At 50.7% G+C, this 71,551-nt stretch overlaps 2 protein-coding genes across 4 annotated transcripts in view; one reads left to right on the top strand and one right to left on the bottom strand.

The window, feature by feature from the left end:
* The window catches only part of ufsp1 (UFM1-specific peptidase 1), a 14,571-nt gene extending 7,994 nt beyond the window's left edge, over window positions 1–6,577 (top strand). For both annotated transcript variants that reach the window (XM_070863241.1, XM_070863240.1), the window contains 2 exons: window positions 876–963; window positions 5,758–6,577. In XM_070863241.1, the coding sequence (XP_070719342.1) occupies window positions 5,787–6,437 (651 nt within the window). In that variant the 5' untranslated portion in view covers window positions 876–963; window positions 5,758–5,786 and the 3' untranslated portion in view covers window positions 6,438–6,577. The remainder of the gene's footprint in view (window positions 1–875; window positions 964–5,757) is intronic.
* Window positions 6,578–11,778: 5,201 nt separating this feature from the next.
* Window positions 11,779–41,459, bottom strand: LOC139233045 (uncharacterized). Of its 2 annotated transcripts, none has more exons than XM_070863565.1 (8): window positions 41,340–41,459; window positions 37,642–37,852; window positions 36,118–36,310; window positions 30,156–30,268; window positions 27,862–28,013; window positions 25,075–25,294; window positions 20,492–20,586; window positions 11,779–13,906 (listed from the first exon to the last, which is right to left on the bottom strand). In XM_070863565.1, the coding sequence occupies exons 2-8, from the start codon at window positions 37,784–37,786 to the stop codon at window positions 13,280–13,282; spliced, it is 1,545 nt and encodes a 514-aa protein (XP_070719666.1). In that variant the 5' UTR covers window positions 37,787–37,852; window positions 41,340–41,459; the 3' UTR covers window positions 11,779–13,279. The 2 variants fall into 2 exon arrangements, with proteins under 2 accessions (XP_070719666.1, XP_070719667.1); XM_070863566.1 differs by lacking the exon at window positions 41,340–41,459 and adding an exon at window positions 38,737–38,801.
* Window positions 41,460–71,551: the final 30,092 nt, after the last annotated feature.

Consider the following 71,551-nt stretch of genomic DNA (forward strand, 5'->3'; position numbering starts at 1 on the left):
AGACAGCGTTGCCCAGTAGCAATCGCTGACGTGGCTATGGTGACATCATTTCAGCCGCATGCACTAATTTTAGTAGAAGGCGCCTTATACACGCTCGTACAATCCAAGTAAACATCCACCACGCAGTAACCAAGGAAGTCCTCAACGATCAAAAAACATCCACTCTGCCTTTCACTCTCCATTTTACCAAGGTTAAAGTTCAGGATTGAGATTACATGACCAACAATGGTGTCCGTTACTCATTGTTTATTGGCTAATTAGAAATGCAATTAGCCACATCGTAATTACCAACACGTGGCTAATTGCATTTTTGTAAATTTATTTGTTCCCGGGATGTGAGCGTTGCTGGCAAGGCCGGCATTTATTGGCCATCCCTAATTGCCCCTTGAGAAGGTGGTGGTGAGCCGCTGCCTTGAACCGCTGCAGTCCGTGTTTAGCGGTTTGGGACAACCGAGTGTCTTGCCGGGCCATACCAGAGGGTCAGTTAATGGTCAACCACATTGCTGTGGGTCTGGAATCACATACAGGCCAGACCGGGTAAGGACGGCAGATTTCCTTCCCTAAAGGGGCATTAGTGACCCAGAGGGGTTTTTACGGCAATACTGTAGTTTCATGTTCACCATCACTGATACTCGCTACTTACTGCCAGATTTTATTTCATTGTCTGAATTTAAACTCCCCAGCTGCCGTGGACTTCTGGTCCCATAACATAACCACTCTGCTCCCATTCCCTTCCTACAGGGTATTGGTTATCGGTAAGCTAGTTATTGACTGCATTGATTATCCTATTCTCAATCGCTGAAGTGTGTTTAAACGTTCATCATTTTCAGTATGCACTTTTTTCCTTTTTAAATGTTCCTCCTGTCCTGGTGCAGATCAGAGGGAACGAGGACCGATGGCTCCCAGCGCAGTAATCCGGAACACATGCTGCCAACCCCAGCATCCAACTTACAACAAGTAAACGTAAGTCAATATACTGTACTGACTGTTGCTGGGGGGTTGTGGGGAGAGGTGGAATAGGGTCTCCAGTCACTGCATCCCTTACAGGTGTCCCTGTGACATGCGAGCATTCTCGGCAGTGTTGCAAATTCTAAAAGCTCCCCACTGCACCTTCGGGTGCTGATGTAAACCTTTTGTACATTCCTGTCTGGCGTAAAAATAAAAAAGGGAAGGTGGCTCAACCGTGGCTATCTAGGGAAATCAGGGATAGTATTAAAGCCAAGGAAGTGGCATACAAATTGGCCAGAAATAGCAGCAAACCTGGGGACTGGGAGAAATGTAGAACTCAGCAGAGGAGGACAAAGGGTTTGATTAGGGCAGGGAAAATGGAGTATGAGAAGAAGTTTGCAGGGAACATTAAGGCGGATTGCAAAAGTTTCTATAGGTATGTAAAGAGAAAAAGGTTAGTAAAGACAAACGTAGGTCCCCTGCAGTCAGAATCAGGGGAAGTCATAACGGGGAACAAAGAAATGGCAGACCAATTGAACAAGTACTTTGGTTCAGTATTCACTAAGGAGGACACCAACAACCTTCCGGATATGAAAGGGGTCAGAGGGTCTAGTAAGGAGGAGGAACTGAGGGAAATCTTTATTAGTCGGGAAATTGTGTTGGGGAAATTGATGGGATTGAAGGCCGATAAATCCCCAGGGCCTGATGGACTGCATCCCAGAGTACTTAAGGAGGTGGCCTTGGAAATAGCGGATGCATTGACAGTCATTTTCCAACATTCCATTGACTCTGGATCAGTTCCTATCGAGTGGAGGGTAGCCAATGTAACCCCACTTTTTAAAAAAGGAGGGAGAGAGAAAACAGGGAATTATAGACCGGTCAGCCTGACCTCAGTAGTGGGTAAAATGATGGAATCAATTATTAAGGATGTCAGCAGCACATTTGGAAAATGGTGACATGATAGGTCCAAGTCAGCATGGATTTGTGAAAGGGAAATCATGGTTGACAAATCTTCTGGAATTTTTTGAGGATGTTTCCAGTAAAGTGGACAAAGGAGAACCAGTTGATGTGGTATATTTGGACTTTCAGAAGGCTTTCGACAAGGTCCCACACAAGAGATTAATGTGCAAAAGTTAAAGCACATGGGATTGGGGGTAGTGTGCTGACGTGGATTGAGAACTGGTTGTCAGACAGGAAGCAAAGAGTAGGAGTAAATGGCTACTTTTCAGAATGGCAGGCAGTGACTAGTGGGGTACCGCAAGGTTCTGTGACTCTGGGGCCCCAGCTGTTTACATTGTACATTAATGATTTAGACGAGGGGATTAAATGTAGTATCTTCAAATTTGCGATGACACTAAGTTGGGTGGCAGTGTGAGCTGCGAGGAGGATGCTATGAGGCTGCAGAGTGACTTGGATAGGTTAGGTGAGTGGGCAAATGCATGGCAGATGAAGTATAATGTGGATAAATGTGAGGTTATCCACTTTGGTGGTAAAAACAGAGAGACAGACTATTATCTGAATGGTGACAGATTAGGAAAAGAGAAGGTGCAACGAGACCTGGGTGTCATGGTACATCAGTCATTGAAGGTTGGCATGCAGGTACAGCAGGCGGTTAAGAAAGCAAATGGCATGTTGGCCTTCATAGCGAGGGAATTTGGGAGTACAGGGGCAGGGAGGTGTTGCTACAGTTGTACAGGGCCTTGGTGAGGCCACACCTGGAGTATTGTGTACAGTTTTGGTCTCCTAACTTGAGGAAGGACATTCTTGCTATTGCGGGAGTGCAGCGAAGATTCACCAGACTGATTCCCGGGATGGTGGGACTGACCTATCAAGAAAGACTGGATCAACTGGGCTTGTATTCACTGGAGTTCAGAAGAATGAGAGGGGACCTCATAGAAACGTTTAAAATTCTGACGGGTTTAGACAGGTTAGATGCAGGAAGAATGTTCCCAATGTTGGGCAAGTCCAGAACCAGGGGTCACAGTCTAAGGATAAGGGGTAAGCCATTTAGGACTGAGATGAGAAACTTCTTCACCCAGAGAGTGGTGAACCTGTGGAATTCTCTACCACAGAAAGTAGTTGAGGCCAATTCACTAAATATATTCAAAAGGGAGTTAGATGAAGTCCTTACTACTAGGGGGATCAAGGGGTATGGTGAGAAAGCAGGAAGGGGGTACTGAAGTTTCATGTTCAGCCATGAACTCATTAAATGGCGGTGCAGGCTAGAGGGGCTGAATGGCCTGCTCCTGCACCTATTTTCTATGTTTCTATAGAGAACGCTTTTGATAAAGAGTAAACTGTTTCCAGTGGCAGAAGGGTTGGCAGCCAGGGTACACTCCCCAATCTAGTTCACAAACATTCAAATAATTATCATTCATTCAGTGATTGGTAAAAGCATCGCATTGACATGACGGGAAAACATTTCACAGCATTCCATCGGATATACAGCCCAGAAACAGGCCGTTCCGCCCAACCAGGCCGTGCCGGTGATTATGACCCACTCGAGCCTCCTCCCGTCTTTCCTCATCTAACTCTATCAGCTTAACCCTCTATTCCCTTCTCCCCCATTGGCTTGTCCAGCCTCCCCTTAAATGCATCGATACTATTCGCCTCAACCCCTCCCTGTGGCAGCGAGTTCCACATTCTCACCCCTCTCTCAGTAAAGATTCAATAGTAACTTTCAAAAGGGAATTTGATAAATACTTGAAAAGAAAAAAATTGCCGGGCAGTGGGGAAAGAGCGGGGGGAGTAGGACTGATTGGGTGGTTGTGTCAGGGAGCCAGCACAGGCTCAATGGGTTGACTGGTCTCCTGTGCTATATCGTTCTCTGATCACAGCCCTCACTCCCCTACTAATAGTAAGTCCAGGTCTGGGGATCACTAACTTCAGGAACATGTAATCTTCCCTCTGGATTGGATTCACCTCAAGAGTTCATGGGTTTATGTTCCTCGGTGTTCAGTCCTTTCTGTGTGAGGACTGCTTATAAATACTGATCCTTGCCCCTTGCCGATGTTCACACATCCATTCAGGGATCTCTTGCAAATATTGAGGCCCCCCCCCGCGGTGAGCGAGAGGTCAGGGGGCTGAGCTCTGGTGGGGGGGTGGGGGCTGAGCTCTGGGGTGGGGGGGAGGAGCTCTCGGGTGTTGGGGGGGGTTGAGCTCTCGGGTGTTGGGGGGGGAGGAGCTCTGGGGTGGGGGGGCGGGGAGGAGCTCTTTTGGATACGGAAATAAATGTTTTCGAATACGTCAACAAATGTGCACCTGATTTGAAAAGCTGCGAGCTGCACCCCTTGAAATCTTTCCCCCTCCAGTACGCCCTCCACCACGGAGGCCCTTCTCCCAGTGCAGACAGCGATTGTCCCTGTGGCGTCTCCACGTTGCTCCGGTGCCGATTGCGAGCTGTTTAATTTGGATTTTCTTTCGCGGCACCCTCTCCCGTGTGCGCAGTGTAGTATGGTGACCAGAATTGTCCGGGTGGGGCTGAACCAATACCTTTTACACAATCGTCACTTCGTACAAGAGAGGGGGTAGAAAGGGAGAGACTATCTCTCCTGGCTCGGGAGCCCCGGATTAGGGGCATAGTCTAAAGATTAGAGCCTGACCTTTCAGGAGTGACATTAGGAAACGCAAATGGCAGTTGATGCTAGATCAATTAATTTTAAATGGGAGGTTGATCGATTTTGGTTAACTAAAGGTATTAAGGGATACGGGGCAAAGGCATATGGAGTTAGGTCGCAGATCGTGATCTCACTGAATGCAGAACAGGCTCGAGGGGCTGAATGGCCTCCTCCTGTTCCTCGAGCTTGTACTCTGCCTGACCATACAGTTCCCATTTGCTCTCTTTACTGCTGCCATACACGGCTGATCTTGAGTTGCCCCAGATCCATCTCCTGTGACAAGCCAAGCACCCCCCCCCGTCCCCGTTCCCCAACCACCATTTGCCCACCTGTGACAAAGACTGTAGGTCCCACATTGGACTCATCTTAGTGTGGAACAAGTCATCCTTGCCTCCGAGGGACTGTCTAAGAACATAAGAAATAGGAGCAGGCCATACGACCCCTCGAGCCTGCTCCGCCATTTAATACGATCATGGCTGATCCGATCATGGACTCAGCTCCACTTCCCCACCCGCTCCCCATAACCCCTTATCCCCTTATCGATTAAGAAACTGTCTATCTCTGTCTTAAATGTATTCAATGTCCCGGCTTCCACAGCTCTCTGAGGCAGCGAATTCCACAGATTTACAACCCTCCGAGAGAAGAAATTCCTCCTCATCTCAGTTTTAAATGGGCGGCCCCTTATTCTAAGACCATGCCCTCTAGTTCTAGTCTCCCCCATCAGTGGAAACATCCTCTCTGCATCCACCTTGTCAAACCCCCTCATTATCTTATACGTTTCGATAAGATTCACCTTCTGAATTCCAATGAGTAGAGGCCCAACCTCCTCAACCTTTCCTCATAAGTCAACCCCCTCATCTCCGGAATCAACCGAGTGAACCTTCTCTGAACTGCCTCCAAAGCAAGTATATCCTTTCGTAAATATAAAGAAGAATGATTCCTCTGTGCAAAGTCCTGAAGACTAACACAGTTCACTTTATTCCCAATTCTTATTCCTTTCCCCTAAACTATGTACTGAGTTAGCTTGAGGGCTTCTTAAGCATCGGAAGCCTTTGCAACTGTATACTGTATGTGGAATTCCCGTGTAACTACAGTGGGTTATAAAAAGGCTTTTGTAGTTCACAACCACCCCCCTTGATTTGTATTGTTGATGATCGATAATAAATACTGGATTTTTTGTTTGCTCCTTAAGTCCAGCTGTGTGAGGGCCAAGCAGCAGGCATGGAGTTGGTGAAGAACATTCATTCTGGCCTCCCTCTCCCTGAGCCAGAGTCTGAGATCCAGCGCCTGTCCCTGATCCGGGGCGATTACCTCTACTACCATTACAGCTGCGATGGCACGGATGACTGCGGCTGGGGCTGTGGCTACCGCACGATGCAGACCCTCGCCTCTTGGATTATCTTGCAGCAGACCAATATCAAGACCCACCGGGTGCCCGCGCTGAGAGAGGTGCAGGAGGCGCTGGTCGCGATGGAAGACAAGCCCCCGAATTTCGTTGACTCCAAGACCTGGATCGGTTCCTTTGAGATCGCCCTGTGCGTCGACAAGTTCTACGACGTCCCGTGCAAACTTCTCCATGTGCGCCGTGGGGGAGAGCTCCAGCAAAAGGCCCAGGAGCTTTACCTACACTTTGACACGTTGGGCTCCCCAGTCATGATGGGCGGCGACAACGACGGCGCCTCCAAGGGGATTTTGGGAATGTGCACGGGATCGGAGAACCACTACCTGCTCGTTCTGGACCCCCATTATTCCGGCGAGACCCTGGACAAAGAATATGCTCAAAGGAAAGGCTGGGTGGCCTGGAAGAGACTGGATTTGTTTGACCAGAATTCATTCTATAACTTCTGCCTCCCTCAGTGCAAAGGTGTGTAACTGTTGGACGTCACTGGAGCGTGAGTTAACCGTCGAGCTAAGTGTCGCTCGCGGCTATCGGCTTCTGTGCCGTGATGTATGTACAGAGTAATTTATGAAAAGTGGATGGTATGAAGCTTCTATTAAACTAATGAGTCAAACGAGTATGGTTATTGTACAGTGGTTCCTCCATCCCTTGTGTTGAGGGGGATGGAGGAGTCCTTTACACTCGTGGCTGTCAGTAAAAAATGAATGCGGAGAAGGCTCCAAGGAATGTTCCGTCGAACCCTAGCGCGGTCTTATTGCAGATACACTCGGGGCTGCTGGCACTATCAATACACTTTATATTCGTAGGGCGCCAATAATGTAGTAAAACGTCAACATTCAGAGATTCACAAATGAAAGGGCAATGAGCACCGAACAGAAGTTGGAGTAAGAGTTAGAGAAGTGCATTTATATAGTGCCTTTCACAGCCATCGACCCCCTCAGCGCTTTACAGCCAGTGAAGTACTTTTGGAGTGTAGTCACTGTTGTAATGTGGGAAACGCGGCAGCCACTTGCGCACAGCAAGCTCCCACACACAGCAATGTGATAATGACCAGATAATCTGTTTTTGTTGTGTTGATTGAGGGATAAATATTGGCCCCAGGACACCCAAAGCGCTCCAAGGTCAATGCGTTGCTGCTGACATATAGGCGGCATTGTGTAGGCACACACAGCAACGAGGACCCATAGACAGTTGGGATAAGTGACTATTTAATCCGTTTCAGTAGTGCTGGTTGAGTGATAAATCGCAAGGACACCGGGAGAACTGTATGTTCTTCAAGTAACGCCATAGAATCTTTTATATGCACCTTTGGAACACGTCTGGTCCGAAAACCAGCCCCCCCCCCCCCCCCCCGAAATGCAGCACTGCTGTGAAGTCCCAGCCTAGATTACGTGGAACTCCTGACTCCATTGAGAGCGCGGACGACTCGGGAGGACGTGTTCCAGTGCAGACCGTGGTGGCTGAAGGCTGTGCCAGTACCACTGCCTTAATAACATGTATTTACATAGCGCCTTTAACATAGTGAGATATCCCAAGGCACGTCACAGGAGTGTTATGCATTAACAATTTGACACGTGGAAATTAGGGCAGGTGACCAAAAGCCTGGTCAAAGAGGTCGGTTTTAAGGAGCATCTTGAAGGAGGAAAGAGAGGTGGAGAGGTTTAGGGAGGGAGTTACAAGGCTTGGGGCCCAGGCAACAGAAGGCACGGCCACCGATGGTGGAGCGATTATAATCAGGGATGGTCAGAATTAAAGGAGCGCAGAGATCTCTGGGGCTGGAGGAGTTGATAGAGATAGGGAGGGGGAGGGGGAGGGGCAAGGGCCATGGATTTGTAAACAAGGATGAGAATTTTGAAATCGAGGCGTAGTTTAACCAGGAGCCAATGTAGGTCAGCGAGCACAGGGGGGTGATGGGTGAGTGGGACTCGGTGCGAGTTAGGACACGGGGCAGCGAGCACGTGGTGATGGGTGAGTGGGACTCAGTGCGAGTTCGGACACGGGGCAGCGAGCACAGGGGGTGATGGGTGAGCGGGACTCGGTGCGAGTTAGGACACGGAGCAGCGAGCACAGGGGGTGATGGGTGAGCGGGACTCGGTGCGAGTTCGGACACGGGGCAGCGAGCACAGGGGGTGATGGGTGAGTGGGACTCGGTGCGAGTTCGGACACGGGGCAGTGAGCACAGGGGGTGATGGGCGAGTGGGACTGGGTGCGAGTTAGGACACGGGGCAGCCGAGTTTTGGATCACCTCTAGTTTACGACGGGTCGAATGTGGGAGGCCAGCCAAGAGAGCGTTGGAATAGTCAAGTCTGGAGGTAACAAAGGAATGGAATGGTTTCAGCAATAGATGAGCTGAGGCAGGGGCGGAGACGGGTGATGTTACGGAGATGGAAATAGGCGGTTTTAGTTATGCTGCGGATATGTGGTTGAAAGCTCATTTCAGGGTCAAGTATGACACCAAAGTTGCAAACAGTCTGATTCAGCCTCAGACAGGAGTTGGGAAGAGGGATGGAGTCAGTGGCTAGGGAACGGAGTTTGTGGCGGGGACCAAAAACAATGGCTTCGGTCTTCCCAATATTCAACTGGAGAAAATGTCTGTTGATCCAGAATGTTCATGGCTTCTGACTTTGGGATAGTTGCTTGCTGCTCATGTCATTTTAAAATGTAGAAAAGTCCACGCAGACATGCTCGCCACTGGCCCGGCACTCGAGTCTCGATTCCATACTTCAGTCATTACCGGCAATTAAGGGTGGGTTTCGCCTGGTGAGGGAGCCTCAATTTAAATAGTAAGCTCACTAAGTCCATCGAAGTGGCAGACTGAAGCCAGGAAGACCCATGCTGCTTTAGAACTGGCCAGTAGAATGTCCGCAAATGGGTGAGGTTCTGCAGCAAACTTACATCAGGACATTGTTGTTCACGTTCTTGGGCTGTGGGTGTTGCTGGCGAGACCCTCCCTAGTTAAAGAAAAAAAGACTTGCATTTATATAGTGCCTTTCATGACCACCGGACATCTCAAAGCGCTTTACAGCCAATGAAGTACTTTTTGGAGTGTAGTCATTATTGTAATGTGGGAACACAGCAGCCAATTTGCGCACTGCAAGCTCCCACACACAGCAATGTGATAATGACCAGATAATCTGGGTTTTTTTGTTGTGTTGATTGAGGGATAAATATTGGCCCCAGGACACCGGGGCGAACTCATATGAACATTGCATAAGAAATAGGAGTAGGCCATTCGGCCCCTCGAGCCTGCTCCGCCATTTAATACGATCATGGCTGATCCGATCATGGACTCAGCTCCACTTCCCCGCCCGCTCCCCATAATCCCTTATCGGTTAAGAAACTGCCTATCTCTCTCTATCTTAAATTTATTCAATGTCCCAGCTTCCACAGCTCTCTGAGGCAGCGAATTCCACAGATTTACAACCCTTAGCGAGAAGAAATCCCTCCTCATCTCAGTTTTAAATGGGCGGCCCCTTATTCTAAGATTATTTCCCCTTGTTCTAGTCTCCCCCATCAGTGGAAACATCCTCTCTGCATCCACCTTGTCAAGCCCCCTCATAATCTTATACGTTTCTATAAGATCACCTCTCATTCTTCTGAATTCCAATGAGTAGAGGCCCAACCTTTCCTCATAAGTCAACCCCCTTATCTCTGGCATCAACCTGGTTCTGATCTTTGAAATAGTGCCTGTGGGACCTTTTACGTTCATTTGAGAGAGCCGACGGGGCCTCTGTTTAACGTCTCTTCCGAAGGAGGGCACCTCCCACAGTGCAGCTCCCTCAGTACTGCCCCTCCGACAGTGCGGCTCCCTCAGTACTCCCCCTCCGACAGTGCGGCTCCCTCAGTACTGCCCCTCCGACAGTGCGGCTCCCTCAGTACTGCCCCTCCGACAGTGCGGCGCTCCCTCAGTACTGCACTGGGAGTGTCAGCCCAGATATTTGTGCTCAAGTCTCTGGAGTGGGATAACCTTCTGACTCGAGGCGAGGGTGCTGCCCACTGAGCCACGGCTGACAATTTAATTTTAATTTTGAGGAGGATTAGCCAGGGTGGGTGATGTACCGAAAGGCATTCACGGAAACTCAACTGACTGGCTTGTCTGTTTAACCATTTCCTGAAAGCTGCCTTTACTGGAACTGACTCCAATAACTGTCTGTTGTGCTTGCTGTTGTAAGTGACTTTATCTGTGAATAAATCCATCTGGCACCTTAGTGTCAGGCGTGTGCCTCGGATTTCTCCTCCGCCTGTGTTGTGAATGTGCAGCGGCAATCCTCTGTCATTAATGGTATGCTTTCCCAGATAACTTGGTGCATAACGTGACAGCACTATTCCAGCCAGCATTGGCTCCTTGTTCTCCCCATCAATCCTGCTTGGAGACCGCAGTGCTGTGACTGGTATTGATTTTATCCACACAATCTGTGTAACTATCCTGCACTCACTGCATTCTGCAAATACACAAAATGTTACCGTACAGGCAAGCTGAATAATTTTCTTGTGTGGAAAAGATAAGTTTTTATTGTGTTACAGGGGTGCAGAATTGGGTTGGGAGCTAGTTCTATCAGGCAATGCCCATAGATGCTTATCTATGTGAGGAGAGTAAATTTGGAAAATTATCCTGACCACCCATTTGGAACTGTGAAAAGCCCAGCTTTACAATGGTAGATCTTTACGAAGAGCAGGGGAGTTCCCCCCCCCCGAGTCCTGGGACCAATATTTATCCCTCAATCAACATAACAAAAAAACAAATTATCGGACAATTATCACATTGCTGTGTGTGGGAGCTTGCTATGCTATTGTTTTCGGTCCCCGCCACAAACTCCGCTCCCTAGCCATTTCCATCTCGCTCCCCAACTCCTGAGGCCCAACCACACTCTTGCACAACCTTGGTGTCATATTTGACCCTGAAATGAGCTTTTAACCACATAGCCGCAGCATAACTAAAACCACCTATTTCTACCTGCCCGTCTCCACCCCTGCCTCAGCTCATCCGCTGCTGAAGCCCTCATCCCGTGCCTTTATTACCTCTAGACTTGACTATTCCAACACACTCCTGGCTGGCCTCCCACATTCTACCCTACGTAAACTGGAGGTGATCCAAAACTCGGCTGCCCATGTCCTAACTCGCACCGAGTCCCACTCACCCATCACCCCCTGTGCTCGCTGCCCCATGTCCTAACTCGTACCGAGTCCCGCTCACCCATCACCCCCCTGTGCTCGCTGCCCTGTGTCCTAACTCGTACCAAGTCCCGTTCACCCATCACTCCCTGTGCTCGCTGACCTACATTGGCCTCCGGTTAAGCAACGCCAAAATTCTCAGTCTTATTTTCAAATCCCTCCATGGCCTCGTCCCTCCCTATCTCTGTAATCTCCTCCAGCTCCCCCCCCCCCCCCCCCTCCCCAAAAATGTCTGCACTCCTCTAATTCTGCCCTCTTGAGCAGCCCTGATTACAATCGCTCCACCATCGGTGGCCGTGCCTTCTGTTGCCTGGGCCCCAAGCTCTGGAACTCCCGCCCTAAACCTCTCTACCTCTCTTCCTTCAAGACGCTCCTTAACACCGACCTCTTTGACCCAGCTTTTGGTCACCTGCGCTAATTTCTACTTATGCGGCTCGGTGTCAAATTATAATCCTCCTGTGAAGCGCCATGGGACATTTCACTACGTTAAAGGTGCTATATAAATACACGTTGAGACAGCAAGAGAGTGGCTCCTTGAGATTGTGGAAGATGCCGTGGACCAGTGGAATTGTACCCCAGCAAGAGTCGGCACCTCCAGGAGAAGAACCAGAGGGACAAAATAAAGTTGACAATCAATAGCTTTAAACATGTTTATTTGTTGGTTAACACACTGGGATTTGTTACATTGCACAACTTGTGTCCGACTTGTTACTTGTAATAAACGAACGGCTTCTCATAACTGTGTACGAGAGATGCGGTTTGATGGGAAAAAATTCACCAAAGAACAGTCTACATTCAAGTGTATTTTTACCCAGTAGAGGGTACAGTGCCCCGTAAAACTCGATTTTCATGTCAGGAATTGAGAACTGCTTTTTTGCTGTTGGAGCATCCTCTCCACTTAACGCAACACTCATCACAAATGTAAACATATGGTCCTGCTGCCCGACATTGGAAAACAAGTCAAAAATTTCAGATTAGACGCAAAATGAAGAGGCTGCAGTGCGATTGAAGGATGTAACTTACTGTAAAGTGGGCTGTTGTGGTATCTGGATAAAGTGTCTGCACGCTTATCACAACATTAAATCTCATCAGCAAGGCCTTTGCTTTACGGTGACTGAATAAGTCAATTACAGGATCTCGCCTGGTATTTTGAGAATCCTGTTCTGTTATTCTGTCCAATTTTGAACAAGAATTGCACTTCAGTGGCGCAGTATGTGGGGATGTTTTGGCCTGTCAATCTTATCACCTGCTTGACACCAAAAGTAATTTGTCTCGAAGCTCCCTCCCCCAAAGTTTCATCTCGAGTAAACTTCCCAGTTTGCAATATCCTCTGGGTTCAAATGTGATTGTAGAATTTGGATGGCTTCATCAATCAGTTGCACAACTCAGCCTGTATCCTGGTTTGTGACTTCCCTGAACTTCACCCATTCTGTCCGTCCGACAAAGTTTTACTCACTCTCTGTTCGTCTTCTCAGCTCTGTCTCTACAGATTCACCATTCTCTGACCTCATACTGCCCGTCCAAACCGAGTGACTGTTTTCAGATATTGTGATGCTCCCTCAGATTCACCATTTCTCACTAAGCCGAGCTCCTCCATAAAGGTAATTGGACTAGGAGTGACTGCTTTGCAGTAAACTCCAAGACAAGGCCTTTAATCATTTCTGGGATTAGCTCGGTGTATTGAAGACCCAATGTTGCACTTACCGACCAATTTGTACTTGCACAATAAACCAGCACAATGCAATTCGGTGCAATTAATGGTATCTACTAGCTGACCTCCTAATTGTAGATTGCTTTTTGTCTCGGTACCGTTCATTTTCCATTAGTTAACCAGCTCAGGGTGATTCAGCTCTGTTGTGTCAAGTTTGAGCACCCCAAGGTTCCCCAAGATGCTTGCTGACGACAGGCGTTGAAGCTCAGAGGAACAACTTGAGAAGCTGGGCAGAATTAACACATGCAACTTTGTCTCGCTGAGTTTCTGGAGCTGAATTAAAAATAGTTTCAACACACGATAAACTCTGGACCAACCCAACCCAAACCCCTCTGCCATCGTTATCTTTCTCGGGGCGCAATAATGCCGTTCCATTTCTTCTTCCATGGCATGTGCAATCTTTTCCGATCATAACTTTTCAATGTGGCAGTCTTAACTAAGGAAATCACAGCTGCTGATTTCAATATCCTGAGCTACCTCTGGCACAATGTCTGTGACCTCTGCAGGCAGCCTTCCAGCACAGGACGACTTTGTAGAGTCAAAGGTATTAACCTCTGCCTCCGAGGATGCGCTGGTCAGTCCGCCTTCAGACTTCCTGGATGTCTGAGTGGCGACGATGGATTTAAGCTGCTGAGAGGAGTGTTCATATTCAGGCTTGGATAAGTGAGCGATTTTGTAAAGCTCTGTGTTGCTCCAATCGTGAAGAAACGAGAAATGCTTTTGTTTGGTGTCAGCACAGTCCATTATTCCTGAGTCTCCCGAATTGGCTGATAAATGAATTCCAATGTCCTGGAGATCTTCCGACGTCTGGTGAACATATTCGCTCTTCAGCGGGCACTTCAGGGCTTGTGCCCCTGTGCTGTCTAACTGGCCGCACTGCTCAAGTTCCAGCAAGGTGCTGACAGCATCATGCTCAGCTTTAGATACAGGGCTGCTCTGTTCCTGGGGTCTATTTAAAGAGTGACTGGCAGCAGTGCGATTCTCCCTCTGAACCGTTGTTGGAGCTACAAAAGCAGACATGACTGGAGCAGGAGTGTTGAGCCGTAAACCTTGAAGCACCTACAGAGACAACAGAATGATCATGGTTAATCACATGGTTAACCCTTTACCAACTGCTTTATTGGCCGAGGCATGGAGTACAAGAGCAGGGAGGGTTATGCTTGAATTGTGTAAAACACTGCTTAGGTCACAGCTGGAGTACTGCGTGCAGTTCCGGTCACTGCATTACAGGAAGGATGTGATTGCACTGGAGAGGGTACAGAGGAGATTTACAAGAATGTTGCCTGGACTGGAGAATTTTAGCTAAGAGGAAAGATTGGAGATGCTGGGTCTGTTTTTTTTGGAACATAGGAGGCTGAGGGGAGACCTGATTGAGTTGTATAAAATTATGAGGGGCCTGGATAGAGTGGATAGGAAGGACCGGTTTCCCTTGGCAGAGGGGTCAACAAGCAGGGGGCAGAGATTTAAAGTAATTGGGGGGAAGTTTAGAGGGGATTTGAGGGGAAATGTCTTCACCCAGAGGGTGGTGGGGGTCTGGAACTCACTGCCTGAAAGGGTGGTAGAGGCAGAAACCCTCACCACATTTAAACAGTACTTGGATGTGCACCTGAAGTGTCGTAACCTGCAGGGCTACGGACCGAGAGCTGGGAGGTGGGATTAGGCTGGGTAGTCCTTTGTCGGACACGATGGGCCGAATGGCCTCTTTCCATGCTGTAAATTTCTATGCTTCTATGAACTCCAGTAGCGTAAAAAAAAAAGACCAATCACAGAAAATCTCACTGGGGTGGTGAATCACATTATCCGCGACGTCCACCACCCAGAAGGAAAAGGACTGCAGGCACTGCCAACTCCACGAACGCCATCCTGACTTGGAAATGTATCGACCCGTTCCTTCATCGTCGCTGGGTCACAATTCTGGAACACCCTCCCTAACAGCACTGTGGGAGCACCTTCACCACACGGACTGCAGCGGTTCAAGAAGGCGGCTCACCACCACCTTCTCCAGGGGCAATTAGGGACAGGCAATAAATGCTGGCCCTGCCAGCGACACCCACATCCCGTGAATTAATTTTTTAAAAGTTTGAATAGAGTGACTTCCCGCTTTGGATCCCGTTCATGGTTTTGGTGGGTGGCAAGTGCAGAAAGACGGGGAAAATAAAGAAATCGTGGCACCATCTAGAGGTTGGGCTGAGTAACATGCCTGCTCGCTGCTGAGCTATCTGATCTCAGCTGAGACAATTGTTGGAGCTCTGCAGATGGACCTGGGGCTAAGGACAAAAGAAACAAATGGGCCATGGTTCTCGCTGTGGGTACTGGGCGAGGAACGGGTTGCGTTTCACTGAAACCGTTCGCACTAAGGTCCTTTCCAATGTACAGAGGATTGCCAGTCCCTATGGAAGTGAATCGGTACCTTCACGACAGGTGGGAAGAAAGCAATAGAACATCTCTCCTGTGGAATGCATGGTAAGAGTGACTTCATTCAATGTAATAGGTGTCTGGAGTTGATGTGCCTTGTGGGAAAACTAGTGTTATCCTTAGAGCTGAGAAATTTAAAAGAAGATTTAAGAGGGGTGTTCAAAGTGATGTAGGGTTTTGAGGAGAAGTGGTTTCCACGGGCAGGAGGGTTGGTAACCAGAGGACACCGATTTAAGAGAATTGGCAAAAGAATCAGAAGGGGATGTTGTGTTCATACTCTCTGTTTGTTACAGCTCACAAGACAGGCATTAGGACCCTGCGGGAGCTATTCACAGTTGCTGTAAATATTCTGGTTCATGCTGGTTTGGGACACCATTTTTAAAGGTTGCTATAAAGGACACAGTTAAGTTACTTTACTCCTAGTTCAGTTAGTCTGTTTATTTACGTACACAACAGGGGAGATGAGGCAAAATAAATTACGCATTCAAGATTACCTTCAGAAGGGCCTCTTTCATTCCTCCAAGGAACTGATCGAAGCCTGCCCGAACAGTTCCTATTTAAAATGGCAATCAAGGTTCTATTTGCGTCATTGGGTTGGGAGCTAGTTCTATCAGGCAATGCTCATAGATGCTAATCTATATGAGAAGAGTAAATTTAGAAAATTATCCTGACCACCCATTTGGAACTGTGAAAAGCCCAGCTTTACAATGGTAGATCTTTATGAAGAGCAGGAGAGTTCCCCCTCCGCGCCCCCCACCCCGGGGTCCTGGGACCAATATTTATCCCTCAATCAACATAACAAAAAAACAGATTATCGGACAATTATCACATTGCTGTGTGTGGGAGCTTGCTATGCTATTGTTTTCGGTCCCCGCCACAAATTCCGCTCCCTAGCCATTTCCATCTCGCTCCCCAACTCCTGAGGCCCAACCACACTCTTGCACAACCTTGGTGTCATATTTGCCCCTGAAATGAGCTTTTAAGCACATAGCCGCAGCATAACTAAGATCGCCTACTTCCACCTCCGTAACATAGAAACATAGAAAATAGGTGCAGGAGTAGGCCATTCAGCCCTTCTAGCCTGCACCGCCATTCAATGAGTTCATGGCTGAACATGAAACTTCAGTACCCCCTTCCTGCTTTCTCGCCATACCCCTTGATCCCCCAAGTAGTAAGGACTTCATCTAACTCCCTTTTAAATATATTTAGTGAATTGGCCTCAACTACTTTCTGTGTTTGAGAATTCCACAGGTTCACCACTCTCTGGGTGAAGAAGTTTCTCCTCATCTCGGTCCTAAATGGCTTACCCCTTATCCTTAGACTGTGACCCCTGGTTCTGGACTTCCCCAACATTGGGAACATTCTTCCTGCATCTAACCTGTCTAAACCCGTCAGAATTTTAAACGTTTCTATGAGGTCCCCTCTCATTCTTCTGAACTCCAGTGAATACAAGCCCAGTTGATCCAGTCTTTCTTGATAGGTCAGTCCCACCATCCCGGGAATCAGTCTGGTGAATCTTCGCTGCACTCCCTTAATAGCAAGAATGTCCTTCCTCAAATTAGGAGACCAAAACTGTACACAATACTCCAGGTGTGGCCTCACCAAGGCCCTGTACAACTGTAGCAACACCTCCCTGCCCCTGTACTCAAATCCCCTCGCTATGAAGGCCAACATGCCATTTGCTTTCTTAACTGCCTGCTGTACCTGCATGCCAACCTTCAATGACTGATGTACCATGACACCCAGGTCTCGTTGCACCTTCCCTTTTCCTAATCTGTCACCATTCAGATAATAGTCTGTCTCTGTTTTTACCACCAAAGTGGATAACCTCACATTTATCCACATTATACTTCATCTACCATGCATTTGCCCACTCACCTAACCTATCCAAGTCACTCTGCAGCCTCATAGCATCCTCCTCGCAGCTCACACTGCCACCCAACTTAGTGTCATCCGCAAATTTGGAGACACTACATTTAATCCCCTCGTCTAAATCATTAATGTACAATGTAAACAGCTGGGGCCCCAGCACAGAACCTTGCGGTACCCCACTAGTCACTGCCTGCCATTCTGAAAAGTACCCATTTACTCCTACTCTTTGCTTCCTGTCTGACAACCAGTTCTCAATCCACGTCAGCACACTACCCCCAATCCCATGTGCTTTAACTTTGCACATTAATCTCTTGTGTGGGACCTTGTCAAAAGCCTTCTGAAAGTCCAAATACACCACATCAACTGGTTCTCCCTTGTCCACTCTACTGGAAACATCCTCAAAAAATTCCAGAAGATTTGTCAAGCATGATTTCCCTTTCACAAATCCATGCTGACTTGGACCTATCATGTCACCTCTTTCCAAATGCGCTGCTATGACATCATTAATAATTGATTCCATCATCTTACCCACTACCGATGTCAGGCTGACCGGTCTATAATTCCCTGTTTTCTCTCTCTCTCCTTTTTTAAAAAGTGGGGTTACATTGGCTACCCTCCACTCGATAGGAACTGATCCAGAGTCAATGGAATGTTGGAAAATGACTGTCAATGCATCCGCTATTTCCAAGGCCATCTCCTTAAGTACTCTGGGATGCAGTCCATCAGGCCCTGGGGATTTATCGGCCTTCAATCCCATCAATTTCCCCAACACAATTTCCCGACTAATAAAGATTTCCCTCAGTTCCTCCTCCTTACTAGACCCTCTGACCCCTTTTATATCCGGAAGGTTGTTTGTGTCCTCCTTAGTGAATACCGAACCAAAGTACTTGTTCAATTGGTCTGCCATTTCTTTGTTCCCCGTTATGACTTCCCCTGATTCTGACTGCAGGGGACCTACGTTTGTCTTTGCTAACCTTTTTCTCTTTACATACCTATAGAAACTTTTGCAATCCGGCTTAATGTTCCCTGCAAGCTTCTTCTCGTACTCCATTTTCCCTGCCCTAATCAAACTCTTTGTCCTCCTCTGCTGAGTTCTAAATTTCTCCCAGTCCCCGGGTTCGCTGCTATTTCTGGCCAATTTGTATGCCACTTCCTTGGCTTTAATACTATCCCTGATTTCCCTAGATAGCCACGGTTGAGCCACCTTCCCTTTTTTATTTTCACGCCAGACAGGAATGTACAATTGTTGTAATTCATCCATGCAGTCTCTAAATGTCTGCCATTGCCCATCCACAGTCAACCCCTTAAGTATCATTCGCCAATCTATCCTAGCCAATTCACGCCTCATACCTTCAAAGTTACCCTTCTTTAAGTTCTGGACCATGGTCTCTGAATTAACTGTTTCATTCTCCATCCTAATGCAGAATTCCACCATATTATGGTCACTCTTCCCCAAGGGGCCTCGCACAATGAGATTGCTAATTAATCCTCTCTCATTACACAACACCCAGTCTAAGATGGCCTCCCCCCTAGTTGGTTCCTCGACATATTGGTCTAGAAAACCATCCCTTATGCACTCCAGGAAATCCTCCTCCACCGTATTGCTTCCAGTTTGGCTAGCCCAATCTATGTGCATATTAAAGTCACCCATTATAACTGCTGCACCTTTATTGCATGCACCCCTAATTTCCTGTTTGATGCCCTCCCCAACATCACTACTACTGTTTGGAGGTCTGTACACAACTCCCACTAACGTTTTTTGCCCTTTGGTGTTCTGCAGCTCTACCCATATAGATTCCACATCATCCAAGCTAATGTCTTTCCTAACTATTGCATTAATCTCCTCTTTAACCAGAAATGCTACCCCACCTCCTTTTCCTTTTATTCTATCCTTCCTGAATGTTGAATAACCCTGGATGTTGAGTTCCCAGCCCTGATCATCCTGGAGCCACGTATCCGGAATCCCAATCACATCATATTTGTTAACATCTATTTGCACAGTTAATTCATCCACCTTATTGCGGATACTCCTTGCATTAAGACACAAAGCCTTCAGGCTTGTTTTTTTAACACCCTTTGTCCTTTTAGAATTTTTCTGTACAGTGGCCCTTTTTGTTCTTTGCCTTGGGTTTCTCTGCCCTCCACTTTTCCTCATCTCCTTTCTGTCTTTTGCTTTTGCCTCCTTTTTGTCTCCCTCTGACTCCCTGCATTGGTTCCCATCCCCCTGCCATATTAGTTTAACTCCTCCCCAACAGCACTAACAAACACTCCCCCTAGGACATCGCCCGTCTCTGCCCCTGCCTCAGCTCATCAGTTTTGGTCTCCTTACCCAAGGAAGGATACACTTGCCTTTGAGGGAGTGCAACAAAGGTTCACCAGACTGATTCCTGGGATGGGGGAATTGTCCTATGAGGAGAGATTGAGCAGACTAGGCCGATATTCTCTAGAGTTTAGAAGAATGGAAGGCGACCTCATTGAAACATACAACATTCTTACAGGGCTTGACAGGGTAGATGCAGGGAGGATGTTTCCCCCGTGCTGGAGAGTCTAGAACCAGGGGTCACAGTCTCAGGATAAGGGGTCGGCCATTTAGGATTGAGATGAGGAGGAATTTCTTCACTCAGAGGGTGGTGAATCTTTGGAATTCTCTGCCCCAGAGGGCTGTGGAGGCTCAGTCGTTGAGGATATTCAAGGCTGGGATTGATAAATTTTTGGACATTAAGGGAATCCAGCGATATGGGGATAGGGCAGAAAAGTGGAGCTCAGGTTGAAGATCAGCAGTGATCTCATTGAATGGCGGAGCAGGCTCGAGGGGCTGAATGGCCGACTCCTGCTCCTAATTCTTATTGCCTGAAACAGGTGGACGAGTTGGACATGGTCGGCCTCTTGGCCGCATCGCCGGTTTAGGGGACGATTGGGCTAATGACCTCAGTTAGGGGTTGTTAACGCCAGACGAGAGTACTCAAAATCGATCCCAAAGAACGTTATCCTGCAGTGGTCAAGACAATAAGGTGCCTTTATAACAGCCCCTTTGACATAATGAAATGTCCCAAGACACTTCACAGGAGCGATTATCAGACAAATTCTGAAACTGAGCCACGTTAAGAAGACATCAGAACAGGGGACAAAAGCTGGGTCAAAGAGGTAGGTTTTAAGGAGCGTCTTAAGGAAGGAGATAGAGGTAGAGAGGAGGAGAGGTTTAGGGAGGGAGTTCTAGAGCTTGGGGCCCAGCAGCTGAAGGCACGGCCACCAATGGTGGAGCGATTAAAATCAGAGATGCTCAAGGGGGCGGATGAAGACACTCGATGAGAATGCTCCACTCAAACCACCTGCATTTTCCAACTGTTGGGTCATTACCTGGCGTGTGGGGAGGGAGAGATGGTTGTAAACCCGATAACCAGATGGCAGTGATGGGTCAGTGTAGAAAAACTCACATGGATGGATAGCTGGCACTGAAACAGAGAAGCAGAAAGATCATGACGCAGCGAGTTAGACGATCCCCCTCTCTTTGTTAGATCTGGGCCACAATTTGCATTCAAATAACATCTTTCATGTAATTTTACATCTCAAAGTGCTTAATAAGGGGATCAGAGAACGCTGAGCAAGAATTGGGAGATTGGCCAGGGGAAGCAGCCAAAGAGGTAAGCTTTACGTAGTCTTACAAGGTATTTACAGCACAGAATCAGGCCATTCTGCCCAACAGGTACATGCCACTGCTTATGCTCCACATGAGCTTTAAGAAAGATTTGAAAGGTAGGAAGAGGTGTAACAAAGCTGAGAGTTTTAGGTTGAGAATTCCAGAGGATATGAGCATGGGCATGGCCAAAGCAGATGTTCTTCTTCTGTGGGTTCAGGCCCCGTCTAGGGACCGGAGCATGTAAATCTAGGCTGACACTCCATTGCAGTGCCGAGACTGCCACACTGTCGGAGGGGCAGTCCTGAGGGAGCGCCGCACTGTCGGAGGGGCGGTACTGAGGGAGCGCCGCACTGTCGGAGGGGCGGCACTGAGGGAGTGCCGCACTGTCAGAGGGGCAGTACTGAGGGAGTGCCGCACTGTCAGAGGGGCGGTACTGAGGGAGCGCCGCACTGTCGGAGGGGCGGTACTGAGGGAGCGCCGCACTGTGGGAGGGGCGGTACTGAGGGAGCGCCGCACTGTCGGTGGGGCGGTACTGAGGGAGTGCCGCACTGTCGGAGGGGCGGTACTGAGGGAGCGCCGCTCTGTCGGAGGGGCGGTACTGAGGGAGCGCCGCACTGTCGGAGGGGCGGTACTGAGGGAGCGCCACACTGTCGGAGGGGCGGTACTGAGGGAGCGCCGCACTGTCGGTGGGGCGGTACTGAGGGAGCGCCGCACTGTCAGAGGGGCGGTACTGAGGGAGCGCCGCACTGTCGGAGGGGCAGTACTGAGGGAGTGTGGCACTGTCGGAGGGGCAGTACTGAGGGAGCGCCGCACTGTCGGAGGGGCGGTACTGAGGGAGCGCCGCACTGTCGGAGGGGCGGTACTGAGGGAGCGCCGCACTGTCGGAGGGGCGGTACTGAGGGAGCGCCGCACTGTCGGAGGGGCGGTACTGAGGGAGCGCCGCACTGTCGGAGGGGCGGTACTGAGGGAGCCCCGCACTGTCGGAGGAGCGGTACTGAGGGAGCACCGCACTGACGGAGCGCCGCACTGTCAAAGGGCAGTACTGAGGGAGCGCCGCACTGTCGGTGTTGCTGTCTTTTGGATGAGATGTTAAACTGAGGCCCCGTCTGCTCTCTCAGGTGGATGTAAACAAGAAGAGCAGGGGAGTTATCCGCGGTGTCCCAACCAATATTTATCCCGCAATTAACATAACAAAACAGATTATCTGGTCATTATTACATTGCTGTTTGTGGGAGCTTGCTGTGCGCAAATTGGCCAATGCTTCCCACATTACAACAGTGACTACACTCCAAAAGTACTTTATTGGCTGTAAAGCGCTTTGAGACATCCGGTGGTCGTGAAAGGCGCTATAGAAATGCAAGTCTTTTCTTTCCTTTGTGATGCCTTACTATGTGCAATTTGGCTGCCCCATTCGCCTGCAGAACAGTACCTGCACTTCAAAAGTAATTTATTGGTTGTGAAGTGTTAGGGGTGCTCTGAGGAAGTGAAAAGCAGTGTATAAATGCAAACGCTTCCTTTTAGCATTGGTAAAATAGAAAGAGGGAAGAATGATTGAGATAAAAAGCAAGAAGATGGAAACCAGAGACGATCCACAACTATAACTTGTGTTTGTATAGCGGGTTAGAAGACAAAGATTGTGACACAAGCCACATAAGGAGAAATTAAGGCAGGTGACCAAAAGCTTGGTCAAAGAGGTAGGTTTTAAGGAGCGTCTTAAAGGAGGAAAGGGAAGTAGAGAGGTGGAGAGGTTTAGGGAGGGAGTTCCAGAGCTTGGGGCCCAGGCAACAGAAGGCACGGCCACCGATGGTGGAGCGATTATAATCAGGGATGCTCAGGAGGACAGAATTAGAGGAGCGCAGACATCTCGGGGGGAGCGGGAGGTGGGGGGGTTGTGGGGCTGGAGGAGATTACAGAGATAGGGAGGGGAGAGGGTCATGGAGGGATTTGAAAACAAGGATGAGAATTTTTAAATCGAGGTGTTGCTTCACCGGGAACCAATGTAGGTCAGCGAGCACAGGGGGTGATGGGTGAGCGAGACTGGGTGCGAGTTAGGACAGACGGAAACGAGCACAGGGGGTGATGGGTGAGCGGGACTGGGTGCGAGTTAGGACAGACGGAAACGAGCACAGGGGGTGATGGGTGAGCGGGACTGGGTGCGAGTTAGGACACGGGGCATCGAGCATAGGGGGTGATGGGTGAGCGGGACTCGGTGCGAGTTAGGACACGGAGCAGCGAGCACAGTGGGTGATGGGTGAGTGGGGCTTGGTGCGAGTTAGGACACGGAGCAGCGAGCACAGGGGGTGATGGGTAAGCGGGACTCGGTGCGAGTTAGGACACGGAGCAGCGAGCACAGGGGGTGATGGGTGAGCAGGACTTGGTGTGAGTTAGGACAGGGGGTGATGGGTGAGCGGTGAGCGGAACTCGGTGCGAGTTCGGACAAGGGCAGCCGAGTTTTGGATCACCTCTAGTTTACGACGGGTCGAATGTGGGAGGCCAGCCAAGAGAGCGTTGGAATAGTCAAGTCTGGAGGTAACAAAGGAATGGAATGGTTTCAGCAATAGATGAGCTGAGGCAGGGGCGGAGACGGGTGATGTTACGGAGATGGAAATAGGCGGTTTTAGTTATGCTGCGGATATGTGATTAAAAGCTCATTTCAGGGTCAAGTATGACACCAAAGTTGCAAACAGTCTGATTCAGCCTCAGACAGGAGTTGGGAAGAGGGATGGAGTCAGTGGCTAGGGAACGGAGTTTGTGGCGGGGACCAAAAACAATGGCTTCGGTCTTCCCAATATTCAACTGGAGAAAATGTCTATTGATCCAGAACGTTCATGGCTTCTGACTTTGGGATAGTTGCTTGCTGCTCGTGTCATTTTAAAATGTAGAAAAGTCCACGCAGACATGCTCGCCACTGGCCCGGCACTCGAGTCTCGATTCCATACTTCAGTCGTTACCGGCAATTAGGACACGGGGCAGCGAGCACGGGGGGCGGTGATAGGTGAGTGGGACTGGGTGCGAGTTAGGACACGGAGCAGTGAGCACAGGGGGTAATAGGTGAGTGGGATTGGGTGCGAGTTAGGACACGGAGCAGTGAGCACAGGGGGTAATAGGTGAGTGGGACTGGGTGCGAGTTAGGATACGGAGCAGTGAGCACAGGGGGTAATAGGTGAGTGGGATTGGGTGCGAGTTAGGACACGGAGCAGTGAGCACAGGGGGTGATGGGTGAGTGGGACTCGGTGCGAGTTAGGACACGGGGCAGTGAGCACAGAGGGTGATGGGTGAGTGGGACTCGGTGCGAGTTAGGACACGGGCAGAGAGCACAGGGGGTGATGGGTGAGTGGGGCTTGGTGCGAGTTAGGACACGGGGCAGTTAGCACAGGGGGTGATGGGTGAGTGGGACTCGGTGCGAGTTAGGACACGGGGCAGTGAGCACAGGGGGTGATGGGTGAGTGGGACTGGGTGTGAGTTAGGACACGGGCAGAGAGCACAGGGGGTGATGGGTGGGCGGGACTCGGTGTGAGTTAGGACACAGGGCAGTGAGCACAGAGGGTGATGGGTGAGTGGGACTCGGTGCGAGTTAGGACACGGGCAGAGAGCACAGGGGGTGATGGGTGAGCGGGACTCGGTGTGAGTTAGGACACGGGCAGAGAGCACAGGAGGTGATGGGTGAGCGGGATACGGGGCAGCGAGCACAGGGGGTGATGGGTGGGCGGGACTCGGTGTGGGTTAGGACACGGGCAGAGAGCACAGGGGGTGATGGGTGAGCGGGACTCGGTGTGAGTTAGGACACGGGCAGAGAGCACAGGAGGTGATGGGTGAGCGGGATACGGGGCAGCGAGCACAGGGGGTGATGGGTGGGCGGGACTCGGTGTGGGTTAGGACACGGGCAGAGAGCACAGGAGGTGATGGGTGAGCGGGATATGGGGCAGAGAGCACAGGGGGTGATGGGTGGGCGGGACTCGGTGTGAGTTAGGACACGGGCAGAGAGCACAGGAGGTGATGGGTGAGCGGGATACGGGGCAGCGAGCACAGGGGGTGATGGGTGGGCGGGACTCGGTGTGGGTTAGGACACGGGCAGAGAGCACAGGAGGTGATGGGTGAGCGGGATACGGGGCAGCGAGCACAGGGGGTGATGGGTGAGTGGGACTCGGTACGAGTTAGGACACGGGGTAGTGAGCACAGGGGGTGATCAGAATATAGAATGTTTGGTCACACCTTGTACAAGCGTATACAGACATGCACCGACTTGTACAACTATTTCACAAATTTTGATGACATTATTGCAAAGTTCCTTGTTGAGTCTTACTGTGAATTTCTTGGGAACGGAGGAGGCTGGCTTCTGATTTCACTGTGCAGCCAGGCTTGGAGTGGGATCCAATGGAGGCTTGGTCCTTGAGCCTGGAGCCGTCCATGTCAGCGGGGAAGTCCTGTGACTGCTGAGACCCAACCGCGGCATAAAAGGAATGAAAAGATGGGTGTGACAGGGTTCTCGTGGAGAATGGGGCCACAACACCTGAATGCTTCACCTGTACAGAAAGAGAGACACATGTCAGTAGTTAAGACCGCTGGGTTACTATAAATCAAACCAAAGGAAGAGATTAATTTCACGGCCCGGAGCCCAGCAAGATCTATCTTTCTCAAACTAGGAATCTGTTGAGGCTGCCATGACTTAAAGGGATAGAAACACATGTTGAAAACTGTGCGAAACGGACACATTGCATTTGCCGCCTGTTATACGCTGTGCCCGATATTCAAAGGAATTGGATAATCGTAGAATAGTAGGCCATTCAGCCCATCGAGTGCACCAGCTTTGTCGAAGAGCAAACCCATCAGTCCCACTCCCCGCTCTTTCCCCAAATCCCAGGCAATTTTTTCTCGTTCAAGTATTTATCTAATTCCCTTTTGAAGGCGACTATTGAATCTGTGTTCACCCCTCTCAGGCAGTGCGTTCCAAATCCTCACCACTTGATGCGTAAAAAGGTTTTTCATGTCGCCTCGGGTTCTTTTGTCAATCGCCTTAAATCTGTGCCCTCTGGTTATCGACCCTTCAGCCGTTAGAAACGGTTTCTCTCGATCTACTCTGTCTAAATCCTTAAACACCTCAACCCTAACCCTAACTCTAACCCTCCTCTTAACCTTCTCTGCTCCAAGGAGAACAACCCCAGCTTCTCCAGTCTCTCCACGTCACTGTAGTTCCTCATCCCTGGAACCATTGCATCTCTTCTGCACCCTCTCTAAAACCTTCACATCCTTCCTACAGTGTGGTGCCCAGAACTGGACGTGAGGAGGGGGGTGGGGGAGCGGGAGTGGCCCTGCTTATCTTGTTCCTCCCGGGGCCTACAAGAATAATTCATGGGCCTTTTCTATCCCCTCCCCTCCCCCCCATGGAACTGAGAACAGGGACCAGTGAGATACCGTCGGTTTTCCAATCCTGCCCAAAATGTGTTTCGGCCCCAAGGAGTCCCATGTGAATAAAAACTCATAATTCTGCCTCTAACTCTCTTTGGCTTTGGGAAGGTGATGTTGTATTGGTTAGTTTAAGCCTCCTGCCCATAGGCTAATACATTGCTAACAACAACAACTTGTATTTATATAGCATCTTTAACATAGTGGAACGTCCTGAGGTGCTTCACAGCAGTGTTATAGGACAAAACAAAATTGACACCAAGCTACAGAAGAAGAAATGACGGCAGATGATGAAAAGCTTGGTCAAAGATGTAGGTTTTAAGAAGAGGAGGAAAGTTTTAGGGAGGGAGTTCCAGAGCTTGGGGCCCAGGCAGCTGAAGGCACGGCCACCGATGGTGGAGCGATTATAATCAGGGATGCTCAAAAGGGCAGAATTAGAGGTGCGCAGATATCTCGGGGGCGCTGGGAGTTATCCAAGGGGAACATAAGGCCTACATTGGATGCATTCTCTCACTGAAAACGGCAAAAACCTTGCTTCTCCTACTGATTGTAACCGGCTCCCAAGCTCTCAGCAGCTCGGAACACAGGTGTTGGGAGCTGAGCCCAACAATCAGCAGTGCTGGAGGGAAATTCAATATTGGCAGTAAAGGGAAAAGGATGGCTTGTGGCATTTCAGGGACCTACCACTGACCCTGCATACCCCAGCGGGATCGATGGTCCGTGGTGGCTACTCTCTGGGGTCATTGCCCCAACTTATTGGGGCTACTGTGGAGCATAGCATGGCTTTCTACGAGTCTGTGAGTCGCTGTGTTGGACCAGGATGTTTCCCCACAGGGAGGGGGTGTAGGGAGCGAGGGGCAGCCATTCAGCTGCTTTCATATACTTCCGAGGGTGATTACAAAATGACATTCGCAAAGGCCTGGAAACCCTCTGTAATGTATTTGCTTCATAGGTTCTTTGCTTAAGAATCCATAGCAACATGTTGCTATTAAGAATGAGTTGGTTTATTAGCAAAGGTTTAACAATCACACGACACATTACCAGTTCATCCACCAGGCTCACAACCACCTGCCCCATCGTGGGTCCCCCGAACCCAACTGGCTGGGGTTTTATTGAGTCTGGTGAACATCACATGACTGACTGAGCCACTCACAACTCAACAGCTCCACAACTATTTTTGTAGAAACTTTCATTCAAGTGCCCTCTAGTTTTTTTTTTGAGGGCACCAAAACACAAATTAACATAAAGAGAACCTTTATGTCAAATTAAATCAAATTAAAATTCTGTTCCAGTTGAAATGATGCCCTCTGGCGCCCACCTCTCGCGGAAGGCCGCAAGCGTACCGGTGGACACCGCGTGCTCCAACTCCAGGGACACCCTGGCTCGGATGTAACCGCGGAAGAGGCAGGCAGTCGGGCTGAACGACCCCCTCGACCGCCCGCTGCCTGGACCGGTTAATGGCCCCCTTGGCCATGCCCAGGAGCAGTCCTACGAGGAGGCCTTCCGACCTGCCCGCTCCCCTCCCCATGCAACAGCTCTACAAACCTGTGAGCATCCTCACCAGGGGCGAGCATTACACCTGCGGCCTTGGCTGGTAAAAATGCATCAGAGAGACAATGAAATGGAGGGGGAGGGGGGAAGGAGAGAAAACAACACCAAAGTAAAGCAAAGACAGACATGTTCAAACCTTTCTGTACTGGGAAACATTTCCTAAACTGGATGTGTCTGCCTCTTCGATGCTGTTAACTGTCAAAGATTTATCTTTGTCTGATGTCAATGCAGCATACTGACCATGGACTGATGCCACAGCTCCTCTGTAGTTATCCTTCCTAGAACAGACTAGGGGAAACGGTCACATTATTACCCGAGTTCTGACTAGCACGTAAAATATAGAATTTTTTTTTAAACGTAAAATGTTGAACATACACATTGAGTCTGTCAGGTTTCAGCATCTGAAAGAAAATATACTGGCTCACATTTTAGGTCAGACTCCATGAGGGAGATATGAAACTGCCGTTTCCAAATGCTGACCGACCCACTTTGTGTTTCCAGCAATTATTTTTTGAAATTCCGATTTCCCCTTTTTATTTCAGATAAAATATGTTATGGAATTGGTAACCGTGTGTCGTGTCGTGTGGCCATTTAGGACTGAGATGAGAAATTTCTTCACTCAGGAAAGTGGTGAATCTTTGGAATTTGAGGCCTGTGGATGCTCAGTCATTGCGGCCGAGTCCCTAGCTTCCCAGCAAAACCCATGGCTGGAAACGCGGACCCTCCCTGCCAACGTTCCAGCACAGCTCATCATTCATGCACCCTCAGAAGAAACGAGCAGGGACACAAACACCTCACTGTCTCCGCAACCCTCTCGTGCTGAGGGCAGGTCTGTGCCAATCTGGCACAGTAAACGACTCCCAGGAGGGCTCAAGTCATGTCCATCGCACTTAAATCAGCTAGGTGATAACTGTGGTATGGTCACATTACAGGAAGGACGTGATCGCAATAGCGAGGGTACAGAGGAGATTTACCAGGATGTTGCCAGGACTGGAACATCTTAGCTATGAGGAAAGATTGGATAGGCTGGGGTTGTTTTCCTTAGAACAATGGTGGCTGAGGGGGAAATTTAATTGAGGTGTATAAAATTATGAGGGCCCTAGATAGGGTGGATAGGACGGACCTATTTCCCTTGGCAGAGGGGCCACAACCAGGGGGCATAGATTTAAAGTAGTTGGTGAAAGGATTAGAGGGGCGATGAGGAAACATTTCTTCCCCCAGAGGGTGGTGGGGTCTGGAACTCACGGCCTGAAAGGGTGGTAGAGGCAGAAACCCTCACCACATTTGGATGCTGCACCTGAAGTGCTGTAACCTACAGGGCTACGGATACAGAGCTGGAAGGTGGGATTAGGCTGGGTAGCTGCTGGTCAGCCGGCATGGACACGATGGGCCCAATGGCCTCCTTCTGCGTTATTTTTCTACGATTCTATGAAGTGTTTTCAGCTGTTTATAGACACACAGCGCAAGCCTTCATTTGTGTTTTCAAGAAGGGAGTGATTGCGATTCCCTCCCCAAAAAGGCTGTGCTTTATCTTTAAGCCTCAAGTTTTCTATTGGGGAAATACTCATTCCTGTGCAATGAGAAATTGCCACAGTACATGCAGCTTCTATGGTGCAGCCACAGACACTCCAACTAGTTATTCTATCACATCACTGCCATCAGCTGGCTTTGCTTGGTAACTACAATATCAAATATTTAACTGGAGTCTTAGAACATGTCAGTAATAAGTAAGAGCTCTCGACCAGAGGGCTGTGGAGGCTCAGTCGTTCAGTATATTCAAGGCTGAGAGCGATAGGTTTTTGGATATTAAGGGGATCAAGGGATATGGGGATAGTGCAGGGAAGTGGGCCTGAGTCCATGATCGGATCAGCCGTGATCTGATTGAATGGCGGAGCAGGCTCGAGGGACCGAATGGCCGACTCCTGCTCCTATTTCTTATGTTCTTACAGCACAATTTGATAGAATTTTATTTTATTGGTTCACGGGATGTGGGCGTCGCTGGCCTTTATTGCCCGTGAGAAGGTGGTGGTCAGCCGCCTTGTTGAATCGCAGGGTAAAGACAGCAGATTACTGAACCCAATGGGATTTTACTACAATCCGGTAGTTACATGGTCACCATTACTGACACTAGCTTTTGAAATGTAATTGCAGATTTATTGAGTTAACTGCATTTAAATCTCAGTTGCCGTGGGATCATCAGTCTGGGCCTCTGGATAACATAACCACTGTGCTACCGTACCCAGCATGAACAATATCATTTTACAGCATCATAACCAAAGTCATTATTGCAGAAAATGTCATTATCGTCAGGGTAACTAGGGTTGGGCAAGGAAGAAATATGGAACACAAGCGAATTAAAGCGATTTCCAAATATTATAATCAATCAGAAAACACACAGGTGCCTCCCCATAATCGCATCAATTCCCTTACCTCTGGCCTGCAGGAATGAGAAAGAACTTTCTGTTCCAGGACTGTTCATAGCATTCTCAAACTCACTGTAATACTGAAAAGGTGGAGGCTCCCCTATGATCCGTAACAGAGACCTGCAACATAAAGGACAATGGTCAATCACAAGATCAGCAGCTTAGATCTCCAGAACATCAACCCAACCCCGATTTGTTTGGTTTATTGTCGCTTTACATTGTTTAGACAGAGTGAGCATATTGCATACGAATCAGTAATACCCGTAAGTCTCTTTTACCTCACCACTCGGCCAGTTATCTCACAACCGTGGAGTATAATCAACCTGCACCCAACACACGAGCTCATCAGCCGTGGCTCAGTGGACACCACCCTCGTCTCTGAGTCAGAAGGTTGTGGGTTCAAGTCCCACTCCAGGGTCTTGAGCACAAAAATCTACACCGAAATTCCAGGGCAGTACTGAGGGAGCCCTGCACTGTCGGAGGGGCAGTGCTGAGGGAGCCCTGCACTGTCGGGGGGGCAGTGCTGAGGGAGTGCTGCACTGTCGGAGGGGCAGTGCTGAGGGAGCCCTGCACTGTCGGAGGGGCAGTACTGAGGGAGCCCTGCACTGTCGGAGGGGCAGTGCTGAGGGAGCGCTGCACTGTCGGAGGGGCAGTACTGAGGGAGTGTCGCACTGTCGGAGGGGCGGTACTGAGGGAGCGCCGCACTGTCGGAGGGGCAGTACTGAGGGAGCCCTGCACTGTCGGAGGGGCGGTACTGAGGGAGCGCTGCACTGTCGGAGGTGCCGTCTTTCGGATGAGACGTTAAACCGAGGCCCCGTCTGCTCTCTCAGGTGGACGTAAAAGATCCCACAGCACTATTTCAAAGAAGAGCAGGGGCGTTCCCCCCGGTGTCCTGGCTATCCGTCAATCAACATAACAAAAAAACAGATTAACTGGTCATTATCACATTGCTGTGTGTGGGAGCTTGCTGTGCACAATTTGGTTGCTACATTACAACAGTGACTGCACTCCAAAAGTACTTGATTGGCTGTAAAGCGCTTTGAGACGTCCGGTGGTCGTGAAATACACTATATAAATGCAAGTCTTCTTAATATGGACAAATTCAAGAAACTGTACATCGGAAGAAAGCCAAGGAGAGGCATCTGTACTGTCTGAACAAAAAGCAAAATACTACAGTTTCTGGAAATCTCATATTACATTGCGGTTACAGCCCAGAAACAGGCCACTGGGCCCCACCGCTCGGTGCTGGGGTTTATGGTCTCCTCCCACCCCTTCTTCATCACTCCCCATCACCATATCCTTCTATTCCTTTCTCCCTCATGTGTTTATCCAGCTTCCCTTTAAATGTATCTCTGTTATTGACCTCAAATATTCTATGTGGCAGCGAGTCCCACATTTATCCCCACTCTCTGGGTAAGGACGTTTCTTCTGAATTCCCTATTGGATTTATTAGTGACTATCTTGTATTTATGACTCCTCCAAAAACGAAAGAGCAGAAAATGCGGGGATCGCTCAGTGGGTCAGGCAGCATCTGCAGAGAGAGAAAAGGAAAAACTTGCATTTATATAGCACCTTGTCACGACCACCGGATATCCCAACACGCTTTACAGCTATTGAAGTACTTATAAAGTTTGGTCACTGTTGTAATGTAGGAAAGGCAGCAGCCAAAATGTGCACAGCAAGCTCCCACACACAGCAATGTAATAATGACCGGATAATCTGTTTGAGTGATGTTGATTGAGGGATAAATATTGGCCCCAGGACACTGGGGAGAACTACCCTGCTCTTCTTCCAAATAATGGCCGTGGGATCTTTTACATCCACCTGAGGGGCCTTGGTTTAACGTCTCATCTGAAAGATGGCATCTCCGACAGTACGGCGCTCCCTCAGTACCGCCCCTCCGACAGTGCGGCACTCCCTCAGTACTGCCCCTCCGACAGTGCGGCACTCCCTCAGCACTGCCCCTCTGACAGTGTGGCGCTCCCTCAGTACTGCCCCTCCGACAGTGCGGCGCTCCCTCAATACTGCCCCTACGACAGTGTGGCGCTCCTTCAGTACTGCCCCTCCGACAGTGTGGCGCTCCCTCAGTACTGCCCCTCCGACAGTGTGGCGCTCCCTCAGTACTGCCCCTCCGACAGTGCGGCGCTCCCTCAGTACTGCCTCTCTGAGAGTGCGGCACTCCCTCAGTACTGCCCCTCCGACAGTGCGGCACTCCCTCAGCACTGCCCCTCTGACAGTGTGGCGCTCCCTCAGTACTGCCCCTCCGACAGTGCGGCGCTCCCTCAGTACTGCCCCTACGACAGTGTGGCGCTCCCTCAGCACTGCCCCTCCGACAGTGCGGCGCTCCCTCAGTACTGCCCCTCCGACAGTGTGGCGCTCCCTCAGTACTGCCCCTCCGACAGTGCGGCGCTCCCTCAGCACTGCCCCTCTGAGAGTGCGGCACGCCCTCAGTACTACCCGTCTGACAGTGCAGCACTCCCTCAGTACTGCCCCTCCGACAGTGTGGCGCTCCCTCAGCACTGCAGTGTCAGCCTGGATTTTGAAACCACAACCTTCTGACTCAGAGGCAGTGTGCTACCCACGGCTGACATTGATTAAAAGAAGAAACGTCTTTACCCAGAGAGGGGTGAGACTGTGGGACTCGCTGCCACAGGGAGGGGTTGAGGTGAATAGTATCAGTGCATTTAAGCGGAGGCTGGACAAGTATATGGGGGAGAAGGGAATCGAGGGTTATGCTGATAGAGTTAGATGAGGAAAGACGGGAGGTGGCTCGAATGGAGCATAAACGCCGGCATGGACTGGTTGGACCGAATGGCCTGTTTCTGTGCCGTATATGCCGTGTAATCCTGTGTAATATTAAACTTCCATTTGCCATGTATTTGTCCAATGCAAACCTTCCGTATGAGACCATGACTGCCTCCTCTGAGTGCAATATACCAGCCATTTCGCTCCCCAAGCTTGGTCCCATCTCTAAATGTAACTACTACACATTGAAGCCATTAGACTCTGGGCAGTAATGTTGATCTAAGGGTCCAAATGGTTTCTGCAGCAAATAATAGATGCCCGAGAACAATAAAAAGGCAGTGACACTTTCTTTTTTTGTCCCGTCCTCTCCTGAAAGTGCTGATTCCTGTTGAGTTACGTGTCGATTGTTCACCTGTGAACCTACACGTTGGGTGTATTTCAGAAGGAGTTCTCACTCAGTGCCTCTGCATTTGCTTATCACAGCAGGGGTGACTGGACAGCCGATGGGTTGGAACCATGGTCGACATCCCGTCCACCTTCCCCACTCTAGCTCGTGGGTGCCGAATCTAATTGCAGCATCTTGCGTGCTTTTATGTGACTGAACTATCTCGGCATAGAACAGCTTATTTTGGACTTTACCCCGTGAGTTTATTAACATGGTCCCAGCGATCCCAATGTCAGCTACACATGGGAAAACAGTGCAATTATAGCAGACAACGCAAGTATATGGCAACAAAAATAATGTGGCAGTAAATCAACAGACATAGAAACATTCAGAAGTCTGATGTCAAAAATCAGACAGACAAAACTCTGGTGGCCCCACAGATGCATTGGGATCTTACTAACCTCCAGACAATCCATTGTGTAAACTAGACATAGACTGTAGCACCGAGTCCCACTCACCCATCACCCCCTGTGCTCGCTGCCCCGTGTTCTAACTCGCACCGAGTTCCGCTCACCCATCACCCCCTGTGCTCGCTGCCCCGTGTCCTAACTCGCACCGAGTCCCACTCATCCATCACCCCCTGTGCTCACTGCCCCGTGTCCTAACTCGCACCGAGTCCCGCTCACCCATCACCCTCTGTGCTCGCTGCCCCGTGTCCTAACTCGCACCGAGTCCCACTCATCCATCACCCCCTGTGCTCACTGCCCCGTGTCCTAACTCGCACCGAGTCCCACTCACCCATCACCCCCTGTGCTCGCTGCCCCGTGTCCTAACTCGCACCGAGTCCCACTCATCCATCACCCCCTGTGCTCACTGCCCCGTGTCCTAACTCGCACCGAGTCCCACTCACCCATCACCCTCTGTGCTCGCTGCCCCGTGTCCTAACTCGCACCGAGTCCCACTCACCCATCACCTCCTGTGCTCACTGCCCCGTGTTCTAACTCGCACCGAGTCCCGCTCACCCATCACCCCCTGTGCTCACTGCCCCGTGTCCTAACTCGCACCAAGTCCCGCTCACCCATCACCCCCTGTGCTCGCTGACCCGTGTCCTAACTCGCACCGAGTCCCGCTCACCCATCACCCCCGGTGTTCGCTGACCCGTGTCCTAACTCTCACCAAGTCCCGCTCACCCATCACCCCCTGTGCTCGCTGACCCGTGTCCTAACTCGCACCGGGTCCCGCTCACCCATCACCCCCTGTGCTCGCTGACCCGTGTCCTAACTCGCACCAAGTCCCGCTCAGCCATCACCCCCTGTGCTCACTGCCCATTGTCCTAACTCGCACAGAGTCCCGCTCACCCATCACCCCCTGTGCTCGCTGACCCGTGTCCTAACTCGCACCGAGTCCCGCTCACCCATCACCCCCTGTGCTCGCTGACCCGTGTCCTAACTCGCACCAAGTCCCGCTCACCCATCACCCCCTGTGCTCACTGCCCCGTGTCCTAACTCGCACAGAGTCCCGCTCACCCATCACCCCCTGTGCTCGCTGACCCGTGTCCTAACTCGCACCGAGTCCCACTCACCCATCACCCCCTGTGCTCGCTGCCCCGTGTCCTAACTCGCACCGAGTCCCACTCATCCATCACCCCCTGTGCTCACTGCCCCGTGTCCTAACTCGCACCGAGTCCCACTCACCCATCACCCTCTGTGCTCGCTGCCCCGTGTCCTAACTCGCACCGAGTCCCACTCACCCATCACCTCCTGTGCTCACTGCCCCGTGTTCTAACTCGCACCGAGTCCCGCTCACCCATCACCCCCTGTGCTCACTGCCCCGTGTCCTAACTCGCACCAAGTCCCGCTCACCCATCACCCCCTGTGCTCGCTGACCCGTGTCCTAACTCGCACCGAGTCCCGCTCACCCATCACCCCCGGTGTTCGCTGACCCGTGTCCTAACTCTCACCAAGTCCCGCTCACCCATCACCCCCTGTGCTCGCTGACCCGTGTCCTAACTCGCACCGGGTCCCGCTCACCCATCACCCCCTGTGCTCGCTGACCCGTGTCCTAACTCGCACCAAGTCCCGCTCAGCCATCACCCCCTGTGCTCACTGCCCATTGTCCTAACTCGCACAGAGTCCCGCTCACCCATCACCCCCTGTGCTCGCTGACCCGTGTCCTAACTCGCACCGAGTCCCGCTCACCCATCACCCCCTGTGCTCGCTGACCCGTGTCCTAACTCGCACCAAGTCCCGCTCACCCATCACCCCCTGTGCTCACTGCCCCGTGTCCTAACTCGCACAGAGTCCCGCTCACCCATCACCCCCTGTGCTCGCTGACCCGTGTCCTAACTCGCACCGAGTCCCGCTCACCCATCACCCCCTGTGCTCACTGCCCCGTGTCCTAACTCGCACAGAGTCCCGCTCACCCATCACCCCCTGTGCTCGCTGACCTACATTGGCTCCCGGTTAAGCAACGCTTCAATTTCAAAATTCTCCTCCTTGTTTTCAAATCCCTCCCTATCTCTGTAACCTCCTCCAGCCCACATCCCTCCGAGATATCTGCGCTTCTCCAATTCTGGCCTCTTCAGCATCCCCGATATCCATCAGTCCACCACTGGTGGCCGTGCCTTCAGCTCTGGAATTCCCTCCCTAAAGCTTCTTAAAACCTACCTCTTTGACCAAGCCTGTACTAATATCTCCTTATGTGGCTCAGTGTCAAATGTTGTTTGATAAGGCTTATATGAAGTGCTTTGGGATGCTTTACTATGCTAAAGGCGCTATATAATTGTATGTTGTTGCTTAAAACCCATGACGATTGAAATGACATATCTTGCGGGGAATACCTGAGATAGTCGCGTTCCTCAGTTAGCTCCTCGTCCAACGCATCGGATACGATGCTGTCCAAATCAGAATTGTATTCCTCCGACTCGGAAGATGCAGACACTGGGCAATGCCAGGTTTGATTACCCACACTCCCTGTACGATTACCACTTCTTTCTTCCATTGCCGACTCATAATTCCATAGAGGTTCCTTCCCTACAGTTGAACAGATAAAGAAATTAAACCTAAATCAAATTGGGCTAAAAACTCTAAATGACTATTTAAAATTAAATACGGCTTTGGGCATGTATAGATGTGAAAGAAAGAAAGATTTGCATTTATATAGCACCTTTCACAACCTCAGAGAGCTTTACAGCCAATGAAGTACTTCTGGAGTGCAGTCACTGTTGTAATGTGGGAAACGCAGCAGCCAACTTGTGCACAGCAAGCTCCCACACACAGCAATGTGATAATGAGCGGATAATCTGTTTTGGTGATGTTGATTGAGGGATAAATATTGGCCAGGATAACTCCCCTGCTCTTCTTTGAAATACTGCTACGGGATCTTTTATGTCCACCTGAGAGGGCAGACGGGGCCTCGATTTAACATCTCATCCGAAAGACGGCACCTCCGATATTGCGGAACTCCCTCAGCACTGCACTCGGAGTATCAGCCTAGATTTGTGTACTCAAGTCCCTGGAGTGGGACTCGAACCCACAACCTTCTGACTCCGAGGCGAGTGTGCTGCCCACTGAGCCACGGCTGACTCTGCAGCTGGTATAGATGTGGTTCCGTTAGAAACCACAATACAGAAGGAATTGTAGGGCAGATCTTTTGCTTCTGCACCAGGAGCGTGTAATGGGAAATAGTGCATTTCCCAGCTCATGAGTTTGTGCTCAGTAAAATCAATGCACCGAAAATCACAGTGTCCGCCATTTCCCAATTATGCACCTCCAATGCACGGTGGGAATTCTGAAGCAGATAATCTCCCCTCCCGAGCGGCTGTAACCAACTCCACCCAAAGTTGCCCGTAAACTTACACAACAGCTCTGTAGCCAAAAGTGCCCATTGCTGTGGTACATACAGCCTTATCAAGGGCCCTGGCTTGAATGATCTAGGCTGCGCTGCTGCTAGTATCAGCTAGGGCAGCAGTGCTACAATTAGGGTCAGCGCCCGAGCGAGGGAAGGAAGGAAAGAGCAAGCAATTCCGTGGCGGGTCTCTGCTCCCGATCGCTATCCTGTGCCCCACACCCCTCCCCCACTGGAAAGTGCAGGTAAGGACAGCATCAGGTGCGAAGCCCTCCACCGCTGAATAGGCTGGCAACACTCACTCTTTATGCTCATTCTTGAAGAATGGCCAAGTTGCTGGTGCCCATGGCAACGACATGAGCCACTGCCATTAGCAGAGGACAAACACTCCAGGAGCAGGTCGGAAAAAAAAAATCTGAAGTGATTTTATGTTGTCAAGCTCCAGTTTGCAAGTATCGCTGCACGCTCCACAAAGTCTTCTTGGACAATCTGTGGATCAAAACATGGAATTACTTGCCTCCGCCACGTGCAGAACCGAGGCACGCTTGCTCTTCAGGCGTGCTGCGACCGGCTTGGCTTGGAGTGGGGCTGCTGGACATGGCGCTGCCAGCAGCCCTGACTTCGTTCCCCTGGCTGACGACATCATTATTGTTGTCTTCCATCTCTTGGGTCAAAATGTCGGCAAATCCAGAAGTTGCATCATGAGAGGAGGTACCAGCACCGGGAGTCTAAAGGACAATGGCAAGTTACCAATCTCCACCCACATCCTAAACCTCTTTGCCAAGTAGCACATGGTACAGTGATCTGGAGGTAGGACCAGCTGGATTGAAGTTGGCATTGGATCATTTTAACATTTTTTATAAACAAATGGTTTTATGTAATGTCAAAATGATGCACGCTGCTCAGGTGACTTGGTGGCACTGCTCAATGCGATACTGGGATGTGCAGACCAGGAAACTCCCACATTCAATTCCTCCTGGCCCTCGTCAACCAGGGCAAGGGTGGGCTCTAATACTGGACTCAGCATCCCCGAGCTCGGGGAGGGGAAGAATCATCAGCAAGGCACCGGATCCTAAAACTATGGGGTGACCCCCTACTGGAAGTGCACACATGTCTGAATGTCACGTGAGGACAGGATCAGGTTTGACTGGGGAGGAACATCGGAACAGGAGGCGGCCATTCAGCCCCTCGAGCCTGTTCCGCCATTCAATGAGACCACGGCTGATCTGCGACCTGACTCCATATGCCCGCCTTTGCCCCATATCCCTTAATACCTTTGGTGAACAAAAAACTATCAATTTCAGATTTAAAATTAACAATTGCCTATTGCTTACGAAAGTTCCAAACTTCTACCACCCTTTGTGAGTAGAAGGGTTTCCTCATTTCTGGCTCTAATCTTTCGACTATGCCCCTAGTCTTAGACTCCCCAACCAACAGAAATAGTCTCTCTCTATCTACCCTATCTGTTCCCCGTAATATCTTGGAAACTTCTATCAAATCACCCCTTAACCGTCTAAATTCCAGGGAATACAACCCTAGTTTGAGTTATCTCTCCGTGTAATTTTACCCTTGGTCTCCGAGTATCATTCTGGTAAACCGACGCTGCACTCACTCCAAGGCCAATATATCCTCCCAGAACTGCTCACAGTGCTCCAGGTGTGGGCTAACCAGGGCTTTGTACAGCTGCAGCATAACTTCTACTACTTGTATTCTAGTCCTCGCGATATAAAGGGCATTAACATTTTTGATTATTTTCTGTATCTGTTCATGACATTTTAATGATCTATGTACCTAGACCCCCCAGGTGCCTCCTGTAGCCTGTTGATGGTCACATTATAGGGTCATATTCAAACATGAGGAACATCCATGTGGGTCACACATGAAGAACGGCCATGTGGGTCACACATGGGGCAGGCTTGGTATGGGCGGACAAGCGAAGTGGGCTTGGTATGGGTGTAGGGTGGGCCTATTCTGGGCAGGGCAGCTAAGGGCGTGGGGTGGGCCTGATATGTGTGTAGGGCGGGCCCTGAGTGCAGCGGGCCTGATATGGCTGAGCCCAGTCTGGGGCGGGTCTGATATGGGCGCGGGACGGGTCCAGTGTTGGCGCGGGGTGGGCGGATCTGATATGGGCGCGGGATGAGCGGGCTTGATATGGGCGCGGGGCGGGCCCAGTGTGTACGAGCCCGATACAGGCGCGGGGTGGGCGGGCCTGATACGGGCGCGGGGTGGGCGGGCCTGATATGGGCGCGGGGCGGGTGGGCCTGATACGGGCGCGGGGTGGGCGGGCCTGATACAGGCGCGGGGTGGGCGGGCCTGATACAGGCGCGGGGTGGGCGGGCCTGATATGGGCCCGGGGCAGGCGGGCCTGATATGGGCGGGGTGCGGGCCCAGTGTGGGCGCGGGGCGGGCGGGCCTGATATGGGCGGGGGCGGGCAGGCCTGATATGGGCGGGGGCGGGCGGGCCTGATATGAGCGGGGGCGGGCGGGCCTGATATGGGCGGGGTGCGGGCCCAGTGTGGGCGCGGGGCGGGCGGGCCTGATATGGGCGGGGGCGGGCAGGCCTGATATGGGCGGGGTGCGGGCCCAGTGTGGGCGCGGGGCGGGCGGGCCTGATATGGGCGGGGGCGGGCCTGATATGGACGGGGGCGGGCGGGCCTGATATGGGCGGGGGCTGGCGGGCCTGATATGGGCGGGGGCGGGCGGGCCTGATATGAGCGGGGGCGGGCGGGCCTGATATGGGCGGGGTGCGGGCCCAGTGTGGGCGCGGGGCGGGCGGGCCTGATATGGGCGGGGGCGGGCGGGCCTGATATGGGCGGGGTGCGGGCCCAGTGTGGGCGCGGGGCGGGCGGGCCTGATATGGGCGGGGGCGGGCGGGCCTGATATGGGCGGGGGCGGGCCTGATATGGGCGGGGGCGGGCGGGCCTGATATGGGCCCGGGGCGGGCGGGCCTGATATGGGCCCGGGGCGGGCGGGCCTGATATGGGCGGGGGCGGGCGGGCCTGATATGGGCGGGGTGCGGGCCCAGTGTGGGCGCGGGGCAGGCGGGCCTGATATGGGCGGGGGCGGGCGGGCCTGATATGGGCGGGGGCGGGCGGGCCTGATATGGGCGGGGTGCGGGCCCAGTGTGGGCGCGGGGCGGGCGGGCCTGATATGGGCGGGGGCGGGCGGGCCTGATATGGGCGGGGTGCGGGCCCAGTGTGGGCGCGGGGCGGGCGGGCCTGATATGGGCGGGGGCGGGCGGGCCTGATATGGGCGGGGGCGGGCGGGCCTGATATGGGCGGGGGCGGGCGGGCCTGATATGGGCCCGGGGCGGGCGGGCCTGATATGGGCGGGGGCGGGTGGGCCTGATATGGGCGGGGGCGGGCCTGATATGGGCGGGGGCGGGCGGGCCTGATATGGGCGGGGGCGGGCCTGATATGGGCGGGGGCGGGCCTGATATGGGCGGGGGCGGGCGGGCCTGATATGGGCGGGGGCGGGCGGGCCTGATATGGCCCGGGGCGGGCGGGCCTGATATGGGCCCGGGGGCGGGCGGGCCTGATATGGGCCCGGGGCGGGCGGGCCTGATATGGGCCCGGGGGCGGGTGGGCCTGATATGGGCCCGGGGCGGGCGGGCCTGATATGGGCGGGGGCGGGCCTGATATGGGCCCGGGGCGGGCGGGCCTGATATGGGCGGGGGCGGGCCTGATATGGGCGGGGGCGGGCGGGCCTGATATGGGCGGGGGCGGGCCTGATATGGGCGGGGGCGGGCGGGCCTGATATGGGCGGGGGTGGGCCTGATATGGGCGGGGGCGGGCCTGATATGGGCGGGGGCGGGCGGGCCTGATATGGGCGGGGGCGGGCCTGATATGGGCGGGGGCGGGCGGGCCTGATATGGGCGGGGGCGGGCGGGCCTGATATGGGCCCGGGGCGGGCGGGCCTGATATGGGCGGGGGCGGGCGGGCCTGATATGGGCGGGGGCGGGCCTGATATGGGCGGGGGCGGGGGCGGGCCTGATATGGGCGCGCGCCGGCCGTTGGCCCGAACCGTATCTCGCCTCGCGCTGATTTGAAATCCCCGCGCGTGCGCCGCGCCGGGCCGGGCCGGGCGGAATGCGGACCGTGTCGGGCGGAGGGCGGAGTGCGGAGTGGTGGGCGGGGCCTGGCCTGGGTTGGGCCCACTCACTGTCCCCGGGCCATTGCTGCCTGTGTCCATCAGCAGCTCTGGGTCTGTCCTCACCTGCAGGGTCCAAGCTGGCTCCCTCTGCCTCGCACCCTCTTCACTTGCAAACGTCCTGCCAATGAAAGCTGGGGAGGCCGCCCTAGCTTGCACACCCAGCTCCTCAAACTGCTAACTGCCCTGGTGCTGGCGGCCAAAACAAACATTGAAACACATTAACTCTTTCTATATAAATGCTTCAAAAAAAACATTTTATTTCCGTCAGGACCCCGTGACCCTGACGTTTAAAAAAAACACCAGGTTCAGGTGACCTGAGGAAGAAAGCTCTGGTCAGAAGAGACACAACCCGAACAACATTCACAGTCTGAACCCACCTCCATCACACTTAGAACACTTGACAATACATAGTACTGTAATCCTGTCAACTGTTTCCCCTCCCTCTAAGAAAGTGCATGAAACACAAGTCCAAAAGGAGAAATTAAACTGGATCATTCAGAAAGTTCATTCAGCCCATCATGTTTGCATCCACCCGACATTTCAACACTTCAAAAGTACTTCATTGGCTGTAAAGGGCTTTGGGACATCCTGAGGTCACCAAAGACGCTACAGAAATGAAAGCCTTTCTTTCCATCCAGTCTATGATTATTCTTTTATGCAGTTGCCCTCTGCCTCTTGTTCCCCTACTTTAAGGATTATCATGGCCCACAAATTATGCGATGGGATAGCATTCTTTGAAGCTTTGAAATTATGTTTTTTGTATTTTATTGGAAGCGTTGCTGCTTAAGTTAAGGATGTTTCGAGTGATAACGTTGTAGTCAATAATTTTTTTTTAATGGTTTCTTAACCACTAACTCTAACCTTAACCATATCCCGAATCCACACAGTAACTCTAATCTTAACCACTAACCCTAACCCACACACTAACTCTAACCTTAACCACTAACCCTAACCCACACACTAACTCTAACCTTAACCACTAACCCTAACCCACACACTAACTCTAACCTTAACCACTAACCCTAACCCACACACTCACTTTAACCTTAATCACTAACCCAAACCCACATACTAACTCTAACCTTAACCACTAACCCTAAGCACTAACTCTAACCTTAATCACTAACCCTAAGCACTAACTTTAACCTTGACAACTAACCCTAACTCACACGCTAATTCTAACTTAACCACTAACTCTAAGCACTAACGCTAATCTTAACCACTAACCTTAACTTCCCATTCTAACCAGTAACTCTCAATCCTAATGCAGGACAGCCATTTTGTCAATTGTCACTCAGTTAAATAAATGGGCTAACACCTGCATTAAAACAGTGGGGAGATGAATGTTTTAAGCATTAATAAGCTCGTATCCCATGGTACGATATTAGGGCCTAGGTTCCTGCTATTATGCAGAATCATATAGAAGGGGGCCATTCAGCCCATTGTGCCTACACCATTCCCTGACAAATAAATCAAGTACTCTTCATTATCATCTCTTAAACCTTTCTGAACAGATATCGATCCAGTTCCTTTTAAAAGGTGTTGGCTGCCTTCTAAACAACTACCTTCTCCACATGTTCCCCCCACCCTGTGATAGAAAAAAAACTGATCGTTGAACTTGGCTCAGGGCTTGTAAACTTTGTGCCCTCTAGTTCCATGCTTTATCAAATGAACCGCCTTCCTTACTCTGTCCTTATTTCCACCCTTCAATAGATGTAGATGGCTCTGAAGTGACTGAAAAGAGAAGCCATTAACATTGAGAGAACTGTTTAGAATGAGATTGAATCAAAATGTGAAGCAGATCAGTTAAACATATGGAGCTGTTTATTTTTACGGGTGAGAAGTATGTTCAATTTTAACAAAAAATCTCACTCCCAAGTGTCAGCTGTGGCTCAGTGGGTAGCACTCTCACCTCTGAGTCAGAAGGTCGTGGGTTCACAATCCCACTCCAGAGACTTGAGCATATAAACCTAGGCCGGCACTCCCAGTGCCACTACTGAGGGAGCATTGCACTGTTGAAGGTGCCATTAAACCGAGGCCCCATCTGCTCTCTCAGGTCGACGTAAAAGATCCCATGGCATTATTTCGAAGAAGAGCAGGGGAGTTATCCCCGATGTCCTGGCCAACATTTATCCCTCCATCAACATCACTAAAAAAGATTATCTGCTCATTATCACATAGCTGTTTGTGGGAGCTTGCTGTGCGCAAATTGGCTGCCGCATTTCCCAATTTACAACAGTCACTATACTCCAAAAGTACTTCATTGGCTGTAAGCGCTTTGAGATGTCCGGTGGTCATGAAAGGCGCTATAGAAATGCAAGTCTTTCTTTCTTTTCTGAGTCAGCAGGTTATGGGTTCCTCACTCCAGAGTCTCAAGCCTATAATCTACTTCAGTGCAGTATGGAGGGAGAGCCAAATTATTGGAGATGAGATGCTAAACCAAAGTTCTATCTGGCTTCTCAGGTAGACATCAAAGATCCCATGAGACTATTTGAAGAAAACCTTTCCCCATGTCCTGGCCAACATGTATTCCTCAATCAACACCATTGTCAACGGATTAACTGGTCAGGTATCTAATTGCTGTTTGCAGGACTTTGTTGTCTGCAAATTGGCTTCTGTGTTTTTCTGCATTACAACACTTCTGACAAAAAAGTACTTTGTTGGCTGTGAAGCACCTGGGGTTCTGAAATGGACTAGATAAATGCTAGTTCTTCCTTCAATGACCAAGATTGACATAAACCCATGATTAGTTATGGTTAGACTCTTTATGTAGCTGAAGTTAATGGCTTTAACGGGCACATCTGATTGGTTCTGAGATGTCATTGTGGTGTATTTCTGTCCATCTATATGATTTCTGTTCCCTCTTGGAATGTGTCAGATTTCAGGATAGATCCAGCTCACCTGTCAGCATCTATATTTAGACTAGAAACTCACACAGTGAGGCTATTTGGCCCATTGTGCCTGTATTGGCTCTTTGAAAAAAGCCGTCACGCTCAGTCCCACACCCCTGCATTTTGTCCGTAACCCTGTAAGTTCCTCATTCTCAAGTACCTGTCCAACTCCCTTTTAAAATTACTTCCACCACCTTTTCAGGTAAAGCGTTCAGTACAGCTCTCTGAGTGAAATTTTTTTTTCTCATCTCCACTCCAGATCTTGTTCCAATGATTTTGAATATATGACCTCTAGTTATTGACCCGCTAAAGCTAGTTCAAATTTTGCCTCCCCTTATTCTCAGGGAAACTTCTCAAATATATAAATGACAAAACTAAACATCTGTCTGTATTTGACTGGTGAAATCTGTGGTTCTCTACATTTCGATAAACTCTCTCTTTTATCATCTCAGTGGGGGACTTAACAATGTCCGGGGAAGCTTTTTCTGCCCTTTCCCACACACTATAGTGTTAAAAACACAATTTTTTATACCTTTGATTCTTAAGAGGTGTCAGCCTTGGCTCTTGCTTGAGTCAGTCAGATATTCCAGTTCGGAGACCTGGGCACATAATCAAGGCTGACACCTCAGTGCTGCACTGTCGGAGGGGCAGTACTGAGGGAGCGCTGCACTGTTGGAGGAGCAGTACTGAGGGAGCGCCGCACTGTCGGAGGGGCAGTACTGAGGGAGCGCCGCACTGTCGGAGGGGCAGTACTGAGGGAGCGCCACACTGTTGGAGGGGCAGTACTGAGGGAGTGTTGCACTGTCAGAGGGTCAGTACTGAGGGAGTGATGCACTGTCGGAGGTGCCGTCTTTTAGATGAGACGTTAAACCGAGGCCCATCTGTCCTCTCGGGTGGATGCAAAACATGCCGTGGAACTATCTGAAGAACAGGGGAGTTCTCCCTGGTGTGCTGGCCAATATTTATCCCTCAACCAACATCACTAAAAGGAGATCTGATCATGATCATATTATTGTTTGTAGGATCTTGCTGTGCACAGATTGGCTGGCATATTTCCCACAACAGTGACACTTTAAAAGCACTTCATTGGCTGTAATAGCCTAGAGACATCCTAAGGTTCTGAAAGGCGCTATATAAAAGAGCTTTCTTTAAATAAATCTCCTTGATCTTATTGTTAACTAATTATGATAACATAAGAATTAGGAAGAGGAGGAGACCATTCGGCCTCCTCGAGCCTGCTCCGCCAGTCAATGAGATCATGGCTGATCTTCTATCTCAACTCCACCTTCCTACACCATCCCCATATCCCTTGATTTCCCTAGAGTCCAAAAATCTATCGATCTCTATCTTGAATATACGATTCCACCTGAGAGCAGACGGGGCCTCAGTTTAACTGTGGGAGAGTCAGCCTAGATTTTTGTGCTCAAGCCTCTGGAGTGGGACTTGAACCCACAACCTTCTGAGAAAGTGCTACCTACGGAACCACAGCTGGTGATGGGGACAAAAAGAGGGAAATTGCCCCCCAAAATGAAGAAAAATACTGCTGTTTACTGTTTGGTAGAAGCAGTCCTGATGACTCCATAAATAAAGTGTAAAGGAACAGAGGAAACTTGGAGAGTACATGTCCACAGATCCTTGAAGGTAGCAGGCCAGGTAGATCACGTTAGGAAGGTATATGGAATACTTGCATTTATTAGTCGAGGCACAGAATACAACAGCAAGATTATGCTTGAATTGTATAAAACACTGGTTTGGCCGCAGCTGTGCAGTTCTGGTCACATTACATGAAAGATGTGATTGCACTGAAAAGGGTACAGAGGAGATTTACAAGAATGTTGCCGGGGCTGGAGAATTTTGGCTATGAGGAAAGATTAGAAGTGCTGCGTCTGTTTTCTTTGGAACAGAGGAGGCTGAGGGGAGACCTGATTCAGGTGTATAAAATTATGAGGGGCCTGGATAGAGTGGAGACCTATTTCCCTTAGCAGAGGAGTCAACAACCAGGGGGCATAGATTTAAAGTAATTGGGGGGAGATTTAGAAGGGATTTGAGGGGAAATGACTTCACCCAGAGGGTGGTGGGGGTCTGGAACTCACTGCCTGAAAGGGTGGTAGAGGCAGAAACCCTCACCACATTTAAATAATATTTGGATGTGCACTTGAAGTGCCGTAACCTACAGGGCTATGGACCAAGAGCTGGAAAGTGGGATTAGACTGGGTAGCTCTTTGTCGGCTGGCACGGACACAATGGGCCGAATGGCCTCCTTCCGTGCCGTAAATTTCTGTGATTCTATGATTCGCAGGTGAAGAATATTTCCGACAAGCCTGGGTTTGTGTCTGGCTGGTAGTGAGGATACCACAACTGGCATTGCAGGTAGGAATCCCGTGTATGTGGCTTGTTAACTGGCCATTTTTCAGTTTGTGGGAACTTGCCTCTGTGTGAATGGGCTGCCATGTTTGTGCACATGACACCAGTGATTAACCTTTAAAAGTAATTCTCTGGACGGTAAAGTGCTTTAAGACGTCACGAGGGCATGACAAAGCATTAAATAAATGCTTCCCTTTTTTCTATTGCAGCCACTGTAAACTAGCTCCCTGCCTGTGACTCATTTACAAAAAGCACCGTCTGAGCAGGCCGCTTTAATAAGTTAGTTTACAAACTGTGTGAATGTGACCTTACCGTACGCCCACGAAGCAAATATCTCCACCTTCGAGGGGCTGTGATAGAGCGAGATCCCTCTTTGCTATCCGGCAGATGCTTGAAGTTGGCTGTGACTGTCCAAATTGCAACTCCTGTCTGGCATTCAAGTGTGCCAGAATCCAATCAGATTGACAGCAAGGCACGGGGCCCAGATCACCCCGGACAAACAAACCCTTCCCTTCCCAGAACCAGTCCGGCGACTGAGGGAAGGAATAGGAGGTGAGCGAGCCGCTAATGGCCTCATTGTCTCAGAGAGGTGGCTCCAACATCCATGGTCACCTGCCTGTTAATGGCCTCCCATCCCCCCAAAGTTGGGAGCTGTTGTCACACCAAAACATTGTTTTAGAAAAACGTGTAAAAGGCCCAATTACACTGCTGGGCACTCCCGGTGAGGAGCGCTGGGAGGGAGGGAAAGTGTGGATGTTCCGTTGATTAATCGGGAAAATCAGGAGCTGTGGGCCTTACCATTTCCCAATCTGTGCTTTGATGGCGCTTGCCACTCCTAGTCGGGGGAGTCCCATCGTGGAAGCAGCCCTAGATTTTACAGTTTTGGTCTCCAAGGAAGCATATACTTGCCATAGAGGGAGTGCAACGAAGATTCACCAGGGATGGGGGGATTGCCCTATGAGGAGAGATTGAGTAGACCAGGACTATATTCTCTAGAGTTGAGGAGAATGAGAGGTGATCTCATTGAAAGATACGAAACTCCCATAGGGTTTGACAGGGTAGATGCAGGGAGATGTTTCCCCCGGGCTGGGGAGTCCAGAACCAGGGGTCACAGTCTCAGGATAAAGGGTCAGCCATTTCGGATTGAGATGAGGAGAAACCTCTTCACTCAGAGGGTGGTGAATCTTTGGAATTCTCTGCCCCAGGGGGCTGTGGCGGTTTAGTCGTTGAGTATATTCAAGGCTGAGATCGATAGATTTTTGGATATTAAGGGAATCAAAGGATATGGGGATAGTGCAGGAAAGTGGAGCTGAGGTCAAAGATCAGCCATGATCTTATTGAATGGCAGAGCAGGCTCGAGAGTCCGAATGGCCTTCGCTCCTAATTCTTCTGTTCTTATGCAGTTAGTCCCCATACCCCTGCTCTGTCCCATCTAATGGCACCACTATTACAAGCTGTGAATACCTGCCTAAATGTAATGTTGGATTCTTCCTCACCTGCCCCTCCAGCACAGTGTGTCCTGCTCTCAGTGGCACTGTATGAAGGAAGGTACACCAGGCTGCCTAACTGTTGGCATAATGGGGCCACATCTGCCAAGATACCAATATCCATATCTGTAGGCCCTGGCACGTCTACCTGGCAATGACGATGGGGAGCTGACTTCACAAAATCTGGGTCATCAGAGAGCCGCATACAACTTGTATTTATATAGCGCCTTTAATTTACTAAAATATCGCAAGGTGCTTCACAGGAACGTAGTAAGCCACAGAAGAAGAAATTACAGCAGATTGGTCAAAGAGGTAGGTTTTAAGGAGTGTCTTAAAGAAGGAAGGAGAGGTAGAGAGGCAGAGAGGTTTAGACAAGGAGTTCCAAAGCTTGGGGCCCAGGCAGCTGAAGGTACGGCGACCAATGGTTGAGTGATTATAATCAGGGCTGCTCAAGAGGGCAGAATTAGAGGAGCGCAGACATCTCGAGGGTTGTGGGGCTGGAGGAGATTACAGAGATAGGGAGAAGGCGAGGCCATGGAGGGATTTGAAAACAAGGATGAGACTTTTGAAATCGAGGTTGCTTAACCGGGAATCAATGTAGATCAGCGAGCACAGGGGATGATGGGTGAGCGGGACTCGGTGCGAGTTAGGACACGGGGCAGCGAGCACAGGGGATGATGGGTGAGCGGGACTCGGTGTGAGTTAGGACACGGGACAGCGAGCACAGGGGATGATGGGTGAGCGGGACTCGGTGTGAGTTAGGACACGGGACAGCGAGCACAGGGGGCGAGTTAGGACATGGGGCAGCGAGCACAGGGGTGATGGGTGAGCAGGACACGGGGCAGCCGAGTTTTGGATCACCTCAAGTTTACACAGGGTAGAATGTGGGAGACCAGCCAGGAGTGCGTTGGAATAGTCAAGTCTAGAGGTAACAACGGAATGGATGAGGGCTTCAGCAGCGGATGAGCTGAGGCAGGGGCGGAGACGGGCGATGTTACAGAGGTGAAAATAGGCGGTTTTAGTTATGCCAGGGATGTGTGGTCAGAAGCTCATTGCAGGGTCAAATATTATAGGAACACAGGTCGGAACATAGGAACAGGAGGAGGCCAATCAGCCCCTCAAGCCTGTTCCGCCATTCAATTAGAACATGGCTGATCTGTATCTTAAATCCATCTACACACCTTGGTTCCGTAATCCTTAATTCCCCTCGCCTAATAAAAATCTGCTGTTCGCTTCAAGGACGCTCAGCCTTGGTAAAGATTGCAAATGAGTTGAAATGCCTTCTGAGCCTTTTCTAACGCTATAAGGATTTTCGCCCTCCTATTCCGACACTTCCCTTTACACAGCCATGTAAATTCCATCTGCATGCAATATTCTACTCCCACCACCGGATGTGCTCCCTGCACATGTCCAAATTGTAACTGAAGCTAAATATAATCTCCTTACCTCAGGAATGATATACTTGCCATAGAGGGAGTGCAACAAAAGTTCACTAGACTGATTCCTGGGATGGGAGGGATTGTCTTATGAGGAGAGATTAAATAGACCAAGCCTATATTCCCTAGAGTTTAGAAGAATGAGAGGGGATCTCATTGAAACATATGACATTCTTACAGGGCTTGACAGGGTAGATGCAGGGAGGATGTTTCCCCCGGGTTGGGGAGTCTAGAACTGGGGGTCACAGTCTCAGGATAAGGGGTCGGCAATTTAGGACTGAGATGGGGAGGAATTTCTTCACTCAGAGGGTGGTGAATCTTTGGAATTCTCTGCCCCAGAGGGCTGTGGAGGCTCAGTTGCTGAGTATATTCAAGGCAGAGATCGATAGATTTTTGGACTCTAAGGGAATTAAGGGATATGGGGATCGGGTGGGAAAGTGGAGTTGAAGTAGAAGATCAGCCTTGATCTTATTGAATGGCGGAGCAGAAAATAAAGACTTGCATTTATATAGCACCTTTCATGACCATCGAACGTATCCAAGCGCTTTAATAGTACTTTTGGAGCACAGTCACTGTTGTAATGTGGGAATGCATGGCCTACTCCTGCTCCTAGTTCTTATGTCCCATGGGAGCACATGGGATTGGGGGTAGTGTACTGACATGGATTGAGAACTGGTTGTCAGACAGGAAGCAAAGAGTAGGAGTAAATGGCTACTTTTCAGAATGGCAGGCAGTGACTAGTGGGGTACCGCAAGGTTCTGTGCTGGGGCCCCAGCTGTTTACACTGTACATTAATGATTTAGATGAGGGGATTAAATGTAGTATCTCCAAATTTGCGGATGACACTAAGTTGGGTGGCAGTGTGAGCTGCGAGGAGGATGCTGTGAGGCTGCAGAGCGACTTGGATAGATTAGGTGAGTGGGCAAATGCATGGCAGATGAAGTATAATGTGGATAAATTTGAGGTTATCCACTTTGGTGGTAAAAACAGAGAGACAGACTATTATCTGAATGGTGACAGATTAGGAAAAGGGGAGGTGCAAAGAGACCTGGGTGTCATGGTACATCAGTCATTGAAGGTTGGCATGCAGGTGCAGCAGGCGGTTAAGAAAGCAAATGGCATGTTGACCTTCATAGCAAGGGGATTTGAGTACAGGGGCAGGGAGGTGTTGCTACAGTTGTACAGGGTATTGGTGAGGCCACACCTGGAGTATTGTGTGCAGTTTTGGTCTCCTAACCTGAGGAAGGACATTCTTGCTTACAGTTTTGGTCTCCTAACCTGAAGAAGGACATTCTTGCTATTGAGGGAGTGCAGCGAAGGTTCACCAGACTGATTCCCGGGATGGCGGGACTGACTTATCAAGAAAGACTGGATCAACTGGGCTTGTATTCACTGGAGTTCAGAAGAATGAGAGGGGACCTCATAGAAACATATAAAATTCTGACGGGGTTAGACAGGTTAGATGCAGGAAGAATGTTCCCAATGTTGGGGAAGTCCAGAACCAGAGGTCACAGTCTAAGGATAACGGGTAAGCCATTTAGGACCGAGATGCGGAGGAACTTCTTCACCCAGAGAGTGGTGAACCTGTGGAATTCTCTACCACAGAAAGTTGTTGAGGCCAATTCACTAAATATATTCAAAAAGGAGTTAGATGAGGTCCTTACTACTAGGGGGATCAAGGGGTATGGCGAGAAAGCAGAAATGGGGTACTGAAGTTGAATGTTCAGCCATGAACTCATTGAATGGCGGTGCGGGCTAGAAGGGCCGAATGGCCTACTCCTGCACCTATTTTCTATGTTTCTATGTCCCTCTGGGCAGCCCTCGGAGAATTGGCGACAAATTATATTTGGATCCATGTAACACTGTTTCAGATGTAAACTGCACTCATGTCAGAAAATCCAGGCTTCACTGTCTAGGCTACGGGAAATCAGTTCCTGTGGAATTGTGTTTCAGCAAAAGTCAGCACCTTCAGCAGAGCAAATCGTAAAAAAATTTAAAAATTACCAACACAACCATCTATTTAGTCTGTCAACATAGGCAGTCCCTCGGAATCGAGGAAGACTTGCTTCCACTCCTGAAGTGAGTTCTCAGGTAGCTGAACAGTCCAATATGAGAGCCACAGACTGTCACAGGTGGGACAGTGGTTGAGGGAAAGGATGGGTGGGACAGGTTTGCCGCACGCTCCTTCCGCTGCCTGCGTTTGGTTTCTGCATGCTCTCGCCGATGAGACGCGAGGTGCTCAGCGCCCTCCCGGATGCACTTCCTCCACTTAGGGCGGTCTTGGGCCAGGGACTCCCAGGTGTCGGTGGGGATGTTGCATTTTATCAGGGAGGCTCTGAGGGTGTCCTTGTAACGTTTCCGCTGCCCACCTTTGGCTCGTTTGCCGTGTTGAAGCTCCGAGTAGAGCACTTGCTTTGGGAGTCTCGTGTTGGGCATGCGGACAATGTGGCCTGCCCAGCGGAGCTGGTCGAGTGTGGTCAGTGCTTTGATGCTGGGGATGTTTGCCTGGTCGAGGACGCTGATGTTGGTGCGTCTGTCCTCCCAGAGGATTTGTAGGATTTTGCGGAGACATCGTTGGTGGTATTTCTCCAGCGACTTGAGGTGTCTGCTGTACATGGTCCATGTCTCTGAGCCATACAGGAGGGTGGGTATCACTACAACTCTTTTGTTGCAAAACAATAAATAAACATTAAATCAAGTGCCCACTTATTAAAGGGGGGACACTCCAAACAGTTCACAAGTGCCTTTTTGTGTTTTTTTTTGGCACTAAAACACAAATATATACAAGTGCCCCCTATAAAAGGGGAGGGGGACACTAAAACCCAGCTCCAACAGCTCTTTCTATTGAGAACAAATAAACATTAACTCAAGTGCCCCCTGATCTGGGGAAACCAACAGCACCCAGTATTCCCAGGCAGTCTCCCAGCCAAATACTAACCAAGCTTGACTCTGCTTAGCTACCAAAATCAGGCATTTGCACACTACAGCCCTGTAGACCATGAGCTTGGTGGCAAGTTTGAAGGCCTGAGACTTTTGAGGGCCTACACACTACATTAGTGTGAAATGCTCAAGTAGAAATTGGCGAGATAAGAAAGTAGCTTGACATATTGTTTGATCCATTCACAAAAATGGAACTATTTGGCTTCTTGTGTTGGAGAATCTCATGCTCCCTCTTTATTTGCAAGATTTAAGCTCCTGGCTCTGCCCAGGCTAATTTCCTCAGAGCAAACACCTCTCTGCATTATTTCAGACAGGTTAGGTTTATGTGTGCATGATAACATTGCTTCTGCCTTATATGTGTAGATCCTTCACAGTCAGCCATGGCACAGTGGGCAGCACCCTCACCTCTGAGTCAGAAGGTTGTGGGTTCAAGTCCCATTCCAGAGACTCGAGCACATAAAGCTAAACTGACACTCCCAGTGCAGTACTGAGGGAGCGCCACACTGTTGGAGGGGCAGTACTGAGAGCGCCGCACTGTCGGAGGGGCAGTACTGAGGGAGCGCCGCACTGTCGGAGGGGCAGTACTGAGGGAGCGCCGCACTGTCGGAGGGGCAGTACTGAGGGAGTGTCGGAGGGGCAGTACTGAGGGAGTGCCGCACTGTCGGAGGGGCAGTACTGAGAGAGCGCTGCACTGTCGGAGGGGCAGTACTGAGGGAGCGCCGCACTGTCGGAGGAGCAGTACTGAGGGAGCGTCACACTGTTGGAGGGGCAGTGCTGAGGGAGTGCCGCACTGTTGGAGGGACAGTACTGAGGGAGCGCCGTGCTGTCGGAGGGGCAGTACTGAGGGAGCGCCGCATTGTCGGAGGGGCAGTACTGAGGGAGCGCTGTACTGTCGGAGGGGCAGTACTGAGGGAGCGCCGCACTGTCGGAGGCCCTGTCGGCTGTAAAAGATCCTATGGCACTATTTTGAAGAAGAGCAGGGGAGTTATCCCCGGTGTCCCAACCAATATTTATCTCTCAATCAACATAACAAAAACAGATTATCTGGTCATTACCACATTGCTGTTTGTGGGAGCTTGCTGTAGGCAAGTTGGCTGCCGCGTTCCGCACATTCTTCTTCACTTTCTCTTAGGCAGTCCCTTGGATTCGAGGATGATTTGCTTCCACACTAAAAAGGAGTTCCCAGGTGACTGATGTGGGACCTAGTCTCTGTCACAGGTGGGGCAGACGGTGGTTGAAGGAACGGGTAGGTAGGGTGCTTGTGTTGTCGTGCGCTCCTTCTGCAGTTTGCACTTGGCCTCCGCTGATGCGGATAGAGAATTGGTTGGCAGACAGGAAGCAAAGAGTAGGAATAAACGGGTTCTTTTCAGAATGGCAGGCAGTGACTAGTGGGGTGCCGCAGGGCTCAGTGCTGGGACCCCAGCTATTTACAATATACATTAATGATTTAGATGAAGGAATTGAATGTAATATTTCCAAGTTTGCAGATGACACTAAACTGGGTGGCGGTGTGAGCTGTGAGGAGGATGCTAAGAAGCTGCAGGGTGACTTGGACAGGTTAGGTGAGTGGGCAAATGCATGATAGATGCGGTATAATGTAGATAAATGTGAGGTTATCCACTTTGGTGCAAAAACAGGGAGGCAGAATATTATCTGAATGGTGACAGATTAGGAAAATGGGAGGTGCAACAAGACCTGGGTGTCATTGAAGGTTGGCATGCAGGAACAGCAGGCGGTGAAGAATGCAAATGGTATGTTGGCCTTTATAGCAAGAGGAATTGAGTATAGGAGCAGGGAGGTCTAACTGCAGTTGTACAGGGCCTTGGTGAGGCCACACCTTGAATATTGTGTATAGTTTTGGTCTTCTAATCTGAGGAAGGACATTCTTGCTATTGAAGGAGTGCAGCGAAGGTTCACCAGACTGATTCCTGGGATGGCAGGACTGACGTGAAGAAAGACTGGATCAACTAGGCTTATATTCACTGGAATTTAGAAGAATGAGAGGGGATCTCATAGAAACATAGAAAATTTTGATGGGATTGGATAGGCTAGATGCAGGAACAATGTTCCCGATGTTGGGGAAGTCCAGAACCAGGGGTCACAGTCTAAGGATAAGGGGAAAGCCATTTAGGACCGAGATGAGGAAAAACTTCTTCACTCAAGAGAATTGTGAACCTGTGGAATTCTCTACCACAGAAAGTTGTTGAGGCCAGTTCATTAGATATATTCAAAAGGGAGTTAGATGTGGCCCTTACGGCTAAAGGGATCAAGGGCTATGGAGAGAAAGCAGGAATGCGGTGCTGAAGTTGCATGATCAACCACGATCATATTGAATGGTGGTGCAGGCTCGAAGGGCCGAATGGCCTACTCCTGCACCTATTTTCTATGTTTCTATGCTTGCTCCCGGTGAAGAGACTCGAGGTGTTCAGCGCCTTCCTGGATGCCTCTCCTCCACTTTGAGCGGACTTGGGCCAGGGATTCCCAGTTGTCGGTGGGATGTTGCACTTTTTCAAGGAGACTTTGAGGGTGGCCTTGAAGCATTTCCTCTGCCCACCTGGGCTCGCTTGCCGTGTCTGAGCTCCGAGTTTTGGGAGTCTCGTATCTGGCATGCGTACGATGTGGCCTATTCACTGGAGCTGATTGAGCGTGGTCAATGCTTTGACGCTGGGGATGTTGGCCTGAGAGAGAACACTCACGTTGATGTGCTTATCCTGCCAATGGATTTGCAGGATCTTGCAGAGGCAGCGTTGGTGGTACTTCTCCACTGCTTTGAGGTGCCTGCTGTACATAGTCCATGTCTCTGAAACATATAGGAGGGCGGGTATCCCTACTGCTCTGTAGACCATGAACTTTGTGCTGGGTTTAAGGTCTTGGTCTTCAAATACTCTCTTCCTCAGGCGACTGAAGTACACTGGCACATTGAAGGCGGCGTTGGACTTTGTCATCGATGTCTGCCCTTACTGACAGTAGGCTCCCGAGGTATGGAAAATGGTCCACATTGTCCAAGGCCTTGTCGTGGATTTTGATATTCGGGTAGCAGTACTGTGTGGCAGGGGCAGATTGGTAGAAGACCTTTGTCTTACGGATGTTTAGTGTAAGGCCCATGCTCTTGTACTCCTCTGTGAAAGTGTTGACGATGGTTTGGAGTTCGGCCTCCGAGTGTGCGAGAATTCAATGTCAGAGGATGGGATAACTTTAGATCTGGCCTGGAGACGACGGAGGTTCAACAGTTTCCCGTTTGTTCTGTAGATTAGCTCCACTCCAGTGGGGAGCTGAGAGTGAGATGGCATTGCAGCAAGGAAGATTAAGAAGAGCATTGGTGCGATGACACAGCATTGCTTGACCCCGGTCCATATGTGAATTGGATCTGTGGTGGATCCATTGGTCAGTATCACGGCTTGCATGTCATCCTGAAGCAGGCGGAGGATGGTGACAAACTTTTGAGGGCAGTCGAACTTGGAGGTGGGTGCTCCGTAATCCCTCATGGTTGACAGTGTCAAAGGCCTTTGTGAGGTCAAAGAGGTTGGTGTTGTTCCCTGCATTTCTTTTGAATTTGACGCGCGGTGAACATCATGTCCATTGTTCCCTTTTGTGGACGGAATCCACATTGCGACTCTGGGAGGAGTTCTTCAGCCACAGGGAGAAGGTGATTGAGGAGGATTCTTGCGGAAGACAGCAGGGAATCTCCTCTGTAATTACCGCAATGGGACTTGTCTCCTTTCTTGAAGCTGGTCACAATTACGGCGTTTCTGAGATCCCCTGGCATGCTCTCCTCCTTCCAAATAAATTAGTTCATATATTCGCGCCAATAGTGCTTCTCCACCATGTTTTAGTGCTTCGGTGGGGTTTCCATCTGTTCCTGAGGCCTTGTTGTTCTTCAGTTGTTGAATGCCTTTTCTACCTCATACCGGGCTGGGTTAGTGCTAAGGTGGTGGCGGGTGACATGCTGCGGGATGGAGTCGAGGACACTCGCATCAAAGACAGAGTCTCGGTTAAGGAGATCTTCGAAGTGCTCCTTCCAGCGGGCACTGACTGCCTCTCTGTCCTTGATGAATACCTCTCCGTTCCTGGCCCTCAGTGGGGTAGGACCTTGGGTGCTTGGGCCGTAGGTCGTCTTGACTGCGCTAAAGAATCCGCGCACGTCGTGGTTATCAGCTAATTGCTGGATCTCCTGCGCTTTCTCCACCCACCATCTGTTCTTTAGGTTGTGAGTTTTTTTTTGGACCTCGGCCATCAGACATCGGTAGAGCTGCTTTCTTGCTCTTGAGTTGTGTTGCTGCTTCCCAGTTCAAAAATCCCAGCTTATTAGCTCCTGGATCTCCTGGTCATTCATGTCGAACCAGTCTTGGTGTTTCCTGGTCGAGTGACCGAGTATCTCTTCGCAGGTGCTAATTAAGGAGGCCTTGAGGGCAGACCAGGCGCTGTGGACACTCTTGTCTCTGGATCACTGGGAGTTACCAGGATGGTAGTGAAGTCATGGCTGAATAGAACTTTCTTAGCAGTGTCTTTGAGTGCCCCAGTGTTGATTTTCCTGCAGCATTGTTTCTGTTGCCGTTGCTGTTTTGGGGCTACCTTGATGGAGATGACAGAGCGGATTAGGCGGTAGTCCGTCCAGCAGTCGTCAGCTCCTGTCATGGCACAAGTAATGTGCACGGCCTTGTGGTCCCTCGCTCGGATGATGACATAGTCTAGCAGATGCCAGTGCTTGGAGCGAGAGTGTTGCCATGAAGCCTTGTATTTGTCTCTCTGACGGAACAAGGTGTTGGCTATGACAAGGTCATGTTCTAAGCATTTCGTCAGGAGGAGGGTACCGTTGGGAATTGGTTTTCCCTACCCTCTCCCTGCCAATCACGCTTTCCAACTCTGGCGTTAAAGTCGCCAAGGAGGATCAGCTTGTCGCCCGTTGGGACTCGGGACAGGGATTGTTCAAGGCCGGAGTAGAATTCCTCTTTGGTCTTATGCTTGAACTGGAAACTGCAACACAACTCAAGAGCAAGAAAGCAGCTTTACAGTCGTCAGATGGCCGAGGTTCAGTGTTGGGGCCTGCACACTGGACCGTAGCACACTGGTTCCGGGCTAGGCTGAGCCAAAGGGTCATGAGGCGTTCGTTTAGCCCGCAAGGGGATTCCCTGAGACGGCCAACTAGCTCAATTTTATGGCGAAGCCTACTTCATGAAGGCGGCGTTCTTCTTCTGGTTTACCTTTCAGAAGGTGTAACCACCACCTTATTCCTTGAGCTGGCCTTCCCCTGCCCTCTGGGTCTCGCTTAGGGCGGTGATGTCTACGTCGAAATGTTTGAGTTCCCAGGCAACAATCGCAGTATGCCAAACCAGTCTGTGCTGTTGTCCATGAGGGTCCTGATGTTCCAGGTCCCGAACTTCATCTTAAAGGGTGGAAGATGCCTGTGCAGGTATTCTTTTAATATGGGGTGGCTGTTACACACCAGCTATCACATGGGCTTGCAGAGCAAGGCCTTGGTCCAGTGGCAAAGGGATCCAAGATGACTGGAGACCAGGCTCTGCTACATGGACCTAGTTCATTCACATATTCCTACTGTCCTCCTTCCTCCTTCCCACAGGTCCTCTCTCCCTGGGATTTATAGGACACAGTGTAGTCCTCACGATCTTGCTGTTGGCCCATGCTGCTCCTTCCCTGGGTCCCCTCACCACTGCCCCAGGCCTCCGCTCCTTGCCGGTCCTGACCTCTGCTCTTCTCCGGACCCGACCCCTCCGCTGAGTTCGGCCACCAATCAGCTACCTGGATTCCGGTGACGTCGATTTTGTCGCCTTCTCGGGACGGCTTGCGCTCCTCCCTACTGTGGCTGGCTCTTCCTTTATCCTCCGCTCCCGGTGGTGGTCCTTCCCAGCTCGGATCACATCTTTCTCCAGTTTCTCTCCAATCTCCCCTCATGACCTCTCCGAGCTCACCCTGTCCATGAGACCCACTTCCTGCTCCCTCGACCCTATTCCCACCAAACTGTTGACCACTCAACTTCATTTTCTGGCTCCCATTTTAGCTGACATTATTAGTGGTCCCCCTCTCCTTCAAATCTGCCGTCATCACCCCTCTCCTCAAAATAACCAAACCTCAAGCCCTCTGTCCTGCAAACTACTGCTCCATCTCCCTTTGCTCTCCAAAGTCCTTAAACGTGTTGTCGCCTCCCAAATCTGTGCCCACCTTTCCCGCAATTCCATGTTTGAATCCCTCCAATCCAGATTCCGCGTCTGCCATAGTACCGAAACAGCTCTCATCAAAGTCACAAATGACATCCTTTGTGACTGGGACAAAGGCAAATTATCCCTCCTCGTCCTTCTTGACTTGTCTGCAGCCTTTGACATGGTTGGCCACTCTATCCTCCTCCAACGCCTCTCCACTGTCGTCCAGGACTGCACTCGCCTGGCTCCATTCTTATCTGTCCAACTGTAGCCAGAGAATCACCTGCAACAGCTTCTCTTCCCACCCCCGCATCGTTACCTCTGGTCTCCCCCAAGGATCTACCCATGGCCTCCTGCAACAGCTTCTCTTCCCGCCCCACATCGTTACCTCTGGTCTCCCCCAAGGATCTACCCATGGCCTCCTCCTATTTCTCATCTACATATTGCTCCTTGGTGACATCATCCAAAAACACGGAGTCAGTTTCCACGTGTACGCTGATGACACCCAGCTCTACCTCACCCCCACTTCTCTCGACCCCTCCATGGTCTCTAAATTGACAGACTGCTTGTCCGACATCTAGTTCTGGATGGGCAGAAATTTTATCCAATTGAATATTAGGAAGACTGAAGCCATTGTTTTCGATCCCCATCACAAACTCCATTCCCTAGCCACTGACTCCGTCCATCTCCCCAACTTCTGACTGAGGCTGAACCAGGCTGTTCGCAACCTTGGTGTCATATTTGACCCTGAAATGAGCTTTCAACCACATATCCGCAGCATAACTAAGATCGCCTATTTCCACTTCCGTAACATCGGCCGTTTCCGCCCTTGCCTCAGTTCATCCGCTGCTGATGCCCTCATTCATGCCTTTGTTACCTCTAGACTTGACTATTCCAACGCACTCCTGGCTGGCCTCCCACATTCAACCCTAGAGGTGATCCAAAACTCGGCTGCCTGTGTCCTAACTCACACCACGTCCTGCTCACCCATCACCCCTGTGCTCGCTGACCTACTCTGGCTCCTGGTTAAGCAACGCCTCGATTTCAAAATTCTCATCCTTTCAAATCCCTCCATGGCCTCGTCCCTCCCTATCTCCAGTCTCCAGTCGTCTTGGGTAATCCTTGCCACTGGACCAAGACCTAGCTCTGTCAAGCCCGTGTGGTGGCTGGTGTGCAACGGCCACCGCACGTTAAAAAAATCCACGCACAGGCATCTTCCACCCCTTCAGCATGTAGTTCGGGATCCGGAATATTAGGTCCTTCATTGGAACACCTGTGAACTTATCCTTTTTTGGCATGGAAGCAAGTCATCCTCGTTTTGAGGGACTGCCTATGATGATGATGAATCTCCTCCATCCCCACAACTCCCCAAGATGTCTGCACTGCTCTAATTCTGCCCTCTTGAGCATCCCTGATTATAATCGTTCCACCATTGGTGGCCGTGTCTTCTATTTCCTGGGCTCCAAGCTCTGGAACTCCCTGCCTGAACCTCTCCGCCTCTCTTTCCTCCTTCAAGACGCTCCTTAAAACATACCTGCCCTGATATCTATTTATGCGGCTCGGTTAAAATTGTTTTATCTCATAATATTCCTGTGAAGTGTCTTGGGCCGTTTCACTATGTTAAGAGGCACTATATCAATACAAGTTGTTGTTGTTATGTATCTGTGCATTCCTGTAAATGCAACACCTACTCCCTGTAACACCTTTCCTGTTACCGTCCTGGGTCACATTTTGCTGTTCAATACGTTGAGGTGTGGTTCAGTCCTCCTGGATTTGTCTGCACAGTAGGTGGCACTGTGGCACTAATCAGTTGCTTGTATTTACCTCTGATTGGCTGAGTTGATCGTGTGATCAAGCAAAACTTAGGTTCTCCCAGTCTGTTGTGGTCTGCCCTTATTGTCATTGCCTCTGGTTGGTGTTTCCCCGCACTGCCCAGTCGTTCGTTCGCACTGTCTCTCCTTATGAAGGTTGAGCAGGTTGGGCCTATACTCATTGAAGTTTAGAACGAACAGAATTAAGAGGGCAGTGGCATTATCTTTCGGATGAGACGTTAAACCGAGGCCGCGTCTGCTCTCTCAGGTGGATGTAAAAAATCCCATGGCTGCTATTTCGAAGAAAAGCAGGGGAATTATCCCCAGTGTCCTGGGACCAATATTTATCCCTCAATCAACATAACAAAAAAAGATTATCTGGTCATTATCACATTGCTGTGCGCAAGTTGGCTGCTGCATTTAGAGTTATATATGTGGACTTGTATTTACTCTGTACAGCCACCAGAGGGATCATTCCCCGAGCACAGGTATTTAAGGAGGCTTCACAGGTTGGAGAGGCACTCTGGAGACCTGCAATAAAAGATTAAGGTCACACGTTACTTTGAGCTCACAGTATTCAGTATGACTCTTTCTCCATACACAACAACTGGCGACGAGATACAGGTAGCAAACCCAAAGATGCAGAGAACAGTGGGCATCCTGGAGAAATTTTCGGAGGGAGATGATTGGGAAACTTTTGTGGAGCGACTCGACCAATACTTCGTGGCCAACGAGCTAGATGGGGAAGAGAGTGCTGCCAAACGAAGGGCGATCCTCCTCAACGTCTGTGGGGCACCAACGTATGGCCTCATGAAGAATCTGCTCTCTCCAGCGAAACCCACGGAGAAATCGTATGACGATTTGTGCACATTGGTCCGAGAGCATTTGAACCCGAAGGAAAGCGTTCTGATGGCGAGGTACCGGTTCTACACCTACAAAAGGTCTGAAGGCCAGGAAGTGGCGAGTTATGTCGCTGAGCTAAGACGCCTTGCAGGACATTGAGAATTTGAAGGACATTTGGAGCACATGCTCAGAGACTTTTTCGTACTTGGCATTGGCCACAAAACCATACTTCGCAAACTTTTGACTGTAGAGAACCCAACCTTGAGTAAGGCCATAGCGATAGCCCAGGTGTTCATTGCCACCAGTGACAATACTAAGCAAATCTCTCAGCACACAAGTGCTGCTACAAGTACTGTGAACAAAGTGATGTTGTTTTCGAATCGTAACGTACAGGGCAGGTCACACATACCTGCAGCTACACGTCCGCAGATGTCTCAGAGTCCACCATCAAGGGTGATGAATGCAAGGCCATTAACACCTTGTCCGCGCTGCGGGGGTGATCATCGTTTCCATTCATGCCGATTCAAAGGATACGTTTGCAAGGGCTGTGGAACAATGGGACACCTCCAACAAGCATGCAGGCGAGTTGATAAGCCTGTTAAACCTGCAAACCACCATGTTGCAGAGGAGGATCACGACGAAACAGAGCCTCAGATAGAGGAGGCAGAGGTACATGGGGTACACGCATTCATCACGAATTGTCCCCCGATAATGCTGAATGTTGAATTAAATGGACTCCCGGTGTCAATGGAGCTGGACACGGGCGCAAGCCAGTCCATCACGGGCAAAAAGACTTTCGAAAGGTTGTGGTGCAACAAGGTCTCATGGCCAGTCTTAACTCCAATTCGCACGAAACTAAGAACTTACACAAAAGAACTGATTCCTGTAATCGGCAGTGCTACCGTAAAGGTCTCCTATGATGGAGCGGTGCACAAGCTACCACTCTGGGTGGTACCGGGCGTCCCACGCTGCTCGGCAGGAGCTGGCTGGGAAAGATACGCTGGAACTGGGACGTCCGAGCGCTATCGCCCGCTAACGACACTTCGTGTGCCCAGGTCTTAAACAAATTTCCTTCACTGTTCGAACCAGGCATCGGGAAATTCCAAGTAGCAAAAGTGCAGATCCACCTAATTCCTGGGGTGCGACCCATCACAAGGCAAGAGCAGTACCGTACACGATGAAAGAAAGGGTAGAGATCGAGCTAGACCGGCTGCAACGAGAGGGCATCATTTCACCGATATAGTTCAGCGAGTGGGCCAGTCCTATTGTCTCAGTCCTCAAGGGAGACAGCACCGTCAGAATCTGTGGCGATTACAAAGTAACCATCAATCATTTCTCCCTGCAGGACCAATACCTACTACCAAAAGCTAACGACCTCTTTGCAACGCTGGCGGGAGGAAAGACGTTCACGAAGCTGGATCTGACTTCAGCCTACATGACGCAGGAACTGGAGGAATCATCGAAGGCCCTCACTTGCATCAACACGCACAAAGGTCTTTTTGTTTATAACAGATGCCCATTTGGAATCCGATCAGCGGCGGCAATATTCCGGAGAAACGTGAAAAGTTTACTGAAGTCAGTCCCGCACACCGTGGTCTTCCAGGACGTCATCTTGGTCACAGGTCGGAACACAGTCGAGCATCTGCAGAACCTGGAGGAGGTTCTTAGTCGACTCAACCATGTGGGGCTCAGGTTAAAACGCTCTAAGTGCATTTTCCTGGCGTCTGAAGTGGCAATCCTGGGAAGGAGGATTGTGGTGGACAGCAACGCGAAGACGGAGGCAATTGAGAACGCACCGAGGCCACAGAACGTGACGGAGCTGCGGTCGTTTCTGGGACTCCTGAACTACTTTGGTAACTTCTTACCTGGTTTCAGCACCCTGCTAGGATCACTACATGTCTTACTATGAAAAGGGGGCGAATGGGTTTGGGGCAAAAGCCAAGAAAATGCCTTTGTAAAAACGAGAAAATTTTTATGCTCAGACAAATTGCTTGTGTTGTATGATCCATGTAAGCGTTTGGTACTATCATGTGATGCGTCGTCATATGGCGTCGGGTGTGTATTGCAACATCCTAATGATTTTGGGAAACAGCAACCGGTTGCTTATGCATCCAGGAGTCTAAGGCTGAGAGAGCCTACAGCATGATTGAAAAAGAAGCATTGTGTCTGTGGGGTAAAGAAAATGCATCAATACCTGTTTGGGCTAAAATTCCAATTGGAAACTGACTATAAGCCACTTATATCCCTGTTTTCCGAGAGTAAAGGGATAAATACCAACGCATTGGCCCACATCCAGAGATGGGCGCTCACGTTGTCCGCATACAACTATGCCATCCGTCACAGGCCAGGCACAGAAAACTGTGCCGATGCTCTCAGTAGGCCGCCATTGCCCACCACGGGGGTGGAAGTGGTGCAGCCCGCAGATCTAGCCATGGTTATGGAAGCATTTGAGAGTGAGCAATCACCCGTCACTGCCCGGCAGATCAAAACCTGGACAAGCCAGGACCTCTTATTATCTCTAGTCAAAAGCAGTGTGCTTCACGAGAGCTGGTCCAGTGTCCCAGTGGAAATGCAGGAAGAGATAAAGCCATTCCAGTGGCGCAAAGATGAAATGTCTATCCAGGCAGACTACCTTCTGTGGGGTAATCGAGTAGTGGTCCCCAAGAAGGGCGGAGACACCTTCATCAATGACCTCCACAGTACCCACCCAGGCATTGCAATGATGAAAGTGATAGCCAGATCCCACGTGTGGTGGCCGGTATCGATGCGGACTTAGAGTCCTGCGTTCACAGATGTAATACATGCTCGCAGTTAAGCAATGTACCCAGGGAGGCGCCGCTAAGTTTATGGTCTTGGTCCTCCAAACCGTGGTCTAGGATACACGTCGACTATGCAGGCCCGTTCTTGGGTAAAATGTTCCTTGTGGTTGTAGACGCGTACTCCAAGTGGATTGAATGTGAGGTAATGTCGGCTAGCACGTCCGCTGCCACTACTGAAAGCCTGTGGGCCATGTTTGCCACACATGGCTTACCCGATGTCCTGGTGAGCGACAATGGGCCATGTTTTACCAGTGCTGAGTTCAAAGAATTCATGACCCGTAACGGGATCAAACATGTCACATGTGCCCCGTTTAAACCAGCATCCAATGGTCAGGCAGAGAGAACAGTGCAAACCACCAAGCAAGGCTTGAAGAGCGTAAGTGAAGGCTCACTGCAAACTCGCCTATCCTGAGTCCTGCTTAGCTACCGCACGAGACCCCACTCACTCACTGGGATCCCATCTGCTGAACTGCTCATGAAAAGAGCACTCAAGACAAGGCTCTCGTGAGTTCACCCTGACCTACATGAATAAGTAGAGTGCAGGCGGCTTCAACAAAGTGCATACCATGATAGCGCAAATGTTTCATGTGAGATGAAAATCAATGATCCTGTATTTGCATTAAATTATGGACAAGGTCCCAAGTGGCTTCCCAGTACTGTCGTGGCCAAAGAGGGGAGCAGGGTGTTTCGGGTGAAACTTTCAAATGGACACATTCACCGGAAACACTTGGACCAAATCAAACTCAGATTCACGGACTATCCTGAGCAACACACCTTGGACCCTACCTTTTCTGATCCCCCAACACACACACCAGTGGCAACCGACACCACAGTTGACCACGAAGCAGAACCCATTATCCACAGCAGGCCTGCAGGGCCCAACACACCAGGCAGCCCAGCAAGGCCAGCTGCACAGCAGCCCAGCGAGGGCCCAACAAATGATTCAACAACACCAGCTTTCACACCGAGACGATCAACCAGGTTAAGAAGGGCCCCAGATCACATTGTAAATAGTTACACTATTGACTTTGAGGGGGAATGTTGTTATCTATGTGGACTTGTATTTACTCTGTACAGCCACCAGAAGGCTCATTTCCTGGGGTCCCAAGGGCTCCCATAATCCCTTGGGAGCACAAGTATTTAAGAAGGCTTCACAGGTTGGAGAGGCACTCTGGAGGCCTGCAATAAAAGACTAAGGTCACACTTTACTTTGAGCTCACAGTGTTCAGTCTGACTCTTTCTCCATACACGTTTCCCACATTACAACAGTGACTACACTTCAAAAGTACTTAATTGGCTGTAAAGCATTTTGAGACGTCCGGTGGTCGTGAAAGGCGCTACATAAATGCAAGTCTTTATTTATGGGCCTTAGTTTTGGACAATCCCACAAGTGGAAACACTTTCTCTACATCTACCCTATCAAACCCTTTCATTATCAATCAGAAAAGAGACCCAGCCTTTTCAGTCTTTCCTGATAAGTCTATCATCTCAGTTTTTTACCATTAGCTTCCTGGAGGATGGTGATGATGATAGCAGCACCAGGAGGTCGGAGGGGAAAAGTGCAGCCAGGTAGAGAGACCCATCTGACTGATCTTTGGTGTTAGTCACAGTCCATCAGGCTGAGTGTGTGGGATCCTGTCTGTTCTGGCCCTGACTCTAAGACTTGGGAGAGTGTGACGGTTCTTGGCCATGTCTCAGGTTGTGGAGACTGTGAGGGGGAGCCTCAGTCTGGGGCTGGGGAGGGGGGGGGCACAGTCTGGGAGAGTGTGAGGGATCCTGCCCTCTGCCTCAGACTGGGGAGGGTCTCAGGCCCTGCCTCTTAGGCTGGGGGAGGGTGTGAGGGGAGTCACAGGCTGGGGCAGGGTGTGAGGGGAGTCACAGGCTGGGGCAGGGTGTGATGGGAGGCTCGGGCTGGGGGAGGGTCTGGGGTAGGGTGTGAGGGGAGCAAGGCTGGGGGTGGCTATGAGGGGAGTCTCGGGCTGTGCTCTGTACGTGTGTTTCTGGGTGTGAAGACTCTCGGACTGTGTGTGTATTTGAAGGCCCGGCACTGTGTGTGTGTGAGGGGACTCTCGGGCTGTGTGTGTACTCTGTGTTTGAAGGTGTTGTGTGTGGTGTGTTTGGAGATATGTGTATATGAAGGCCTGTGTTGTGTGTGAGGGGAGCCTCACTCTTTTTGTATGTGTGTGATGGGTCTCTCAGACCTCACAGTGTGTGTGTGAGGGGGAGCTCAGACTTTGTGTGGTGATGTGATGTGTGTGGTATTGGACGGCCTGCGATGTGTGTGTGTGTCTGTGTGAGGGGAGCCTCACGCTGTGATGTGATTGGTGTCTCTAGACTTGATTATTCCAACGCACTACTGGCTGGCCTCCCACATTCTACCCTACGTAGACTAGAGGTGATCCAAAACTCGGCTGCCCGTGTCCTAACTCGCACCGAGTCCCGCTCACCCATCATCCACTGTGCTTGCTGCCCCATGTCCTAACTCACACTGAGTCCCGCTGACCCATCACCCACTGTGCTCACTGACCCCGTGTCCTAACTCGCACCCAGTCCCGCTCACCCATCACCCACTGTGCTCGCTGACCACGTGTCCTAACTCACACCGAGTCCCGCTCACCCATCACCCACTGTACTCGCTGCCCCGTGTCCTAACTTGCACCAGGTCCCGCTCACCCATCACCCACTGTGCTCACTGACCCAGTGTCCTAACTCGCATCAGGTCCCGCTCACCCATCACCCCCTGTGCTCGCTGACCAATATTGGCTCCCGGTTAAGCAACGCCTCGATTTTAAAATTCTCATCCTTGTTTACAAATCCCTCCATGGCCCTCGTCCCTCCCTATTTCTGTAACCTCCTTCAGCCTCACAACCCCCGAGATATCTGCGCTCCTCTAATTTTGCCCTCCTGAGCATCCCTGATTATAATCGCTCCACCATCAGTGGCCGTGCCTTCTGTTGCCGGGGCCCCAAGCTGTGGAACTCCCTCCCTAAACCTCTCCGCCTCCCTTTCCTCCTTCAAGATTCTCATTGATCAAGCTTTTGGTCACCTGGGCTAATTTCTATTTTTGCCGATTTGTATCAGATTTATTGTCTCATGATACCCTTGTGAAGCGCCTCGGATATTTTACTACGTTAATAGGAGCTATATAAATGCAATTTATTGTTGATGTGTGTGTGGGGATGTGTTTGACAGCCTGTGTGTGAGGTGACTCTCAGGATGTGGGTGTGTTTGACGACCTGTGATGCGATGTGTGTGATCTGAGTAGACTCGAAACTTGTGTGATGAGACGTGTGAGGCGATAGGATGTGTGAGGCCATGGGATGTGTGAGATGATGAGACGTGTGAGGCGATGGGATGTGTGAGGCGATGGGATGTGTGAGGCGATAGGATGTGTGAGGCCATGGGATGTGTGAGGCGATGGGATGTGTGAGACGACGGGATGTGTGAGGCCATGGGATGTGTGAGATGATGGGATGTGTGAGGCCACGGGATGTGTGAGGCGCTGGGATGTGTGAGGCGATGGGATGTGTGAGGCGATGAGATGTGTGAGGCTACGGGATGTGTGAGGCGCTGGGATGTGTGAGGCGATGAGATGTGTGAGGCCATGGGAGGTATGAGGCCATGGGATGTGTGAGGTGATGGGATGTGTGAGGTGATGGGATGTGTGAGACGGTGGGATGTGTGAGACGATGGGATGTGTGAGGCGATGGGATGTGTGAGGCGATGGGATGTGTGAGGCGATGAGATGTGTGAGGTGATGGGATGTGTGAGACCATGGGATGTGTGAGGTGATGGGATGTGTGAGGTGATGGGATGTGTGAGACCATGGGATGTGTGAGGTGATGCGATGTGTGAGGCGATGGGATGTGTGAGACGACGGGATGTGTGAGGCGACGGGATGTGTGAGACGATGGGATGTGTGAGGCCATGGGATGTGTGAGGCCATGGGATATGTGAGACGGTGGGATGTGTGAGACGATGGGATGTGTGAGGCGACGGGATGTGTGAGACGACGGGATGTGTGAGGCGACGGGATGTGTGAGGCGACGGGATGTGCGAGATGATGGGATGTGTGAGATGATGGGATGTGTGAGGCGACGGGATGTGTGAGACGATGAGATGTGTGAGGCCATGGGATGTGTGAGATGGTGGGATGTGTGAGACGGTGGGATGTGTGAGATGGTGGAATGTGTGAGACGGTGGGATGTGTGAGATGGTGGGATGTGTGAGGCCATGGGATGTGTGAGATGGTGGGATGTGTGAGACGGTGGGATGTGTGAGACGGTGGGATGTGTGAGATGGTGGGATGTGTGAGATGATGGGATGTGTGAGATGATGGGATGTGTGAGACGGTGGGATGTGTGAGGCGACGGGATGTGTGAGGCGACGGGATGTGTGAGACGGTGGGATGTGTGAGGCCATGGGATGTGTGAGATGGTGGGATGTGTGAGATGATGGGATGTGTGAGATGATGGGATGTGTGAGACGGTGGGATGTGTGAAATGGTGGGATGTGTGAGACGGTGGGATGTGTGAGATGGTGGGATGTGTGAGATGATGGGATGTGTGAGATGATGGGATGTGTGAGACGGTGGGATGTGTGAAATGGTGGGATGTGTGAGACGGTGGGATGTGTGAGATGATGGGATGTGTGAGACCATGGGATGTGTGAGACGGTGGGATGTGTGAGATGATGGGATGTGTGAGACCATGGGATGTGTGGGGCCATGGGATGTGTGAGATGATGGGATGTGTGAGGCCATGGGATGTGTGAGACGGTGGGATGTGTGAGATGATGGGATGTGTGAGGCCATGGGATGTTCACTACGGGGTACAATGGACATGATCTTTATGACAAGACAATTGCAAGAGAAATGCAGGGAACAGCACCAACCCTTGTACATGGCCTTCTTTGACCTTACAAAGGCCCTTGACACTGTTAACCAAGAGGGACTATGGAGCATCCTCCTCCGTTTTGGCTGCCTCCAAAGGTTTGTCGCCATCCTCCATCTGCTCCACGATGGCATGCAAGCCGCGATCCTGACCAACAGATCCACCACAGACCCAATCAACGTCCGGACCGGGGTCAAGCAGGGCTGCGTCATCACGCCAACCTTCTTCTCAATCTTCCTCACTGCAATGCTCCACCTCACAGTCAACAAGCTCCACACTGGAGTGGAACTAGGCTTTTGAACCAGTGGGAACATGTTCAATGTTCATCGCCTCCCTGCCGAACTACAGTACGCGGACGATGCCTGCGTCTGTGCACACACAGAGGCTGAACTCCAGGACACAGTGAACATCTTCACTGAGGCATATGAAAGCATGGGTCTTACACTAAACATCCGTAAGACGAAGGTCCTCCACCAGCCTGACCCCGCCACACAGCATTGCCCCCCCAGTCATCAAGATCCACGGAGTGGCCCTGGACAACATGGACCACTTTCCATACCTCGGGAGCCTCCTATCAGCAAGGGCAGACAATGACGAGGTTCAACACCGCCTCCAGTGCGCCAGTGCAGCCTTCGGCCACCTGAGGAAGAGAGTGTTTGAAGACCAGGCCTTCAAATCTACCACCAAACTCATGTTCTACAGGGCTGTAGTAATACCCGCCCTCCTGCATGGCTCAGAGACATGGACCATGTACAGTAGACACCTCAAGTCGCTGGAGAAATACCACCAACGATGTCTCCACAAGATCCTGCAAATCCCCTAGGAGGGCAGATGCACCACGTCCAGGTCAAGCCAACATCCCCAGCATCGAAGCACTGACCACAATCGACCAGCTCTGCTGGGCAGGCCACATTGTCCACATGCCCGACACGAGACTCCCAAAGCAAGTGCTCTACTCGGAACTCCTACACGACAAGCGAGCCCCAGGTGGGCAGAGGAAACGTTACAGGGACACCCTCAAAGCCTCCCTGATAAAGTGCAACATCCCCACCGACACCTGGGAGTCCCCGGCCAGAGACCAGTCCTCCCTAATTGGAGGAAGTGCATCCGGGAGGGCGCTGAGCACCTCGAGTCTCGTCGCCAAGAGTGTGCAGAAACCAAGCGCAGGCAGCGGAAGGAGCGTGCGACAAACTAGTCCCACCCTCCCCTTCCCTCAACCACTGTCTGTCCCACCTGTGACAGGGACTGTGGCTCTCGTATTGGACTGTTCAGTCACCTGAGGACTCACATTGAGTGGAATCAAGTCTTCCTCGATTCCGAGAGACTGACTACGATGATGAGGCGATGAGATGAGATGATTTGAAGCGATGATGTGAGGCGATGGGGATGTGAAGATTTGATGGGATGGGTGATGTGGGGCGATGATTTGATGGGATGTGAAGATTTGTTGGGATGGGTGATGTGAGGGGGTGATTTGATGGGATGTGAAGATTGGATGGGATGTGAAAATGTGAAGATTGGATGGGATGTGAAGATGTGAGGATTGGATGGGATGTGAAGATGTGAAGATTGGTTGGGATGGGTGATGTGGGACGATGATTTGATGGGATGTGAAAGATTGGATGGGATGGGTGATGTGGGGCGATGATTTGATGGGATGTGAAGATGTGAAGATTGGTTGGGATGTGAAGATTGGTTGGGATGTGAAGATGTGAAGATTGGTTGGGATGGGTGATGTGGGGTGATGATTTGATGGGATGTGAAAATGTGAAGATTGGTTGGGATGGGTGATGTGGGGCGATGATTTGATGGGATGTGAAGATTGGTTGCGATGGGTGATGTGGAGCGATGATTTGATGGGATGTGAAGATTGGATGGGATGGGTGATGTGGGGCGATGATTTGATAGGATGTGAAGATGTGAAGATTGGATGGGATGTGAAAATGTGAAAATTGGATGGGATGTGAAGATGTGAAGATTGGATGGGATGTGAAGATGTGAAGATTGGTTGGGATGGGTGATGTGGGACGATGAATTGATGGGATGTGAAGATGTGAAGATTAGATGGGATGTGAAGATGTGAAGATTGGTTGGGATGGGTGATGTGGGCGATGATTTGATGGGATGTGAAGATTGGTTGCGATGGGTGATGTGGAGCGATGATTTGATGGGATGTGAAGATTGGATGGGATGGGTGATGTGGAGCGATGATTTGATAGGATGTGAAGATGTGAAGATTGGATGGGATGTGAAAATGTGAAAATTGGATGGGATGTGAAGATGTGAAGATTGGATGGGATGTGAAGATGTGAAGATTGGTTGGGATGGGTGATGTGGGACGATGAATTGATGGGATGTGAAGATTGGATGGGATGGGTGATGTGGGGCGATGATTTGATGGGATGTGACGATATGTAGATTGGATGGGATGTGAAGATGTGAAGATTTGTTGGGATGTGAAGGTGTGAAGATTGGTTGGGATGGGTGATGTGGGGCGATGATTTGATGGAATGTGAAGATGTGAAGATAGGTTGGGATGGGTGATGTGGGCCGATGATTTAATGGGATGTGAAGATGTGAAGATTGGATGGGATGCGTGATGTGGGGCGATGATTTGATGGGATGTGAAGATGTGAA

Source organism: Pristiophorus japonicus, chromosome 20 (genome assembly GCF_044704955.1).
Source record: "Pristiophorus japonicus isolate sPriJap1 chromosome 20, sPriJap1.hap1, whole genome shotgun sequence".
Taxonomy (NCBI): domain Eukaryota; kingdom Metazoa; phylum Chordata; class Chondrichthyes; family Pristiophoridae; genus Pristiophorus; species Pristiophorus japonicus.

What these genes read in the sequence shown, in the direction of transcription:
- LOC139233045 (XM_070863565.1), bottom strand. Translation starts at nt 37,786, where the DNA reads ATGGAAGACAACAATAATGATGTCGTCAGCCAGGGGAACGAAGTCAGG. An exon ending in CGGTTCTGCACGTGGCGGAG is followed by an intron (nt 36,311 to 37,641) that starts GCAAGTAATTCC and finishes GTTCAACTGTAG; the next exon opens with GGAAGGAACCTCTATGGAAT. An exon ending in GAGGAACGCGACTATCTCAG is followed by an intron (nt 30,269 to 36,117) that starts GTATTCCCCGCA and finishes TTTATGTTGCAG; the next exon opens with GTCTCTGTTACGGATCATAG.